Source organism: Clarias gariepinus, chromosome 19 (assembly GCF_024256425.1).
Source record: "Clarias gariepinus isolate MV-2021 ecotype Netherlands chromosome 19, CGAR_prim_01v2, whole genome shotgun sequence".
NCBI lineage: Eukaryota > Metazoa > Chordata > Actinopteri > Siluriformes > Clariidae > Clarias > Clarias gariepinus.
The window spans coordinates 1,606,856-1,672,544 of NC_071118.1; the positions used below are offsets into that span (position 1 = coordinate 1,606,856).

The following is a 65,689-nucleotide window of genomic DNA, read 5'->3' on the forward strand; positions in this document are numbered from 1 at the left end:
CATCGCACAACTCCACTTTCAACCAGACTTCTAATGTACCTTCAATTCATATCTATATTTGCATCTGCTTAGGACAGTATAACGTATTCATAACAGATTCATACTCGGTTACACCCCTAGCACACATAACGCACATCAGCATTAATAAAATGTCCCACACTCTGAAAAATGCTGCAGGGATTCATGATCATGTTTCCAGCGAGAAAAAGAAAAAAAAAAAGTAAGGACTGCAGTCGTTTTATGTTCATTCCCTCACGAAAATGAGCGAGGAGATCCGGGGAGAAGGTGGGGAGAACGCTAATCTTCTCCCAGAGCCGGTCTGATCCTCTTCCTCTCCATCTGTTCACAGAATGCTGTCACTTCACTGAATCGCAGGGGAATTTTTGAAGAAGGCTGAAGGGGGGAGAGCGCAGGAAAGGAAATGACTAAGCTTGCACTGACAACAAGAAGCAAGGGTCTAACTGCACAGGATACAGGATGTGAGACATAGCACCAACCAAGGGCACATTACCCTTCTGGAGGCCAGCAGCCTTGCACTCGGGAGGAATAATGGATATAAATGATGGTGTGAAAAGTGCTTGGTCGAAGTTTAGTCTTAATCAGGTAATGAGTGAAGAATAGAATTAAAAAAGAGACATGCTAAAGTCATGAACATCATTGCTTTAGGAGATGTGCGCTCACAGTCCTGCTAGCCCTAATAATGTTAAAGATCAGGATTTTGTATCTCAAATTTCTAAAAGAATGATGTGTGACGTTTTAATGTGTAGTTCTGGTCAAAGCTGAATAGGAAGCAAACGTAAGAGAACAAAAGGGAAAGAAGAATATGAAACAGGGAATGGAAAAGGACAATAAGGACGAAGAAAACAATTTCAACCAAAGAGGGGAAGGGGAGGAAAAGCGCAACGTGACTGTGCGAGGAATAATTTCACAAATTATATGGTGTATAATAATGGAGAGGGCGGTAAGTCCATTCTGGCAGTTTTGTGAAAAACAAATGTATCTCATTTTGCAGTCAAACTGTTTATATTATTATTATTATTATTACTATTATTATTATTATTATTTAACCAAGGGAATTTGTAGAAAGAGGAATTAGGTAGCAGCACGGTGGCGTAGTGGTGAGCACTGTGGACTCATACCCCCAGGGTCGAGGGTTCCAGTCAAGCCTTGAGGTCTGTCTGAGTGCAGTTTGCTTGTTCTCCCCGTACTTGGTGGGTTTCCTCTGGGTCCTTTTTTTTTTTCTCCAGCTCTACAAAGACATGCAGGCTAATTGTGTTTCTAAAATGAATAAGTGTATAAGTGCTTGTGCCCTGCAATGGACTTGTACTATGTACCCCTCGGATAGGCTCCAGGCCCCCCACGACCCTGTACAGAATAAACGCTACAGAGAATGAATGAGAGAGAGTCAGTGAGGAGTTAGTCAAAATACTAATATACTGAAATTAAAATATCCTTAAAATATTTATTATTAATATGCTAAAAGAATATTATATATTTATTAGTTCATATATTAATAAGTGTGAACAGACAGTTGTTTGTTGTTTTATTTGTGTTTGTCTGTTTTGTTTTGTTTTGTTTTGTTTTGTTTTATAGTTGGGCCAAGGTTTGACAAAGATTTAGGAGACATACAGTATATACACTTTTTGCAATAAAAAATTGAAGAAACTCGAAAACTATAAAACGCAATGCTGCATAAAGTCACACAAATTATATTTCAAAGTAAAACACACACAAGACTCATTGAGTTTTAGTTGCAATCATAAATACAAAGCACTGTAAGATTTAGGCTTATGGGTTTTAGGCATCATGTTCGGTTTCAGTGGATTTACAATAGAAAAAAAAGAAATACATTAATCAGATTACATTTAATTTTTAAGACAGTGATGGAGATAGGAAGCCGGCTGCAGAGAGCACGGCTCGTTACTTATCCCCCGGTGCTGATGAAATGGGAGCTTCAGCCAGTCAACTGACTGAGATAATGTTTTTCAAGTGTTCATAATGCCACCTTAAGAGCCTCTAGAGGAGTGTAGCGAATTAATAGTCTCCATAGTTTGATCTCAGGCAATTACATTATCCGATGATTTATGAAACAACAGACGCAAATGGCACTGTAACCTTGAATCTGTGAAATGCAAAGTGATTTTTTTTTTTTTTTTTTTTGGTTTAATTTCTACCAATGAAGGGAAAGGACATCTCAGAACAAGGGTTCAGCTGGGGAAAAAATGTCCTCTTGCCAAAAATTAAAACTGTTAATCCTGTCCTCTGACGATAGAAATTGCTGTGGAGTATAATCACCGATTATTAAAGTGATAGAACTTTGGGATGTGACTGTTTAATATTTTCCCCTCTTGCTGAATCATTGATCAAAATATGATGATTTTGGATATATTCTCAGACAGCACATTAGCAAAGAAGCAGCAGACAGGTTTATCTTAACATGCTTGTTTAATACGGTAATATTGTAGAGTTTAAAATTACTAACTTACTGAATAATTGATGAAGCACCTACGCTACATAGTTTTCTAATAAATTAATGAGACGCAGAATGTCCTGAATATAAGCAATATTTAACCATCCAGTTTATTTTAGCTACAGGAATCAGTGCCGGTCCATTCAGGCACTAGCAATAAAATAAAAAAAATTTAAAAACACACCTATTTGCTTAAATATCATCAGTTAACAATTAAACATTTGTGAAAATGACCTCAATCTGCTTTTAGGAGTCCATGCCCTCTTAAAGGTAAAAAAACAATGCCTGGTTTTACACACGAAGCCTGGGTTTGCTTCAACTGTACATCTTTAACCATGCAGAGTCACATGACCTATTATCATGTTTATGTGGCCGAGTACGTCTCCAGACCTGAACCCTTTTGAGCACCTGTAGGACGTCCTCAAGCAGGAGGTGGCGAAGCGCCGTTTTTCTAACATCCAGCAGCTCCGTGATATCATGTACAGTAGGTGGACAACCCGAATGCCTATTACCGTCGCGCTCTCCGCCGTGGGAAAACTGGGAAAATAAATCAGTTGCATTTTAAAGTCATTGGTGAAATGATAGCCAGGTGGCGCAAGGAGACATTTTTCACTCGCCGCAGTTTTAAATTCTGTAATTAAGTCATAAAAAAGTCTTAACAATATGTTGTATCGAAGAAATACTACAGTAATTGTAATTTCATTTTTAATAATAAGTCAAAAAAAAACAAACATTGGTTAAATGTTGTTTGGACAGACGATCAAGTTTACTGGCTGATCATTTTATTTGTACAAAAAATGAACTGTTATATAGTCTATCTCTGTTTGTATCTGTTTATTGTTATTTAAAAAAAATACATTCAAAAATACATTAAACTTTAAATATAGAAATAACTGGTAAAATAGACTTTCAGAATAAAATATTACAATAACTCAAAAAAGACGCACTTAAAATGCTGTGTTGTTTCTGTAAACACATTGTTGTGTTGCTCATGTTGGGTCAAATGGGATGTAGTGAGTCATTTACAAATGAACACCTGGTTGGGTTATTTTGACCCAACAACTGGTTTATTCGTTATTCTCTGGTCTCTTCAAACGGCAGCCTGCAAATATACAGTGGTGTGAAAAACTATTTGCCCCCTTCCTGATTTCTTATTCTTTTGCATGTTTGTCACACAAAATGTTTCTGATCATCAAACACATTTAACTATTAGTCAAAGATAACACAAGTAAACACAAAATGCAGTTTTTAAATGATGGTTTTTATTATTTAGGGAAAAAAAAAATCCAAACCTACATGGCCCTGTGTGAAAAAGTAATTGCCCCCTGAACCTAATAACTGGTTGGGCCACCCTTAGCAGCAATAACTGCAATCAAGCGTTTGCGATAACTTGCAACGAGTCTTTTACAGAGCTCTGGAGGAATTTTGGCCCACTCATCTTTGCAGAATTGTTGTAATTCAGCTTTATTTAAGGGGTTTTCTAGCATGAACCGCCTTTTTAAGGTCATGCCACAACATCTCAATAGGATTCAGGTCAGGACTTTGACTGGGCCACTCCAAAGTCTTCATTTTGTTTTTCTTCAGCCATTCAGAGGTGGATTTGCTGGTGTGTTTTGGGTCATTGTCCTGCTGCAGCACCCAAGATCGCTTCAGCTTGAGTTGACGAACAGATGGCCGGACATTCTCCTTCAGGATTTTTTGGTAGACAGTAGAATTCATGGTTCCATCTATCACAGCAAGCCTTCCAGGTCCTGAAGCAGCAAAACAACCCCAGACCATCACACTACCACCACCATATTTTACTGTTGGTATTATGTTCTTTTTCTGAAATGCTGTGTTACTTTTACGCCAGATGTAACGGGACACGCACCTTCCAAAAAGTTCAACTTTTGTCTTGTTGGTCCACAAGGTATTTTCCCAAAAGTCTTGGCAATCATTGGGATGTTTTTTAGCAAAATTGAGACGAGCCTTAATGTTCTTTTTGCTTAAAAGTGGTTTGCGCCTTTGAAACCTGCCATGCAGACCGTTTTTGCCCAGTCTCTTTCTTATGGTGGAGTCGTGAACACTGAACTTACTTGAGGCAAGTGAGGCCTGCAGTTCTTTAGATGTTGTCCTGGGGTCTTTTGTGGCCTCTCGGATGAGTTATCTCTGCACTCTTGGGGTAATTTTGTTCGGCCAGCCACTCCTGGGAAGGTTCACCACTGTTCCATGTTTTTGCCATTTGTGGATAATGGCTCTCACTGTGGTTCGCTGGAGTCCCAAGGCTTTGGAAATGGCTTTATAACCTTTACCAGCCTGATAGATCTCAATTACTTTTGTTCTCATTTGTTCCTGAATTTCTTTGGATCTTGGCATAATGTCTAGCTTTTGAGGTGCTTTTGGTCTACTTCTCTGTGTCAGGTAGCTCCTATTTAAGTGATTTCTTGATTGAAACAGGTGTGGCAGTAATCAGGCCTGGGGGTGACTACAGAAATTGAACTCAGGTGTGATAAACCACAGTTAAGTTATTTTTTAACAAGGGGGGCAATCACTTTTTCACACAGGGCCATGTAGATTTGGAGTTTTTTTTCTCCCTTAATAACATAATCTTCATTTAAAAACTGCATTTTGTGTTCAATTATGTTATCTTTGACTAATAGTTAACGGTTTATGATGAGCAGAAACATTTAAGTGTGACAAACATGGAAAAGAATAAGAAATCAGGAAGGGGGCAAATAGTTTTTCACACCACTGTATATATATATATATGGAGGAGTGGAGGAGGATCCCAGCAACAACATGTGCAGCTCAGGTGAAGTCCAGTCACACCGAATACTGACACTTTGGACACAGTTTTGACATGTTCATTTAGGGTGTACTCATTATCGTTGCCAATTATTTAAACAATAAAGTCTGTATGTTGAGTTATTGTTAGAGGACAGTAAATCTCTACTGATATACAAGCTTCACATTGACCACTCTGAAGTATATCCAAGTTTCATTTCTAAAGTATTGACCCTTGAGAACAAATAATACTGTGGTTGCTGAGATATGAGGGGTGCCCTTACTTTTGTGAGATACTGTAAGTGCATTTAAGTTGAATTTTTACATATCTGTACTTTTACTCCTATACATGTCCCCTAAGCATCCTCATTACTCAGTAGAATTACTGCAATGTTGAACTCTTTGAACTCGACGATGTGACGACGAATAATAACGTTACACTCCCGTGACCTGATTTGCAAGTAATGTTTTTCTGCGTTGGACTGAAAGATTCTTTCTACCGGATGAGGTTCCTCTCATGCCTCCCGAAAGTCACTGAAATATTAGCATTTGAAAATTCCCTGTCCAACCTGACAAAGCACATCAGGGTAATTTAATTTAATATTGATTTTGTGGATCCACAACGTCAATGTTATTTAATGTTAGTTAGTTATTATCATAAGCCTGTTCTGATATCCGGCTAATGTGATGGCCAGGCTAACCTGTGCCAGCCAACGTCACTGATTAGCCTTCAGGCAGATTCTGAACTACACACCACTGTTTTTTTTTTTTTTCCTGGAATGAATTCAAAATTTGATGTATAAGAAGGTGTGGGAACCTTGTTATATTATGAGTTACTATATGCAAAATTCTAACTGCTCACTTTTTACTTAAGCATGTTTAATATCAGGGAATTATTTTTAATGCTTAAATACTGTAAATACCAAATACTTAAAAAAAAATTTACTGGATATTCTAAAAGCCGACGTTAACTCGTACCAGAGACATTTTCTGGTAAGATCCTTGTCCTTTTACTCAAGTATCATTTTCAAGTACTTTATACAAGACAGAAGATCAGAGCAGAATCTTAATGAAAACCCATTTGGTTGATGTATATATAAGATTCAATTTCAATAATGCTTAAGTTATATAGAAATATAGTGAGATAATACATAAAGTATAATATGGAAGTGCAGTTCTTCGTTCATGTTCCACCCTGACACTGGATCTTTACACCTTTGATCAGTTGCATACTTTAAAAAATGAATCAGTGATCTCACAGTTCAGTTCGGCTGTAATTTCCTCGCCAGCAGAACTTATGCAGAACTTTTGCACACATGGCCTCTATTCTGCAACATTTCGGTCTGTATTTATGTAGTCTTTCATCCATTGACTAAAGCCCCCTGGCAGAACCGCGAAGCCACTTTCATTGTCAATATTTAATCGACTGTGACTGGCCGCAATCGGACGGCTGCCCTTATATTGCTCAGGAGATGCGAGAGGAACAACAAATGCATTTGATGGACATTTTGGATGATTGCTTTCTCTGTAGCTAGAAGTCGCCACGAGCTGGTGAGACCCCAAAGCAGATTAAAGCTCGAGCCAGCCTTTTTTACAGCTTAAATAGCTTGTGACAGCTTCTTGTCTCACAGCAGAGACTCGCACTGTACTCGAGCTTTTCTAGAGTTCTGAGGCCAGGACTTGTGGCCTCTCTTACCTTTAGCTGATCTTTTTTCTGACCACAGTCAGGAGATCAAAGGAATCAAAGGAACTTTTTTTTTCCCAAAGGATGCGGGGCCAGGGCTAACCACTACAGGGTTTAGCATTGAAAGCGAGAGTTTTAACATACAATACTAAAAACTTTTCTTATAGCTCATATTTTAAAGGGATATATGGTTGAGTCGTATAAAAGTATATGGTGGAATAGGATAAGACATTTAGAAGGCATGACACACATACAGTAGTATCAAATCCAGAATAAAAATAACAGTATTATTAATATTATTAGTATTAGTAATATTACATAGTATTAAAATTATATGTGAAAATCTATTCAATATTTTATCTAGCCTTATTAGCATTAAAAGATAGATGATATAAATATTTACAACTACTGCACTTTATACGATACTATAAATATTTACTAATACTAAACTGTATAATATAGTATAAAATATTTACAACCAATGAACTTTACAACATAATATAAATATTTACTACGACTACTAAATTTTACAAAATGCTATTAATATTTAGTCCTACTAAACTTTAAAAGATACAATAAATATTTGCAACTACTAAACTTTATAAAATAGTACAAATATTGAAATCTACTAAACTTTACAAAATACTATAAATATTTACAACTACCACCATTTATAACGTAATGCTAAACTGTATAGCTTTATGACATACTACTAATAATTGCACAAAGCATTAAGTACAGAGAATTTTATCTTTACAACATAAAATACATTGACAAGTTATAAAAATACCAATGAAACTTAAAAAAAAGAAAATACTGCAAACCTGTACCATCCCGAAACAGTTGCTAGAGGACTTTAGGAGGATAATATAAACCTGTAAATCTACTACTACACTTTTTTTTTATTATTATTATTATTCTTTAATAAATGAATATTTTAATGTTTTTTACTGCTGTTTAATTATTTTAGAATCGAATGAGCAATTACCGTACAATCCTACTGCTGAACTCAACAACATACTACAAAATTTTACAAAATACTGCAAAACTTCAGTAATTCAGTAAATCATATTTACTTTGGTATCGACTAGTTAATAACTTGCACCACAAACAATGACTATGCCTCATTAGCATAACGGCGGCATCATCATTATGATATTTTATCCTATGAATGGATTCATAGTTCCACATTTTTTCCATAAATAAGCACATTTCTGATTGTCGGACTGGTGTGTAAGGCTTATTGAATATTTTCCATGCATAGCGGACATCATTTTCAGTATAATTAATAATAACGTACAGTATACATTAATAATTAATTTCGTATTTAGTCTTTATTCTTAACTTTATTTAAACGGCTAAACAACAACAACACAACAAAAATAAGCACGGAAAAAAAGACGTATGTCCGTCACTCCTACTCAGTGATGATTGGCATCTGTGAGTGAAATTTTTTCCACCCAAAATGTATTGATATTAAAATTCAAATTTCAAATTACATTTTAATTACGAAGAAAGAAAAGTTTTTACAGGTAGTGCATTTATAGTGAATGCAAACGAGAGACTGGAAAATAAGTGATGAACAGCATATGTAAATACTGCTGTAAGTGTTTAAGTGTTGTCTTTAAAGTAAGTAACCCACCTGGATGAACAGACTGCACTGCGATGCTTTATGCTCTGCAAGCTGCCTCCGGGATTTTATTATAAAAGGACATTTGGTTTCCAAGGTACACACTATTTTTCCATGACAAACAAGATATAATGGGTCACATAATCGGGGTGGACGTTTCACTAGACCAGGCACCTTGGACGAGCAGGTTTTGGTAATCAGCATTTTATTCATAGCTGCTGAAGGACATCAGGTTCATAAGGTCTGACAAGCATAAAAAAGTATCTTTCACATAATAAAAATGGTCATTTTACTTGATATGCCTTATGATGGTGTGACACTTCTACACTGTAACTACTGTATAGCGCAAGGTACTGTTTCTGGGTCGCACCACCTGCTGCACTACACACATCTGAACAGTGGTGAGCTGACAGGAAAGCTAAAGTACCTCAAATAACCACTCTGTACAACCACGGTGAGCAGAAAAGCATCTCAACACATGAAACCTAAGCTAGAATAGCAGATGATTTCACTTAAATCAGGCAAGAACATGAATCTTATCATTATAACTGTACATTACAATAATTCATAACATTATCCAGCAATACATGTGACTGCGCAGCACACTGGAGAGCTCATTTGGTAACTAATACATTTATGATTCGTCCAGCCCTGCCATACGCCTACATTTTGCTAACGAAGATAAGAGAAGTTCATCTGTCTAAATATTACATCACAAGAGCAATAGCGAGAATACGCCATGAAAACAAGTCAGGAGGATATTTTCTAACGTTGCGAGTCAATGTGGACGTTCCTCGATTCCAGGCGTCTGGCTTTCGAGCACATTGCGCGCTCGTGTCTGGTTAACGAATTCTGAAGAGACTGCATCTGCTGCATTTTCATTCTGAAAGGTAACGAGGAGAGGATTGAGGTGAGAGTCCTCATCTGTGCGCAGTAATTCCCAGAAGCTGAGTGCACCGCGCTGCATTAGAGAGTTCGCAGAGTGCCGTGACTCGCTGCTTGTCTACCGCAACCTTGTGCTGAAGGTCTGGTGAGAAAGAGCATGGAAGAAAACTGCAGGCAGTCATCAGGAGGGCCACGCACAGCCGGAATATTAACCACCCAGGCTCTGCTTTCAACTACTTAAAGAAAATGAATTAACCACTCCTGGAACTGGTGCAACTATTAGCCAGTGACTCCGGTAATAAGACTGGCAAAATGGCACCCGGCAGTGGAGAAAATTAACACAGGATCGATACGGTGAAGCTGAAATTTGTACGAGTGACAGATTAATTAATATGACGTCTGCGGGCGAAAAAACGTTATTTGTTATTTGCTATGTGCATATTGCTGTTGCGCCGAATTCTTAAGTTCTCACGTGTTATACAGTACGAGCTGCATATGTGTAACTAAGCAGATAAATTGCCTGAGATGCCTCAAGGCAAAATCGGAGGAGCACACACACACACACACACACACATGAATCGGCTGCTCTAATTAAAAATAATGCCAATTTTTGCTCTGAGTGTATGTCTGATCCGGCTGTGCAAGCATTCTTTCCTTGACAGGTTATAAAATAACAAAATGCTAGGGAAAAAACCCTGCCTTGACTTTATGTAATCTGAATTTCGCATGCCTGCTGAATCAGGCAGGACTTGTAAGGTTTTTACTTCTTCTCCCTTCTCACCTGAGACTGCATTTGGATGAGAAACTAAGAGTAACACAACGTCAAATCAAAATACAACCCAAGGACAGACCGGACGAATCAGCGTTTCTGCATGGATGTGGTTGTATTGTTGTAGGGTCGTTAGGGTTTTTTAATCCTTTAGTACACAATCAGCACCTGAGTGTGAACTCGGCAATTATGAGCATAATGCGTTCGGGGTTGAGTTCGAAATTAACCTTCCACTTTGGCCAAGCTATTCTGAGAACAAAGCTGACTCAGGAAATGATGTCTAAGAACCGTTTGCAGGCGAAAACGGAACAAAGCTATAAGTGCACATCCTGTCTTCTACTCACGCTCACAAAAAGCGATTAATTTCTCCGAATGTCCAGTGACAGAGGGCAAAGACACTTGACAAATGTTTCTACTCTCCTATCCCTGGGCCCTTTAGCATATGTACACGAGCAACCCGCTCACCTTCCCAGAGTGCGAGCTGACAAGCTGGGCGGGGCATGACAAATGACCATTAACACATGCAGGCGGGGTCAAGTATGGGAGGTCGCTGATAAATTATTACAGACACGAGATGCGGGATCTCTGGACGGGGGTGTAATGATTAAGAGGCCTAAGGTGATATCTCACTGATCCACTGCGAGCCTGATTCTCAATCAGTGTGTGTCCAAAGCCTGGAGTTTGACTCCCATTAATCTGCTTTGGATTTCGGCTACCTCTGGAATGTTTTTTTAGACAGAACATGTGGAGGAGTTACGTCCAATAAATATTCAGCAAGTCAGCGATTTCTGAGCTTTTAAATTAGCTTTAGGGGACGATGAAAGCAGCGATGGTCGCTCATCCTACATCGATATATTAACTGTTACAGGGACCATATGGAGCCATTCGGGAAAATTGACCAGAATGACGATCTGTCTGGAGAATTGCATCCCATTACTTCACGCCTCCTGGGAAAAGTTTCACAAAAACAGTTCAAGGATGAAACTTACATAAAAACATCCTGGCGAAATTGTTACTCGAAAGTTAGAAGTGGAACTATGAATCCAAAAACTAGTCATAAAAAACAGTAATATATTTAAACTAACGTATATATTTTTGCTTTTTGGTTTTTGGAAGTAAAAAGCTGATCATCAGTTCATTACACCTGATTCTGTATAGCTAGCTATAGACTAGCAACTGTTTGCTAAGTGATCAGTGATTTAAAAAAAAGTTGAAAATTCAGACAAAGCTAGAATTTGGTTTTCTGGTTGGGTAAAGTTTAATCATCCAGTTGAAAACAGATGCTACGGTACTTGAGTATCACAACTGGCCAATGCAGATACGTTATTTAGCTAGCTAAGAAAACATGTTAAATTACAAAGCTAGCTAATTTGTCGAACTTCATGTTCATGCAAATCCATGCAAAATATTTTTTATCTAAAATGTGATGCTGAATTTTTTTAAGAAGACATTTCATCTCATGTCAATCATGGCGGAGTGATAAAGTGCTCGCCCTATCATCCGGAGATCGCTGGTTCGATTCCCGGGTGATGCTGTTACCTCTCACAGCCGGAGGCCTAGAGAGCGCTGATTGGCTGATTGGCCGAGATCTCTCAGAGGGGAGGGATGAGAGGTACTTAGTGCTTCCACATTAATCACGGCTCTTCAGCCAATCTGGGGCGTCTGTGAGCTCGTGCACGCGGAAGGAGCGGATAGCGATGTCCTCCGAGTGTGTTACTTCGCCATAAACGGTGCGTGAGCGAGCAGTTCGAAAAGATGCGGTCGGCTGGCGTCACGTGGTTCGGAGCAAACACGTGATAGTCTAGAGCACTCCCGACTGAGTGGTAGTAGCAGCCATAATGTGGGAGCCCCCTAGTGATGGGGAGGAATTGGACACAACTAAATTAGGGAGAAAAACTAATGCCGTGTGAGTACTTGTCAAAATCTAGCGAGGAAAGAGTACGTTTTTAATCTTGGAAATGTACAGTACTTGAGTAATGGGGCTGTGGTTGTTTAATTGATTATGCAGTTCAATCAGTCTTATGTTTGGAAGTAAATTGAATAATTCACACTTTTTTATTTGTTTAGATAAACTTACTCTAAATCATCTAAAATTAATAAATTGCTTTAAATATATCACAGAATAAGCTACAATAAATAAGTTTACATTTACATTTAGGCATTTGGCAGACGCTCTTATCCAGAGCGACTTACAAAAAGTGCTTTTGTTCATAAGTTTAACAAGAATAGGAATCGCTTACATATTCTGCAAATACTCGCATTTCACCAGAGTATTGATTTTTTATCTTTGGGGTTTATGGGAGCTTGGAGCAAAACCACCACGCACTGGTCTGGAGAAGATCGGCAGGAAAAAACTTTTTGTTCGAGACATGACATTTAAACGATCAACAACACAAGGTACCGTACACTGCTATAATGAAAACTAATAATAAAGTATTAGACATTCCTGGCTTGTAATTTAACATTTAAATAAACGAACACAATTAAAATTTTAATCAGATCTTAATTGTGTTCTTTTATTTAAATGGTAAATCACAAGCAGGGAAAAATGTATACAGTGGTGTGAAAAACTATTTGCCCCCTTCCTGATTTCTTATTCTTTTGCATGTTTGTCACACTTAAATGTTTCTGATCATCAAACACATTTAACTATTAGTCAAAGATAACACAAGTAAACACAAAATGCAGTTTTTAAATGATGGTTTTTATTATTTAGGGAGAAAAAAAATCCAAACTTACATGGCCCTGTGTGAAAAAGTAATTGCCCCCTGAACCTAATAACTGATTGGTCCAACCTTAGCAGCAATAACTGCAATCAAGTGTTTGCGATAACTTGCAACGAGTCTTTTACAGCGCTCTGAAGGAATTTTGGCCCACTCATCTTTGCAGAATTGTTGTAATTCAGCTTTATTTGAGAGTTTTCTAGCATGAACCGCCTTTTTAAGGTCATGCCACAACATCTCAATAGGATTCAGGTCAGGACTTTGACTAGGCCACTCCAAAGTCTTCATTTTGTTTTTCTTCAGCCATTCAGAGGTGGATTTGCTGGTGTGTTTTGGGTCATTGTCCTGCTGCAGCACCCAAGATCGCTTCAGCTTAAGTTGACGAACAGATGGCCGGACATTCTCCTTCAGGATTTTTTGGTAGACAGTAGAATTCATGGTTCCATCTATCACAGCAAGCCATCCAGGTCCTGAAGCAGCAAAACAACCCCAGACCATCACACTACCACCCCCATATTTTACTGTTGGTATGGTGTTCTTTTTCTGAAATGCTGTGTTACTTTTACGCCAGATGTAACGGGACACGCACCTTCCAAAAAGTTAAACTTTTGTCTCGTCGGTCCACAAGGTATTTTCCCAAAAGTCTTGGCAATCATTGAGATGTTTTTTAGCAAAATTGAGACGAGCCTTGATGTTCTTTTTGCTTAAGTGGTTTGCGCCTTGGAAATCTGCCATGCAGGCCGTTTTTGCCCAGTCTCTTTCTTTTGGTGGAGTCGTGAACACTGACCTTAATTAAGGCAAGTGAGGCCTGCAGTTCTTTAGATGTTGTCCTGGGGTCTTTTGTGGCCTCTCGGATGAGTTGTCTCTGCGCTCTTGGGGTAATTTTGGTCGGCCGGCCACTCCTGGGAAGGTTCACCACTGTTCCATGTTTTTGCCATTTGTGGATAATGGCTCTCACTGTGGTTCGCTGGAGTCCCAAGGCTTTGGAAATGGCTTTATAACCTTTACCAGCCTGATAGATCTCAATTACTTTTGTTCTCATTTTTTTCTGAATTTCTTTGGATCTTGGCATAATGTCTAGCTTTTGAAGTGCTTTTGGTCTACTTCTCTGTGTCAGGTAGCTCCTATTTAAGTGATTTCTTGATTGAAACAGGTGTGGCAGTAATCAGGCCTGGGGGTGGCTACAGAAATTGAACTTTTAACTGTGATAAACCACAGTTAAGTTATTTTTTAACAAGGGGGGGCAATTACTTTTTCACACAGGGCCATGTAGATTTGGAGTTTTTTTTCTCACTTAATAACATAATCTTCATTTAAAAACTGCATTTTGTGTTCAATTATGTTATCTTTGACTAACAGTTAACGGTTTTTGATGAGCAGAAACATTTAAGTGTGACAAACATGCAAAAGAATAGGAAATCAGGAAGGGGGCAAATAGTTTTTCACACCACTGTATATATATATATATATATATATATATATATATATATATATATATCCAAGCCTAAGCCTATCCTGGGAAAACCAGGTATGAGGTGGGAGTTGAAAATGTACAGAAATTAGATTTAAATAGCTTCATAAGTACAGAAGAAATATTTGTAAATATGAGTAATATAATAAATGGTCCATTAAAGCACTTCCAGCAAAGCAAATTAAAAAAAAAAAGTACAAACTGGAAAATAATTCCCAGGTGAAGCCAAATCCACATGAATTCAAATTTAATTATAATTTTTAATACATAATCAAACCCCGCCTGAAAGACAAAATGAAAACAACTTTAATTATTAAATCTTTTAGCCAGAAATCATTTTATTTCCTTTAATGTCATACAGCTTACCAAAACATCACCTTATTTAAGAGACTTTCTTAGCCTAAATGCCACCCAATTATCTTCTCAAACTTGACTATCACATAAAGTGTCCGCACTCCCGCCTTTGTCCGAAGCAACATTTCAAAATCAATTAGGATTTTAATTAATGAATGCCAACACCTGTAGCATGGAGGGCCGATGAAAAATGTCAGCACGAAATTAATTACCTTAATAAATTACAGGGGGGGGGGATTCTCTGCAACCTATCGAGGAACAAACTCGATCATTTGGGAACAGAATCCTAAATATAAGAGAAAGCGAGAGGTGCTGAGTTTTATAAATCCAGCTGGACGTTAATGAACATTCGCAAAAAATTAATTCAACATTGAGGGTGTTGATTCAACACTGGGGATTTTGCCATTTGCGTCGTCCATATGGTGCAGTGGATAGCCTAATTAAAACAAAAGCATCCTTATGGCTCACAGTGGGCTCTCCATGCTGAGACGATATAGAGAAATGTTGCGAGCTAGAAAAAAAATTTAGGTAGAAAGCATATATAATATAGTGATGTGAAGAAAGAGGTGATCAAAAACTGAGATGGTTAGCAAAAAGGTTTCTTACATGATATCTAAAAAGTTATCTATTTATATTAAATAGTTAGTATATGCAATTGATGGTAAAGAGTTTGTAGAAATAGTTCAAAGGTTAAAGCTAATAATAATCTGTTGATCTTTAATGTAATCAGTAATATTATTATTATTATTATTATTATTATTATTATCTAGATGCCTAGATCACTCAGCCAGATAACCACATCTCTGTACCAGGTCCCGCAGTTTGGATGTTGAGCTGTGAAATGACGAGACCTTCACAAGTTTGGGATTTGTACATAATGATCATGAAAATGTGTTTAAAACTCAAGATAGCTCACAAATTGGGTCAGGAATGCTCATCTTCCTCCGGTGTCTCAGACCGTCTGTTGCTGCTAAACATTTAGTGCTTGAATTAGAGATGTCTAGTTGCCTAATTATTAATTAGAGAGCTTGATTGACAGCGTACAGTCTTCTAATGTGAAGAGCATCAATGCAAATTACACACACAAAAAAAACATATAAAGTAAAACCATATCCTCAAGTATTGTAATGAGATCATATTTTAAAAAGCAGTTATTTGTTCAAATGTATTATTCTGATACTTTTATTGCAAATTGATGTACAAAAGTAATAATGCAGAAATCACAAACACATTAAACCTTCCTGAAGCACTTCATGTCGGAAATATGAATATTTTATTTAGCTAGACTTATTTAGCTAGTTAATGGGAATGGTGGATATACAGTAAGAATGGCGTTCGCAGCACATAAAGCAGAAGTGGAGGCTTTACGAGCGTCCTGAATTATAAGCGGTGTTCACATTTGTAGGCACTGCACTGATTTAAAGACTAATGAAAATGCTCAGGCCTCTCTTATGAGCTGAACGCCTCTGCTCGGTGTACAAGAGAAATCAGAAAGCACTCAATGGACTTCTAAGGCACATATACAGATAAGATGTAAGGAATTGGTGCTTTAATGTTATTTCAGGCTGGGAATAACCCAGAGTCGCGTCAAGATTATAGATTTTGAAGTTAAAGTGTAAAACTAGCTGAGGATTGGTCTGCCAAGGCTGTAATCGCCACCCAATCCAGAATGCACCGGACATTTGGGCATTTGGCAGACATTTACATTTGGCAGACGCTCTTATCCAGAGCGACTTACATTTTTATTTCACCGGACCCTCACTACTCCCCTCTGCGGGTGGTGGGACCACAGGAAGATGGTCCCATGTAGCTCTTTCAAGCTGAGACTGGCCAGGACTAATCGGTCAGGACCGGATCATCAGGCACTCATCAACAAGCTTCTCCTCCCATGCCTGGCTCTAGGACGGGGCCCTGGTTCTGAGCAAATCCTATCCTTGATCTGTCTTTCATAAGGGTCAAGAGTAGCTCTTAGTCAGCGCCCTTACCTGAGGTAGTTCAGGCATCTGATAAGGATGCCTCCTGGATGCCCACCTTGGCAGGTGGCAGACCCAGGACTAGATGGAGAGATTGTATCTGGTCTGGCCTGAGAACCTCTGGGTTTGAGCTAGAGGGGATGGCTGGAGAGAGGCTAAGTCTGGCCATCTCTGCTCAGACTGCTGCCCCTGCAGCCTGGATCCGGATAAGCAATGGGTAGACGGATGGATGGATGGAAGTAAATGAAGTCAAGAAGCTGTCACGCTTGATTTATGCTCGAAGGTACTATCTAGTGAATTCTCAGATCAATACCCAGTTGAGAGTTGACAACACTCAGTCACCTAGCGGACAGCCTAGCAGCTTGTTTTGATCGGTTTTAGATGTTCCTTTGTCAATTTGGTTCCATAAAGGAAGTATGTCTATTGTCAACATTAATTGCCAGGTTTTCAAAATGAGAAAACACACACACACACACACACACTCACGCACGAAAGATCTCAGCTTTTACGTAAGAAACAAGGTCACCGTGATGCGCGCACATTTCTGATATATGAGCTATGAATTATCCATTACAAACTCCTGTTCACATAATGGTTATAAATGATGACAAAAAAATAGTTTACCTAAGTGGCGAATTTTGTCCTCTACGTTATTATGCTACATGGCGCTCCTGATTGTTGGGTGTAGAGAATAGTAATCAGGTAGGCATTTCAAACACCACTCGAAAGCTTGCATCAGACCCCTGTTCTGATGGACCGGATGAGATATGGCAAAGAGTTTAAAAAGTCATATAGTATTGGAACACTTATCGCCACGTGAAGGAAAAACTATTAGGAAATAAAACAAGGAATTCATGTAATATGAGTGAGGATTGTGTGACGTGTTACATCCAGATCTGCTGAATGACATGACCATGTTTCGAATAAGTGACCGATCTAGGACCAGGTACGAAGGTGAGATACTGTAGATCCGTTCACTAGATTGTGTTCAGTGTGTTCAGACAGAACTCAGATCTGTTATCATATTACAGTCAAAATTAGGATTTGAGACACTTCAGGCTGGTAATGCGAACATAACCTGCTTAAGTTCCTCCTATGATGGGGTCGCCACAGCGGACCGTCAGATCCATACATTTGATTCTTCACAGGTTTTCATGCTGGACGAGCCCTTCCTGGTGCAGCTCTCCCAATTTCTTTTAAGATGAGGGCTTGGGACTGGCACTAAGAATGCCCTGCAACCCCAATGACTGATTTCGGGGCGTTGACTGGCAATTGAACCCAACCGGAACCTGGGCACAGCAGACGAGCCTACTACTGTGCCACCAGTCCCCGTCTTATTGGAGAATGATATCACTCATTCGGTCACTCAATCATTGTCTATAACACTTTATCCTGTATACAGGGTTGCGGGGTGGGGTACACCTTGGATGGAGTGCCCATCCACTGCAGGGCCCACACACACATACACACACTCACATTCACTGAAGGAACCCGGAGTAGCTGGAGGAACCCACCAAGCACAGGGAGAACATGCTCGAAACACACAGACCCTGGGTGGAAATCAAACCCAGACCACTAAGCCACCATGTCTCGAAAACGGTACAGTTTTCTAAATTGTCAAAGTTTGTGATTGTGTAACTATTTATCCCCTTTACTGTAAATGAGCTATGTTAAAAAGGCCACATTGTTAAAGTGTCACTTGTGTTTTGATTTTGATCAATGTTTTGGTGTGCGAGTAACAGTTCTGGGTCACCGGATAAACATTTGATACCGACAGCCTGATTCTCATTATCGCCTCTACCGCTTAATCCTGTATTCAGGGTCGCAGAGGGCCAGGAGCCTATCTCAGGAGACTTACTGTAGGGCATAAGGCGTGGTACAGCCGGAACAGGGTGTTAATCCATTACAGTACAAAAACACATACACACGATACAGGCAATTTGTGAACGCGAAATTTGGACTTTGGGAAGAAACCCACCTAGTACATGGAGAACGTGCAAACTCCAAGGAAACAGAGGCGGGAATCGACCCTGGCCCCTGGAGGTGCAAGTACACTATTTTCCGATGCCTCCTTGGCGCAGTCTGTTTGCGGCCATGTTGATTTGATGTCACATGCCGAACTCAGGGGGTTGAGAAGATCTTCCTGAGATTCTGAGTAAGGATTTTGTATTGAAGTGCATTTTTGTTGTTTCCGCAGTCAATTGAGACAAAGCAGTTTGAGCAGGACAACGCTGGAAGATTAAAAAGAAGTCAAATAAGAAACAGGAGAGACTTAACTACAGGCACAAATCATCCCAAAGTCAGAAAGACCAATGCGTCCTAGCTCACATTTAACAAACTGTAAAACAGTCCTGCCTTCAAGCATCTCAAATGTGTGCCACAATAAATCAGGGTTTCTTCTCGCTCCATAATTCAGTCGGCCGGCTTTGCAAAACACCAACAGTGACACCTACGGGTATGAAACGAGCAGCGTGTCTGAAAACAAGCTGAATTTTACTGATTGTTGTAATGCCTTCTCCTGGTTTTTCCAACAAACAAAAAAAAAGGTTACCATGCTGCAATAAAGAAGAAATGAACGATTCTATGTACAAGGGGTGTTTAAGTCAAAGCAGGACTTTTGATTGTGCAGAATAACAACACAGCTCTCAAAGTAAAGACTCCCTTTATTTCTCTATATAATCCCCTCTACACTAATGCACTTATCCCAGTGTCTCACTAGTGCTTGGACACCATCAAGGTAGAAAGTTTTCTCAGTTTGTCACAGCTACGATTGAACTGTCCGTCTGATTCATGTCTAAACACTGGCCTCCCAGGAACTCCTTTAATGGGAATGTCTTAAAGCAAGATCAGGGCTGTACGGGGATGTGGAAATACCTCCCGTCAGAGTTTCTGTAATGTGCAAGTGGTGTTGATGAATGATTGTCTGTACAGTTTACACAGACAGAAGCGTCTCTTCCACAAGACAATGACAAATTATCCATCGATTTTCAATGATCGTACCACATCGGCCGGGATCGTCATTCATGTATGTATGGCCTTGTTTAAAACCTTTAGACCGTTTAATTCTATTGTGGCTAAGAGTCTCATCATCGTACTGTGCTTGAAGTCTTACAGCACATGTAAATTTCAACCTCCAGTTTCATCACAAGTCCCGGTTTGACTTGAACGCTCCTACATGAAAGCTATCCAATCTCATTTTGTTTTATATATTAATATAGGATTGCATTCGGCTCCAAACAGAACAGATCACGTTAATCTGTGATTTCTTAATACAAGATTATAATAAATAAAGCATAAGGTTATTAAGTCTCTGTATTTAGACGGATTGTGTTTATACAGTTATATTATTGTATTGTACTTTTGATTCTTTTAAGAAACAATTGTTTATTTTATCTGGCAATAGAACAAAAAAATAAATGCATAAAAATGAGTGTTTGACTAAACATTGGATTAGTCGTATGTTTGATAAACTCTATATATATTTGACTCTCATTTAAGATATTTGTCATTAATCGCAGTTAATTAACCGTCAATCAGTTAATTAACTAGTAACTTAACGAGCTAGGTCTAACTGAGACATATGTCCATGGGCGTCACTTCGTCAGCTGTATTTAAATGCAAACATATCAGGCCCGGATTGCACCCCTTCCTCCATATCATCCTTTCATTCCGTCAGATTTGAAAGGAAAGTGGAAACCCTGACAGTAATTGGATCACAAATTCGTTCTTCATGCACTTGCCTCTGGTCTTCCTTTGTCTGTCACTTCTCCTCAAATCAGTTTATTTGGAGGTGATGTGGAGAGGTTGGAATTATTTCTCCGAAGCATGGCCGAGTAAAAGTCGGCGATAAATAAAGAATGAAAGTGGCGTTTGTGTTTTGCTCTCAAGGGCAACCGGGCTTCTGATTCGGGCCCGGAGGAGTCTGGGCTGGATTTAGTCAGGGGTATGAATGTAATGTGTTATTATACCGCAGTCTGGATTTATCCTCAAACCAGAAGGTGTGGATTAGCTTTCTATAACATGCAAGTTTATATTAATGCGCTCGTTCTAATACTGTACGTCTCTATACTGTAGGAGCAGATGGTTCACGAGGACTTGTACCACTGATGCCGAACATAATCGAACCCCGACACTGTCGTAAACAGTACAGCGTGAAGTGCTTTTTCTGCTTCTACTACAGCCATGTTTCTGGAATTAAACTTCTTATTTGATTTATTATTTCCTTTCACAACATACGATCAAAAAACTAAAGTAGTTGATATGATGAAGCTTGAGATATGAAGGGGAAGATGCAGGGTCAAATTATTGCAAAGAAAACAACTTCAAGGAGGTTTGAAATGGCTGGACCTGGGTTAAGAACCAAGAACCATGCAACACATAATTGAAAAACCTGGATGGATAAAACCATGCTGATAACTTTGTGGAGGAAATGTGGTCGGGGGGAAAAAAAATCATTGAACGCTTGGTGAAGTTGCAACTGGGGTTGATCAGGTCTAGACTTAGTGACGTTATGGGGCAATGTTTTTCTTTACTATTCATTTTGGCATGTGATTTTGCTCCTGCTAGAAATTAATGCTTACAATGAGTGCAGGTGGTCTAAAAATAGGTTTATTAATCTTGTACAATTATATTAAGAACTTGGACATAAATTTGGCTCGAATCAAGATTTTTTTCATTTGCTAAAAGTCATTTTATTGCGGTGCATCACAGAGAGTCATAACAGAAACGTGTTTTGAAGAACATTCAACACCGTTAAATATAAGTGTTATGAAGGCATTAAAAGTGCAAAGTGTCACACATTTATAATTAAAATCATTCTTAGATTATTGAATGGTGGTATTCCGCACACAAACACACACTGAACGGAGATAAACACACACCAGTTTCTAGCTTGTATTTTAATTGACAGTTTCTTTAAATAACTAAAATACCTAAATATCCGTCGCTGTTCACGCTCAAACCTTTACCTTCACCTTCTTTGACCTTCAACTTGAAAGTGATGCAGGACAGCAACATAAAATGAGGAAATGAATGTTAGACAAACAGAGACGCAGCCTCAAGCATGAGTATAAGTATAAGTATACGGTTATAATTAAGAAATAATACACTCGAGGTCGTGCTGTTGTGATGAATATCGGCGCGGCTGTGATGCGGTCGTAGAAACGAGGACGCAGCCTGAGTACTGAAGATATCGCTGCCGTCTTGATAACAGCACGACCTCCAGATTTAGAAGCGATTACTATGTTGTTAACGTTATCAGATGTGTGTTCTTGCTGAAAGCGCTTCTGCGACTGGTTGTGAATGTGGGTATTGGCAAGCGGCTGCTCTCTCCTGTACAGACCTACTCTCACCCACGCTGCGACTCACAGTTAGTGCCATTAACCACTGTACAGTCATAAATAGAGTTAAACATCACAGTGCTGTTACTGTCTATTATCAGCACTGTTGTATAAAAGGCTTTGTAGCGAGAGCAGGGGACAGGTGAAGGAAAATCTAGAGAGATGGAGGTACGCTCTGGAAAAAAGCAGAGGAATGATGGTTGATGAGGATGGAATGAGAGGAACCCAAGAGGAACGGTGAGGCTACAGGATCAGACTCGTCTGTGTTCAATTATTTCGGTGTTTCTACAACACGCTGTATTTGTTATAGTGACTTTATTTCCTTTTTCCTCTTCATTTTAGCATACATTCTTACACGTAATATAAATGTACGGCTTTTAAAATGATATTTCATCGATATTTTAAATGACATTGAGGAAATGCATCGTGACGCTCCTGCAGCCGCTCGCGTCTAGTCGAGTCGAGTCAAGTGCGGTTCGACTGAGCCGAGTTTTGGAGTCGTACAGACAGAGTGAGAACAGTTACTCAGGTTGTCATATCTCATTCTTGCGATCCTCAGAAGCGCGGGGAGATCACAGGGCTCCGAGCTGAAATTGGGGGCACTCGTCTCTCTGAATTGGGGCCAGGAGACGGCATTTTATTAAAGAACACTACAGACGGCGAGATGAAGAGCCGCTCACCTCGGGAGACGGCTAGCGTTACGATACCAACGAGCGTGGAACTGTCAGGAAATTAGAAACTCTCCACGGTGTGAAGGCAGCCGCTCTTTTTCACACACTATCACTTTTACACTGTCTCATAAAACAGAGCCGAGTGGGATTTAATGTTTTTGGGCTTTTTTTTTTTAACCTGTATTTATGGTGAAGGAGGTGTGTGATGTGATCCTTGTTGTTGTTGTTTTTTTTGTGCCCAGGGATGTTTTTTTTTTCCACCTTTAAAACTTCCCTAACCACACAGTTTGTGGCTTTTCTACCTAATCTTTAAAGAATCAGATCCTCTCGTCATGCACGGTTAGACAAAGCAGGCCGGGTTTCACCGCCAGACTCATCCTAATTTAATGAGGGGAATAATGAAACTTTGTGAAGTGGCTCCGAGGGCTCGTTTAAGCCTGGCAGGATTCAGCGACGTGATTCGGTTCGCTGGAAACTGAAATCGACCCGATTGCAGGCTTTTATGGAGAAAACGTTTGGTTGGGGTGCGGTGGACTCGGTATTCTGGCCTAGCCATGAAAACTTCCATCAGCCGGCTAAACGACGAAAGATTCAGATCAGCGCGCAACAACCAAAAAACGTTTATTATTGGAAAAGAAGTTCATAATTGTGAAAACTGATGTGTAAATAATTTACAAGGCTGAAGCAGACCTTCTCTAGAGCATCATGGGTCATGAATTAATGATACAGTAGAACTAAACCGGATTATACATATTTAGGCACAAATTGATCGTAAAAGGAGATATGGTGGCCTTGCACCTCTATGGTCCGGGTTCGATTACCGCCTCGGGTCGGTGTGCATGGAGGTTGCATGTTCTCCCTGTGCTTGGTGGGTTTCCTTCAGGTTCTCTGGTTTCCTTCAACAGTCCAAAGACATGCAGAGTAAGCTAACTATCGTTCCCAAATTGCCCGTAGTGTGTGAGTGACTGTGTACCGCGCAAAGTTTCCTAGGATAGACTCCAGCATGTTCTCCTTGTGGCTTTGTGGGTTTCTTCCGGGTTCTCCGGTTTCCTCCCACAGTCTAAAGACATGCAAATTAGGTTAATTGTCTGTAGTGTGTGTGTTTATGTGTGTGTGCCCTGTGATGGATTGAGACCTCATGCAGAGTGTACCCCACCTCGTGCCTCAAGTCTCCTGGGATAGGCTCCAGGCCCCCCGCGACCCTGAATACAGTGATAAAGTGGAATAGACGATGAGTTAGTGAGAATTAACATCGCTGTCAAAATGCCTTTACGGCTTCTGTTATCTCATAAAATACTACGGTTATTACCCCAATTAGGTCAGCTTAATAAATATGCCCTTTGCTAAAAGGCAGCCTTGATGTGCTCCATCATCATCCTCATCATCATTATCGTCATCATGCATCAGATTTTTTTTTTTTTTTTTAATGGAAGGCACAACCGAGTTTGAGAAATCATCCGCTCTGCTCTGGTACACGTTCGAGAGTTGAACAAGTCTAGTCGGGTTCAAGCTAAAGGGCACATGGCAATAAAACGGGGGAAGAAGGTGCCATCAAATGGTTGAGGTAAAAGGCAGAGGCTGTTCTCATCATCCGGCTAATGAAGACTGTGATGGAGGAAAATGTCATGAGCGGAAAATGTCATGCAGAGCGGCGAGGAAAGTTCTATGGCATGTCTCTCTCTCTCTCCCTCACACACACACACGCACACACACACATCTGCACAAAATGTTCACTAAATTTCAGACATTTTTAATCATTTTATTCGGATACTATTTACACAAACAGACGAGTTCTTGCATGGATTCAGAGCGAGTGGATGATGGTGCGGTTCTTCAGCTCTTCCACGTACTCCTTGGCCTCGTCAAACGGCGTCCTCTGCTCCACCGCGGGAGGCGCGCCCTCCACCAGCTTCACAAAGTAATGGCAGTATACCTTGTCCATGATGCCGAACATGCCGCGGCCGTGGTAGCGGATGCGTTTCAGGTACTGGCCTTTACCCGAGAAAGACTCGGCTATGGAGAAGAAGAAGAAGAAGGAAGGATAACGAGCATTTTTCAGCACTTCAGGTGTCAACTTTATGATCAACATCAACTTAGCGTGAACATTTAAACTCAATTATTTATTTTTTTTAGGAAAAACTGATTCAAAAACTTTTTTTTTTGCTCCACACACTCATAACAGAAACTATATGCAGAGCTCTAACTGTCACACACACACACACACACACACACATACAGAAAGAGCTCATTGCATGCAATCAAAATGATCATCATTATCAAAACCCAAAATACTCAGTTTTTCATATTTATTTCCTATTAATAGTCTTTTATTTTAAAATCGCACACGTTAGAAGCGCCAAGTGCACTTGTGAGAAGATTGTAAGAGGTAAACCGTCGCTGTTTCTTTATAATCCTACAGGAGGCGCACTCTTTATACCACAATCTTAATTCTCATAGACCTAAAACACGAATCTGTGTCCTCCATTTGTGGTTGAAATCAAGATGATTCGTAACCTTATAAACACTCACCCACATACAAATTGGATTTATATTCAACGTTGTGGTTCTTCACTGCCATTTCCTGAGCTTCCAAAAGGACCTGCGGTTCAAAATCATATTTTAATCCCGGTCCAGATGTTCAAACAGGACATCCAGGTGTGAAGACACAGATTGTACAGTTACCTCTTTTATTATTTTGGCTCCTTTCTTGTCGTTAAACTCGAGCTGAGCCAGCGCCTGGTCGATGGTCATGCCTCTGATCTGTCACAGAGAAGCAAACTGTAAAGGTCTGCTGACGAGCAACAAAGTGAGGCGTGTCAATAACAGACAAATGAGACTTTTATTTTTTTTCTATTTTAACGATTACAATCTGCTCCCTTAACAACTGGGTGTACAAACCCCGTTCGACTCATCTATAAGTCTCTGGATAAAAGCACCCATTCATTCATTAACACACACACAGATGAACAGGTTCACACGAGATGTCCTGTCGTAGTTCATTGTTTCTTACCAACTTGGCCAGGTACCACATCTTATCCTTGCTGTACTTAATCTGACGTCTGCAATGAAAGACCTCCTAAACAAAAAAATACAAACAGTGTTAAGATATAATTCTAAAATATATAATCTCAACACTTCATCAGCTGGTACTGAAAGCGGGGTTACTGACGGCGAGTCTCCGCGGCTCATCCTTCTCCTGAGGTGGGTATAAGATGCGATTTTTCTTCTCCCAGTTCTTGTTGTTTAACGCTGTGCTGGTGTGAAGACACGATGTCTGAGAGAACGGTGCGAGAACCCTGCAGCACAAGAACAAACAATGCACTCATTATCACTGAAACAAAATATCATTCAGATTCAATACATTTATATGCACCATATTAGATAATAGCTGAAGTACCAGTCATTAATGTTAAAAGAGTTTGTAGAAAAAGTTAAAATGTTAAAGCTAATAATAATCTGCTGGCCTTTAATGTAATCAGTGATATTATTATTATTATTATTATGATCATTATTTGAGGTTGAAGCCCACGTACATGTCTGTGTGTCTCTCTGTACAGCAGAACTCTCTGTCTAACTTATTAATACAAAGAAATCCCATTCTGTAAGGTTGAGTATCTTACGCCTTGTTTACACTAAGTTGTCCTTCTTTGGTGCTCAGACAAATACACTCCCTGTTCGGTAATCGGAGAGTGAATCACAGATGAGAAATGGAAAAAGTAGATCAAAGGATAAAGATGAAGTTTTGTCTTAAAACCACTCCAGCGTGTTAAAATTCACTTATACCACTTCAGCGCTGTTATTTCAGCCAAAGTGAAAATATGAACTAATCCCAGTAAAAATATTCACTTTATCTTTTCTAATTAATATCTATTGGTGCAGGTGTTTGTTTACATTGAGACAGTAGCGCATTAGTAGATTATTTTAAAGTAGATTATTAAATCCACCTGTTCATAACATCGCTTTTACTCAATGTTTTGATTTGATTATGGTGCAGATTAAACTTCAGGCAAAGATCTAATGACTGCAGAAGTTTTCTGACAAATGTACAGACAATTCTTTTATTTGTATAGATTCTCCATTTTATAGCAATTCATATTATTATTAAATTGGAATGACAATCCATGAAAATGTATATTTTTTATTTCTTATGGCTTAACCTTTGATGTTATTTTTTAAAATCCTAATAAGTCTGTAATTAACTGTATAAATATACAATATATATTTTTGTATTGATGTCATTGTCCTTGGTGAACATCATCTCCAGCTCTCTCTATGTAAACTAACATTACACACCTTGCAGGAATTTGTCCAAACAAACGACTCAGTAGTGTAGCACCTGAGGAAAGAAAATAATCGTTAAGAAAAAAACAACAACATTACAGTCAGACATCAATGCAAACTTTGTTAGTATAAATATAAAGCGCGAGCTCGGTTGTACCACTCGGTGTCACCATGGAGGCCGCCATGTTGGAACGAAAATACAGTTTGTTTTCCGGCAGTGTCGTAAAAACGCCTGGGTTTCGTTATCTTCTTGTATGGAAGATATTTGTAAAAAAGAATGTTATATCATATTATAACACAACTATTGAGTGTGGATAAGTGGTTAACAATAATAAAGCATTAAGGGAAAAAGAGTAGATTTATTTTTGCGACACATTTTATCGACATACGACATCAAAAATGGAGGCAGCAAAAGCAGGATGTTTTGTTTCCAACCGCTTTGCGGTGCCGTATCCTGATTGGTCAGTGGAGATGCTTTCTCGCAATCTGATTGGACATTGTTCGCGGATAGGCTGTTTTAGCCAATCCGAGACGAAGAGGCGGGTTTTACAGAGCACGGGTGGGCAAACAAGGAAGCAGCATGGGTGAATGGAGGGTTTAGTCGCTGCCTGGTGTTGCACTTTGAGCTCGAACTCGGTTTGCTTCCAGAACATTCGCGATGCACGAGCGGCTCCTTCCCGCCTCGCCCAACTGGTACTGCTCGCGCTGCAGTGACGTGAGCCGCCGCGGTGTGCTGGGCTTCGGCGCGAAGAGCTCGGTGTTCCTGCTGGAAGTCAGCGCGTCCTCGGCAGCAGCGCTCGGTACCCAGAGTCCCAGAGTCCCGCCGCTTCATACCTGCTCGGGTGTAGCCCGGTTCTCGTGGTGATGATGATAATGATGATGTGGTTTGTTTGTTTGTTTGTTTGTGTGCAGGTGAGCTGAGGGGCCACACCGAGAGAGTGTCGGGCTTCTCCTTCTGCAGACACGATGGACAGGAAGACGTGTGCGCGAGCAGTTCAGATGACAAGACCATCAAGATCTGGGACTCTGAGCGGAGGGTGATGTTAGAGGAGCATCAGGTCCACCAGGTAGGAGGAGACCTGCATCATCATCATCATCATCTATCATCTATTATCTATTTAAATAAAGGAAAGTTTTCTGTCTGTATGAAACAGAACTTTCGTACTGGTCTGAAGTTAAACCTTAAGTGAGAGACACACCTCTTGACTAGAGGTGAAGTTGAAATAAGCGGCTATTTTGCCAGATTGCTGGTGCGTCTTGAATCGACCACTCGACCGAGATTAATAGAACCATTGCAGTACCGGTAGTCCCCGACTTACGAACATCCAAGTTACGCGGCTCTAATACCCCTATTTCACCTACGCGGTTTCGCACGGTACAATTCATCATTATTCACAGCGAGTTTTGGCGCTTTGAGTACGTTTCCATCTTTCCGCGCTAAAAATTAAACGCTTCATTTTTTTGACGGCCCTTGTGGAAGCTTGCGGACCTTGCAGAACTTGACAATCGCGGCAACTCACACTGCCTAACACTGCATCTCACCACGAGTCAAGCCGCATAGGTGAGATAGGGGTATAACAAATCGCAGAGGTAGCTCACATGTATTGTACGAGAAGTTCCATACTTAATACAGTTTATTTACACACAGTTCCCACTTTTATTTTTTTTTACATTCATACTTTTTTCTAAACTTGACATGAGATGAAATGAGTCGGCCTCATCGGTTTCGATGAATCAGTTCGGGAGCGCGATGATGCTGATGGAAATGTCTGTCCTGTAAAGCTGTCCTGTATGGAAGCGAAATAGTCTCATTAATAATTCACACGTGCGAATCCCAATTCACATGCGTGAAACCCAAAAAATATATATTCACCAAAAAACAACTTGCGTGCACAAAATTTTATATATTTTGACATGGGTCATTCGTACTCTTTAGCCAATCAGATGCGACCGCACCTTTCTACCAATCACAGCCCTCCAGGAGCCCAGCACTCAAGTAGCTCAGCTTGGAACACCTTTTACGCAATTGTTGGTAATTACAACAGAAGTGAAGTTTTACCTACTCAAACCAAGAACAGAATGCACGTCTAAGTTATTACTTTATTTCATAATGTTTCATTAGGTAGGTAAAACTTTGTATTTTATTTGTGCACGTGAGTTGTTTTTTTGTAAAAAAAAAATAATAATAATAATTTTGTGCACGTGAATTGGGATACACGTGTGCATTGTGTCTTTTGCGTGAATTATTAATAAGACTATTTTGCTTACATAGTCCTGATCCTAATTTCAGAAAAAAATTTCGTAGATGAGGTCAGGCTGTAAGACTCACTTTGTCTTAATTACGAATGTGCTCCCGGATTGGAACGTGTTTGTAAGTTGGGGACTTACAGTACTGCCTGAAGTTTAACCCGCACCATAAGTGAAATCTAAATGTTGAGTAAAAGTGATGTTATGAACAGTTATGTGCCGGATTTGATGATAATCTACTTTAAAATAATCTACTAATGCACTACTGTCTCAATGTAAACAAACACCTGCACCAATAGATATTAATTAGAAAAGATAAAGTGAATATTTTTACTGGGATTAGTTCATATTTTCACTTTGGCTGAAATAACAGCGCTGAAGTGGTATAAGTGAATTTTAACACGCTGGAGTGGTTTTAAGACAAAACTTCATCTTTATTGAATCTACTTTTTCCATTTCTCATCTGTGATTCACTCTCTGATTACCGAACAGGGAGTGTATTTGTCTATTAGTGTTGATTGAGATGGTGGAGTGTCTATTAGGTGTCTAATGGACTAGGAAATAAGTAAGGTGTCCTCTTAACTTATACACTGAGTAACTTCCTGTGTGTGTGTGTGTGTGTGTAGAATACTATCTCGGCCCTCCACTGGTCTCCGACGCAGAAAGCCTTACTGGTGTCCGGAGATGAGAAAGGGGTTGTGGTGTGCCACTGGTTTGGCCGAGGAGACACTCGCAGCTTCTTCCCCGAACCCAGGACCATCTTCTGCTTGTCCTGCTCTCCACACACTGAGAACCACGTCGCCATTGGGTAAGACCTCATCTACAAGTTTCCGCGGTGACGATCAGGGCGTTTCGTTGTCCTGCGAGATTCTGATGCTCATCTTTCTTCTCTCTAAGCTACAAGGACGGAATGATTGTCCTGATAGACATCAACAAGAAAGGAGAGGTGATCCATCGCCTGCGAGGTCACGAAGAGGAGATCCACGCTCTGGCCTGGTGTCCCGATCCCCACGAGGACACGCTGTACAGTCGGGCCGACGACAACGCCGGTAGGCGCGCCTTCGCTAAAGCTTTATAATAGAGAAGTTCGAATCTTCTTTTTGTCATTTCAGCCCTGTTTTTGTCTTCCTCTGCAGACGTGTCCAACGAGCTTGGAGAAGTCGAGCAGGGCGGTTACCTCGCTTCGGGTAGTCGGGATCAGACCATTCGGATCTGGAGCACGACAAGAGGCAAGGGTGAGTCCGCTTGGCTGTTTTCTACTACAGGTGTATTTATTTATAAGGGAGACTTGTGTATTTTTAAAATGAAAAGGTAAAACCTTAAAATTTTATTTTTCATGTGTAAATTATTAATAGTACAAGTGATGTGGAACATTTTGCAACAATTATTAAAATAAAAATTTGTCTTAGAAGTGAAATCACTCAAAGTGATGTCATTAGTGATCCTAATGCTAATTCTAGTGGCGATGAGGGAGGGGGCGGAGCTTTGTGTGCATGTGTACCAATAGGGGTGGGGTTTAAATCAATCATTCAAACCTTTTTCACTCACGAACCTCAAAACACAAGCATATCCCAATTCTTTAGACCAGCACGATTAATAAGTGTGTGCCGCAGTCCACTAGTGCGGGGACTTCATGTGGGCCCTTCAACGTCATTTACAACAAATAAATAAAAAGGTTTTAATTTTCTATTTTGTAATTGGATTTAAACTTTCCATAAAATATTTCTGATTACGTATTTACATTTAAAATAGAGATTTAAACAACATGATATTCATAATTAATCATTGACGCAGTTTGCTAATGAGTAATTTAGATTATTGTTTATTACCTAGCGATCACATGATCTTTTTTTAAATGCTACTTTTATATATAAAAAGAAAAAAATTGCATTATTTGTTTTTTACATAACATTTTATTAAATAATTATTGTTAATATGACATTTGTTGTTCATTAGCTTTTTATTAATAATAAACTAACAATATGGTAGGATTTGAGTTTATTATTAATTTACTATTCATCGTGTTTTTTTTTTTTTTTCAAATGTTTATATATTTTATATTTCTGTATAATTTATATTGTTTGTATTTTTCTGCTGGACATTTTAGAGCGAATCCTACATCCTTTAAATGACTTTTCTTCACGGCGCTAAAGCATCAAATCAAAGCTGCAGGTGTTTCAGGTTTCTTTCTTGTATCCGTACCTGTGTTGCAGGTGTTATGACCCTGAAGCTGCCGTTTTTGAAGAGGCGAGGTGTGGGCGTGGACCCTGGGGTGAAGGAGAGGCTCTGGCTCACAGTGCACTGGCCTAAAGGAAGACCTTCACAAGTCGTCTCCAGCTGCTTTGGGTCAGGACTTTTAATCGGCAGATTAAAAAAAGATGTATAAATAAATTTGTAAAAAATGGCTATTAATGTATTGGTCACTCAACCCAAAGTTAGGTTAATAACTTTAGGAAATCTAACATCATAGTAATAATTAATTAATAAATAATAATAATAATAATAATAATAATAATGGTAAAATATACAGTATAGTAGTGAATATACAGTGGTGTGAAAAACTATTTGCCCCCTTCCTGATTTCTTATTCTTTTGCATGTTTGTCACACTTAAATGTTTCTGCTCATCAAAAACCGTTAACTATTAGTCAAAGATAACATAATTGAACACAAAATGCAGTTTTTAAATGAAGATTATGTTATTAAGGGAGAAAAAAAACTCCAAATCTACATGGCCCTGTGTGAAAAAGTAATTGCCCCCCCTTGTTAAAAAATAACTTAACTGTGGTTTATCACAGTTAAAAGTTCAATTTCTGTAGTCACCCCCAGGCCTGATTACTGCCACACTTGTTTCAATCAAAAAATTACTTAAATAGGACCTACCTGACACAGAGAAGTAGACCAAAAGCACCTCAAAAGCTAGACATTATGCCAAGATCCAAAGAAATTCAGAAAAAAATGAGAACAAAAGTAATTGAGATCTATCAGGCTGGTAAAGGTTATAAAGCCATTTCTAAAGCTTTGGGACTCCAGCGAACCACAGTGAGAGCCATCATCCACAAATGGCAAAAACATGGAACAGTGGTGAACCTTCCCAGGAGTGGCCAGCCGACCAAAATTACCCCAAGAGCGCAGAGACAACTCATCCGAGAGGCCACAAAAGACCCCAGGACAACAACTAAAGAACTGCAGGCCTCACTTGCCTCAATTAAGGTCAGTGTTCACGACTCCACCAAAAGAAAGAGACTGGGCAAAAACGGCCTGCATGGCAGATTTCCAAGGCGCAAACCACTTAAGCAAAAAGAACATCAAGGCTCGTCTCAATTTTGCTAAAAAACATCTCAATGATTGCCAAGACTTTTGGGAAAATACCTTGTGGACCGACGAGACAAAAGTTTAACTTTTTGGAAGGTGCGTGTCCCGTTACATCTGGCGTAAAAGTAACACAGCATTTCAGAAAAAGAACATCATACCAACAGTAAAATATGGTGGTGGTAGTGTGATGGTCTGGGGTTGTTTTGCTGCTTCAGGACCTGGATGGCTTGCTGTGATAGATGGAACCATGAATTCTACTGTCTACCAAAAAATCCTGAAGGAGAATGTCCGGCCATCTGTTCGTCAACTCAAGCTGAAGCGATCTTGGGTGCTGCAGCAGGACAATGACCCAAAACACACCAGCAAATCCACCTCTGAATGGCTGAAGAAAAACAAAATGAATACTTTGGAGTGGCCCAGTCAAAGTCCTGACCTGAATCCTATTGAGATGTTGTGGCATGACCTTAAAAAGGCGGTTCATGCTAGAAAACTCTCAAATAAAGCTGAATTACAACAATTCTGCAAAGATGAGTGGGCCAAAATTCCTCCAGAGCGCTGTAAAAGACTCGTTGCAAGTTATCGCAAACACTTGATTGCAGTTATTGCTGCTAAGGGTGGCCCAATCAGTTATTAGGTTCAGGGGGCAATTACTTTTTCACACAGGGCCATGTAAGTTTGGATTTTTTTTCTCCCTAAATAATAAAAACCATCATTTAAAAACTGCATTTTGTGTTTACTTGTTATCTTTGACTAATAGTTAAATGTGTTTGATGATCAGAAACATTTAAGTGTGACAAACATGCAAAAGAATAAGAAATCAGGAAGGGGGCAAATAGTTTTTCACACCACTGTATACTGTACATACAGTATATATATATATATATATATATATATATATATATATATATATATATATTTTTTTTTTTTTTTTATGCAACCAACCAAAAAAAAAATAATTTAACCATGTAATCTAATGTTCTAAGTATACATTTGTCTTGCAATTTAAAGACACAAGTAAGAGTGAGCGACAGAGGGAGGAGAGAGAGAGACACAGAGTTCCGGTCAGAGAAGGAAAGAGAGAGTGAGACATGGACAGCTGTCTTTTTTTTTTATTTTTATTTTTTTAATCGAGAAACTGCATACGTACAATAACACTAAAGTGTGCTGAAGTCATAACATTAGTGGACTAAAATACGATGTTTATTCTGATCGCCACTATTTTTCACATTTCATTTACTCGTGTGTGTGTGTGTGTGTGTGTGTGTGTAGAGGAGAGATGGTGGTCTGGGACCTCACAAGATCAGGCAAGCAGAAGTGGACTCTGCTGGGCAGCTCGTCAGACGGTCAGAACCACAGCCGCATCGTCTTCAACATGAGTTCAGTGTGTGTGGACGGCCGAGAGCTTCTCGTCAGCACATCCATGGACAGAGACGTGAGAATCACTTTTTAGTATCTGTGACGTCGTTGTCCGTTATCTCGAGAAGTCTCTGGGGTAGAGTGTGAACGGGTTTATAATGTGTTTTAATGGAACACTTCAGTGTAAACACTTGTTTAAAAAAAAAAAAAAAAACTCACATAAAATGTTCTGTTCCAAAGCCTGTTTAGGCTCGGGTTCGAAATTAAAGATTTTATTGTTAAGATAGGAAAGTGGAATTTTATTACACTGGATAACGTAAACCTCGACTAAACTGATCGATTAGAAATGATACAAGATGCAGCGAGGTGATGCAATTAACCACTGCAGATTGGTTAGCGAGAGAGAGAGACACTCAGGAGGGGGAGAGACAAAGTGACACAGGGAAAGGGTGGAAAATGGGGACAAAGGAAAAGAGTAAGACATGGGGAGAGTGAGACAGGGAGGCACAGGGCAGAGGGAGGCACAGGGCAGAGGGAGGCACAGGGCAGAGGGAGGCACAGGGCAGAGGGAGACACAGGGCAGAGGGAGATACAAGGACTGGGAGGCAAGGGGAGAGTGAGGCACAAGGGGAGAGTGAGGCACAAGGGGAGAGTGAGGCACAAGGGGAGAGTGAGGCACAAGGGGAGAGTGAGGCACAAGGGGAGAGTGAGAGAGATGAGGAGAGGCACCCACAGAGTGGTAGAGAGAGACATACCTAGGAGGAGGAAGAGAGAGAAAAAGACGCGACCGTGACCTGGACTGTGTAAGACAGGCTGGTTTGAATCTTGTTGTAGAAAAGAATCTAGTTTGTGTATAAAAACCTCAGCACCAGGTTCGAGCCGATGAGACACCTGTGGTAGTGGGTAAAAAGCATCTCAACACTTTTCGGAGACGAAGCGCGCGTCATTTAGACATCATAACCGCTGTTCAAAATCACCGGCGCGACTAATCAGTGATTGAATGCGTTATGATGTCGGTTTCAGTCTCCACGTGTCTCTCTTTCTTCCTCGATGTCCAGGTTAAGTGTTGGGATCTGGAGACGCTGGAGTGCTGCTGGACTTTACCCACCATGGGCGGCTTCATTTACTCCATGAGCTTCTCTCCGGTGGCCACGGGCTGCCTGGCGCTTGGCGTCGGGGACAACATGATCCGCGTGTGGAACACGCTGTCCCTCCAGAACCCGTACGAAACCAGGACCTTCTGGCAGGGCATCAAGTCCAAAGTCACGGCTGTAAGTCACATCCTACTGAAAAGAGCGCGCTCGTGGTGACGGAGTTACTGAAGTGTGTTATTGTAAACGATTCATTCTGTTTTTAATAAAATTAATGAAATAAAGTGAAACAAAAAATATGTGTTTAATAACGACACCTTGTGTAGTCGGCTCTGAATATTTTAGATCCGAATATTTAATTGAATGCAGAATATTTCATTCCAATTTATATTACCAACAACTTAAGTGGAAAGAAACAGCTTTGAGTCTTGGGAAGATCTGAATTAAGCAGGGTGTTCAAGTCAAAGCGGGAATAACAGAACACAGCTCTGAGAGTAAAAATTCCCTTTATTTCTCCATATAATCTCCTGATACAATAATGCACTTATCCCAGCGTTTCACTACGCCAGTGCCATGATCGGACTGCCTGTCTGATTCACGTCTGAAACGCAGGCCTCCTTTTTTTTTTTTTTTTTTTTTTTAAAGGAACTTCTTACATGGAAATGTCTTGGAGCGAGGTTAGAAATGTACAGCTGTCCAGTTTACACAGAGTCTAATCATTGTACTGTGATTTAAGTCTTCTGTGAATATAGGTCACTTGTATGCCTTCATTCTCCAGAAATTTAATCACTTTAAGTCCCTGTTTGATTTGAACGCCCCTAATTCCTTTTTTTTTTTTTTTTAAGCTATTTTGCAAGACTTGACTTTACCCCGGGGAATCCAGGCTGCATCTCCCTCTGTGTCGCTTAAATGACACGTTAATTTTGGAGAATTGTCTTTGAAGTCCTTTTTTTTTTTTTTCCTTTATTTCTTCTTTACTTAATTCTTAAAAATACATAACCCCATATTTTATATATATATTTTTAAGATATATTATTTTAAGATGAAGTTTACAAGCAGGATGATCGGATCAAAACAAAAAAAAATTATTTTCAAATACACAAGAGACTATTTCCATCAGTGTGTAAGTGAATCTCAAGTGTTAATAAAATTGCTAATTGTTAAAAAATGAAATGACTAACTGTTTGGTGTTACAGTAAACTTTGGAAACTTTTTTAAACACTTTGAACACTTTTCTTTCTTTGGTCTCGGCTGTCGATCTGCTTGGCTTTTGAAAAAATGTATCACATTTTATTCGTCCCTGTTTTTTGACAGTTGGCCTGGCATCCGGTGAAGGAGGGATCTTTAGCGTTCGGTACAGACGATGGAAAAGTTGGGATCTATGAAGTTTATTCCAACAAGTAAGATTGCGCACACACACACACACACACAAAAGTCTTTAACAATGTTTTGTAAAAACACTTTGTAGAAATCTTTACTATTTTGTGTGTGTGTGTGTGTGTGTGTGTGTAGGCCCCCACAGATCTCCAGCACATACCACCGTAGAACGGTCTACTCTCTGGACTGGGGTCCTCCCGTCCCCCCTCTATCATTCGGTGAGTCTATTTATAGCACTTGAACGAGTTCATCCTTTACACTTTTCCCAGGCTGGCAAATATTGAAACAGCGGCGGCGCCAGGAATCATCAGTCACCCGTCGCCTGGAGCGCCGTTCGCGCGCGCCGTAATTGAGAGAGATTATGTACAACCCGATTCCCTTACGGCCGTTTCGCTGGCAAATCAAGGAGCAGAAGCTTCATTTGCAGCGCGGCTGCGGCTGCGTTACCGCTTATCGCTTTATCTATCATTGGGCTGGAGGACGGGGGGAATAATTGCTTTTGTTTAGAGAGATAAAGAGAGAGAGAGACGGCGATGCAGTGGAAAAAGCGATGATGGGTTTTATGTGTTTGCTAATTTGTTTATGCTGGGCATTAATGCCTCGGATTCTTCAGCCCCTGCAGCTCCACTCACACACACACACATTAGGGTTCCTCACAGGACTGTCGATACAGTCAGAGATTTGTGTGTGTGTTTGGATACAGAAGATACATTAGTACTGGATGAACATCACCAGATATCCACAAACACCCTCACTGCGCCGTTGTCTATTCAAGAAAATCCTTTTGTTATATTTTTATATTTGATGGTGATTCATTTGAAATTACCTTGAAAATAAACGTCTCGACTCGACGCACCTGATTTCACACTGATCATTTCTAGAGGTGTGTAAAGAATCATCTGTTATAGCGCCAACATCGACTATCCTTCAGATTTTAAATACGACTAAAAACACTTTGGCGTCGAGTTTCTGTGTGAAAATAATCCCTCGTGCTCCCAGAACTCCTCTTTCAACATCTAAAAACAGATTCTGTTTCTGTTATGACTCACTGTTATGAACCGTAATAAAAACAAAAACTTTTAGCAAATGAAAAAAAAAAATTCAAGCCCAATTTATGTCCTATTTCTAGACCACGTGTACTAATTTTCTGCCTTTAATTTCTAGCAGGAGTAACAGGATAAAAGTGAATCATAAGTGAATAGTACCATTTACTCCCTAGCTACCCTCATTTAGCTTTGATTACAACACACACACACTGTGCTGTCCAAGTCATGTGTCAAAATTATTCCTCACGCTTCCAGAATCACTGTTACACAATCTGAATAAAGTCCTGGAACATGTCGCGTGCCGTCAGGGAGGAAGGAGGAAAACCTCTATAAATAATAGTGATCCTCTGGTGATTCAGTACATTCAGGTGGTCAGCTGACTTCATTTTATTGCCCCATAACGTTACTGAGTCTAGACCTGAGTAACTGATCAACCCCAGATCATAACACTGTCTCCAGAGGCTTGTACAGTGGACACTATGCATGATGGGAGCATCGCTTCATGTCCTTCCCTTCTCACCCTGACACGCCCATCACTCTCTCACTTTCACTATTAAATGTTGTGGTCACTTTAATAACTTTTTAAAGTTATTTGATGAAGGTGAGTAATTTAACCCTTCTAAAAACATCACTTTTTTTCCCCAGATGAATATACTCACCTCGTTTGTGTGTTCTCAGGTACGGGAGATAAACCTGACTACACGCTGTACAGCTGTGCCGGAGAAGGCGTCATCTTTCAGCATGACCCATGGAAGCTGTCTGACGAGGCCAGCAACATCGATAAACTCATCCGAGACTCGAACAACATTAAAGTAAGCTGTTCAGACGGACTGCACAAATCTCATGAGGTTTATTAATTCTATAATTAATTAGGAGTGTAGCTACTGTACGATGTCGCACTTAATCCAAAAACGAGCTAAAAACACTCCTAATTAATTGAATGGGATACGTTTAGATGTTTTGACATGTGCGTGTGTGTGTATGTTTATAGTCCTGACGGTGTATTAAATGTTCTGTTGTCTGCAGCACAAGCTCTCTCCTCACACAGACCTGAGCTGGAAGCCCGATAGGAAGGTCCTGGCTATTGGAAATGAAGACGGGTAAGTGGTTTACACTGAATTTAGGGGGGTGAGGAGTTTTAATTACCCACCATGCACCTGAAACACGCCTTTCTGTGCTTCCTAGAAAGCCTTTTAACATAGTGGAGACTGAAAAAAAAAAAAAAGGGGTTTTAATGCAACCTGGTTAGAAAGTTTATTTTTTTCTCATGGTGAATAAGTTTCATTCCACCTGTGAACTTTATCTTGCTAAAATATTTAAATACTCTAATTCACTATTTAAGCTATGGATGTAGTGGATCTTGTTTGGTTAGCTCTGCCCACATTTACATTTTTTAATGCTCAGGTTGTTATTTTTACCTTTTAAGAAGAAATTGAAATAAACAGGTTGAAGATGGGATTTAATGTCAGTGATTTAAGTGAAATTGCAATTCACTGAACAGACAGCAGGGGGCAGACAGCAGTGTTGAACATCCTGTTAGTGTCACGTTATATAGCATTATTTTTTTTTTATAATTAATGTTAGATAAAGCTAACTGTTTATGAAAGTAGCCTTTGTTTACTTTATGCGTAAGCTGGAGCTACAGTTTGATGCATTTACGTTCTACAAACCCCTCATGGTTCAACTGGAGAAAAAAGTCACCCTTTTTTTTTTTTTTTTTTAATTATTTATTTAATCCACACAAACAGACACAGTTTTTGTCTCCAGCTCTATAGAAGTGTACCAGGCCCCGAGTCTGAAGCTCCTGTGCACGGTGCAGCAGCACCATAAAATCATCAACGCACTGCGCTGGCACCATCAGCACTCCGGCCAACCCGAGCTACACTGCCTGCTCGCCTCCGGCTCCAGCAACGCCCTCGTCTACATCCACGACCTGCGCAGCGCTATCGGTGAGAGTCACATGACCACGTCTGCTATTGTACAGTTGTGAAATTTTATAAACTTGACCTTTGACCTAATGGATGAGTGCATATTTGCTAATTGACAAAATAGCAATCTATGAATCGGTGGCTTTTAAAAACTTCTTTAAATGTCTTCTCTAAAATTAAGAAAAGAAGGATCATCAGACTTTCAGCAAGCTTATGTTTTTCCGGCAGTCTTATCCATGATTTAGTTATCACAGGGTCATGAATATTTCTCCATATATTAATCTCAGCAGCAGATCGAAACACTTGTATATTATAACTTAAATAACCTAAGAATTAAAATTTTGCAAAAGAAAAATAATTCTAAAAAAGTAGCTGGTGCCTAGAGGAATTATAAATCAAGGTTAATTGAGGTTTAATATCTATTTATTTCATATATTACTTCATTTACTTACTGTATCATTTCTTAGAATATTATGATACTTTAATTCAATACTTGGAGTACTTAGTTAGCTCCGCCCACATCTAGATATTAGAATTAGACAAAATATTAACGAGGGGTAAAAAAAATGTAAAAAAGAATTTACTTCAACGCATCAGGTTGAAACTGGAATTTAACAGGCGAGTTACGTAAAATAGCAATTCATTGAACAGACAGCAGAGGGCGGTGTTTAATGTCCTGTCAGTGTCACATTATAGCGTTAGCTATTTGTAAATTTAAATTATACCAATTTATTTGTATACCACAGAAAACAGAGACATGTCAGTATTTTAAGCTGTTGTACTTAAGGTCTGAATGTTTTTTTTTTTTTTTTCTGTTGGTTTGTTTTGTGGTGAACACGCTTATTCATTAATTCAGTTCTTACTGTAAGATGTTTATGTATTTATATGTGTATTTTTGGTTCTTTAATAAAGAGAACCCGCCTGAGAGTCCGGTCCTGGTGACTGAAGCGTTCCGCACTTTATCCGGTCACACCAACAAGATCACGGGTTTGGCGTGGAGTCCTCACCACGACGCTCACCTGGTCACCGTCTGCTACGACGGTACGGCTCAGGTCAGTCGGCATGTAGTGTTAATAGATTATTATTATTATTATTGTTGTTCACGTAATATTTATTAATTACACGTTTTGTACTGGATCTGGTGAGGAGTCGAACAGAGTTCTGCAGTAAATCTCATACATATACACACACACACACACACATTTATTTTAACTTTCTTACACACTTTGTCACACATGCGCGCACACACACTTCTTGCACTCTTTCTCTTACAATTTGTTTCATATTCACACACACACACACACACACACACGCAGTCACTTAGTACAACTTCCTCACACTCTGCATCTTACTCTTTACCTCATACATGCTCCTCCTCTCTCTCTCTTCTCCTTCTCTCTCTTCTCCTTCTCACACACAGAGACACACACACACCAACTTTGAGACCCTTCCTGTTACTCAATCTACACACTTCTTAAAAAAAGCGTATATACACACATCTATATTATAATGATGATAATAATAATAGTAATCTCTCTCTCTATCTTTCGGTTTTAAGATTAAAGATTCAAATATGTTTTATTGCTGTGACAAATATTTACATTTGTGTTTTTAAAGCTCGGAAATAAGTCACAAGGAAATAAGAGGAGTAGAGAGTGTAAAAAAAAAAAAGAAAGTAGAATAGTATAGAAAGAGTAATGATAAATAAATGTATATAAAATAAAAAAATTACAGACATTTTGTAAAAGTCAAAGTGACTCTTGTTAACATTATTAAAAAAAGAAAGAGAAAGCATATATACATATATGTACATTATAGTGATGATGATGATATTATTAAATTCTTCTTATTATTATTCTTTCTCTCTCTTAGCAAAAAGAGATGAGGAACGGCTGATTAGGGTCATGATAAACTCTCTTAAATGCTAAATTGCCTGTGACTCTGATTACTAATTCAGTCTCCTCTTTCCTGCCGTGTGTTTGTACGTTTGTGTCCTGATGTGCTGCAGGTGTGGGACGTGCTGAAGCAGGAGCCAGTGTGTAACTACCGAGGTCACACCGGGCGCGTGCTGTGCGTCCAGTGGTCGCCCGTTAACCCTGACCTGATCTGGACCGGCGCCGACGACTTCACGGTGCAGGAGTGGGCGGCGTCCAAACAGGAGCACGTCAGACCCCCGAAGAGTGAGTACAACGCTCCGTGACGTTCGGTCGGTGTGGTCTCTGTGCTACATGTAGTGTGACTGATCGCTTCTTCACGCAGGTAGGAGACGTGCGGAGATGGAGAAAAAGAAAGCACCGACCAAGAAAGCCAAGAAGAAGAGGAAAGTAGCAGAAAAGCGTGCGGTGAAGACGGACGAGAGCGACTCGCTGATGGGAGAGGAGGCCGCGGGAGGAACCGGAAGCGGAGGGGAGGAGGGGCAGACGGAGGACGAAGCAGAAGATGAAGAGAGAGAGCATGGTGTCTCCACGGTCACGGGTAACGTTGCAGCCGTCTCTTCATTATCTCACTCTGTGTGTGTGTGTGTGTGTGTGTGTGTGTGTGTGTGTGTGTGTGTGTGTGTTTATCTAAAGGTGTTTGTATTTTACGTGCAGGTGTGTCTCAGGAGACCAGTTCAGTCTGGGAGAAAGCGCACGTGAATGGAGAGAGATCTTTTCCAACTGTGAGGAAAGAAGAGAAGGAGGAGAAGAAGAAGGACAGATTAGGTCTGGGTTTTTTATTTGTTTTTGTTTTTGTTTTTTTGTTTTTTTTGGCTAAAGGGACAAAACTCAACAACATTATTTTTAGGAAGCAAATAATTCAAATCATTACATGTGACAAAAGATTGAATCTTAATTATTGTAAACCAAATCAATGGATGTAAAACGATGTGAATGTGTCTGACGTGATATCCCGATGAGAGTGGAAGTTATCGTCTGGTTCTCCGCACTTTTGCCGATTCTGACGCTAAACGAGTGATGAGAGGAGATTGTGGGCGTTTTTAGTGACATCAAAGACCTCAGCCGCTGTCCCCGCCTCCAAACTGTCACAGCTCAACGCGAAGGCGATCAAAAGTTTCAGATGTTCTCTGTTCAGCTTTCTCCCCCCCCGTCTCATTTTTTTAGACACACACACTTGCACTAACAGTTTTAAGACAATTGCAAGTGTGTATAGCAAATTTCACACATTAATTGAAACCAAAGTTTAAATTTTAATTTAACAATGAATTCATTATTAATTAATCATTAGTTAGTAATAAGACACTTTTATTTAATAAATAATAATAATAAGTTTATTTTATATAGCGCCTTTCTAGAAACTTGAGGTCTCTTTACAATAACAAAAATATTTCTACGTGGCAAGTGACAACTGAAAACAAAATCTTTTCTTTAAATTAATCTCAGCAAACTAGTTATTTCGAGACGAATTAACGATTTCAAATTACTTGAATTACAATTAAAGGTGTGTACAGATCTCTTCACATGTAGATTAATTAAGACTGAACAGGAACATTTTCTGATCACTGAGCTGGGGTGTAAAAAAAAAAAAAGGCATGTGTAATGAGCTTAATCAAGGTACGAGAAAGAGACAGACACGACGTCCTGGTACTCAGGTGAAGGAATTAACTTCATCTGTCTTTGTATAAAGATTAAAGACTTACCTGTTGAGTTGTTATAAAGTTTGTAAGGGTGTGATAAGTCTTAATAACTCCTCTGTAACAGGGTTTTAGCTTGATGGTACCTTTACACCCCCAGAAAGACTTCTAAGTAAGTGAATTGAGATTTAAAACCCTAATTATAAGCGATTCTTCTTCTTTATCCAGATCTGTGCATGAAGAAGAGGAAGCCGCGCTCCATCCTTCCTCTGAGCACCTCCATGGACCACCGAGCCAAAGAGGAGCTTCAGCAGGACTGCCTTACGCTGGCCGCCGTCAAACACGCGCAAGGTCAGGAAGGGCGTCGGGGTGGGTGGTCATGTGACCTAAATACGGTGTCGGGCTCGGCTCATAAGATGTCAGGATGTACACGTGATCTCTTTTGATATCACGTCTCTCAGCTCGTCAGTCTTGCTGCGAAAATAAATACAAGTAAAAGTTCGATGAAGCCTTTAGCTTTCATAAAAAGGAAAACTCATGCTCTTATTCTCTGATATTTTTGTTACCTCACCCCGGATCCTTTTCCAGGTCAGACGGAGAACTGTGTCCCGGGAACCGGTGACCACATCCAGCTCGGGTTGTTCACAGACAGACAAGCTCTCTACAGGATGTTCCAGGAGGAGGGTACGAAATTTAACCAGTTCCTATCGTTCACATCAGAGCAATGTGGCGTTCAGGACGGTTTTATCGGTGTGTCATAGTGAGCAAAGTTCTGGAGAGAGCACGAGGAGGAAACAAAAATCCTGCAAAAAAAAAAAAAAACGTTTGGACAAATCAGTAAAAACTATAAGATGATTATTTTTCAGTAACAGCACACCATGAAGTGTTTTATTCGTCTTTACACCAATGTAACTTGCTCACTTTACAACTTCCAACTAAATGATGCCAAAAAAAATTATCCATCTATACTATAATTACATTAAATTTTTTATCACGATACCTAGTGTATTGTGTGGGTATTACAATTCAATTTTTTTTTTTTTTTGTAAATAATTTACCCACCAATGACTGAATAACAAACTACTGTATGTGGAAAAATCCTGATGTTGGAACAAAACATACTGTACATTATCTTAAACATCTTATCTACTTTTAATATCAAATAATAAGAACTCTGTAGTTCAGTGTGTTAGTAGTGAACAGAGCACCACCTGTAGGCTCATAGAGGAACTGCAACATTTTAACAACTTCAAATGCGAACCTGTATGAATTTAAAATCTAAGGAGGGTCAAAAAGTCATCAGACATCAACTTAGGAGTCAGTGTGGCCATACGTGCATTGCTGCAAAAATGTATCGGAATACATCAATGAATCGATTTATTCCCCTCCATCATCAACTGATTAATATTAATAACAAATAAATTTATATATTATTAGGGTTTGGGATGGAATCAGAGGTCACATCTGTAAGATTCTGGTCTGGAATCGGTCTTTGTGTGTGTTTGTGCAGAGGACAGTCACGTGGAAGCAGGACATTACGAGTCGATGATGTATCTGAGGTTGTGGAAAGGAGATCTGCCTGGAGCTCTACAGCTCGCCACGGAGAAAGGACAGCTGAATGACCACTTAGTGAGCTTAGCACCTATGGGTCAGTGTTCATTCTCACACTCACACACACACAGACCGTATCCCGTAGACTCCTTATGCATTATACTTTCGTTATTCATCGTACAGACTTTGTCTTGTCCTGCCGGCGTGTCCCGTGTCTCAGACTGGAATTCTTTCTTCCCTCTAGCTGGTTTTCAGGTGTGGGTCAGGACAGTCGAGGCTTACGTGAAGCAGCTGTGTATGCAGGAGCAGTTCCTCAAAGCCGCCTCGCACCTCGTGTCCATTAACAAACTCTACGAAGCCATCGGCCTTCTCAAATCTCACCAGTTTTACAGGTAAAGCTTTCGAGAAATCTATAAACCTGCGATTTACGGTGGTTTAAAGGACGTGAAAGGGTAACGATTGCGGTTAACCCACAGGGAAGCCATCGCTCTGGCCAAAGCCAGGCTGCAGCCTGAGGACCCCGTGCTGAAGGACCTCTATACGAGCTGGAGCGCCATGCTGGAGAGGGACGGACATTACACCACCGCGGCTAAATGGTGAGCAGAACAAAGCTAACTGCTGTGCTTGTTCACGGCTGTAATTACATCATCATGATTTGGAGGTGTATGCATGAACACACCAATGAGCTGGGTCACGGCATCACTTGTTATTTCACAGACAATGAAATGGAGACACTGGTTTATTTGCCACGTCTAATCACAGTTAGTATAAGAGACTAAAGAGGTAAATTTTCTGAAGATAATATAATGGCAGTCTATGGGATCAGTCGCTAAGGTGCTCTGAAGTGGTTGCTTGGGCGTGGCTTGACAGGCTTCACAATGATCCTGAGAGACTGATTGGTTTCCTGAGTAAAGGAAAAAACAATAGTAATTGTGTTAAACCTTTTTTTGTTTGTTTGTTTTTTTTTTTACTTGTCAAGTATTAGGACATGTAATGTATCTAAGCATGACCGAGATGAACACGTGTAAGACGTGTCCTTATTTTAACCATACTGGAATTCAGACAAACTAAACATTGCCTGCAGTTACATATGTTCACCCCTAGGGGGTACACTTGCTGTCACACTCAAGAACAGCTTGTTAAATCACATTGCAAGAACTGATTCTTTATATATTAGAAAAACAGAAATTGTTAAACTAAGTTTTTTTCCTTCGTACAGTTATCTCGCTATGGGCTCCGGTTTCGACGCAGCCAAGGTCATCGCTAAGAAAGGGGACGTAATGTCACTAAAGGCGGCCGCCAGCCTGGCGAAGCTGACCGGCGAGCGGGATCTGTGCCACTCGCTCGCTCTGAGATGTGCCAAAGACCTCGTGCAGGCGCAGGACTGGCTGGCGGCGCAGGAGATCCTCAGCACGCAGGCCTCCTTACTGGTCGGTTTTTAAATCCGACGACTTTGTGGTGAAGAAATGTACAGCGACGTAAACGTCAGGTGATACAAACACTTATGGTTTGTGATCTTCTTCTCCGTTTAGGGTCACAGGCTTGTGTTCTGCGTGTGTGAGCTCCTCGCTCAGAGACTCTCGCACACCGGCTCGGTGACGTGGACCCCGCTGTCCTCTCACGCCTGGTCTAAACCCGGAGACGAGCACTTCCTCGCCGCTGTACAGAGCGTGTGGAGGAGCGCGTTGGCGCTCGACGCTACAGATCCGACCCACCTCGGAGCGCTCCGGCAGCAGCTGAGAGCCGTAGAAAACCCGCCCACGACAGCCGGAACACCTGTCAAACAGGTAACTTGGAGTGCAGAAGTTTGCGCACCCTCTGGACGCATAACATGATGATAACTGATCATTTATCTTAAATCGCATAGTTATTAACTGACTAATGAATTTCCAAACTGGTGGAAAAAACAATAGACAACTGATTCTGGCAAAGCACTGACACTGGAGACTCCTTCCATAAATATCTTTATAAATAAAAGAAAGTTTGTACGTTGGTTAAAACTCACTCTTTTAGTTATATCCTTCTTACAGAATGGGATTTCTTTGTATTTAAAAGTTAGACAGAGAGTTCTGCTGTACAGAAAGACACAGAGACATGTACGTGGGCTTCAACCTCAAATAATAATTATATCACTGATTACATTAAAGATCAGCAGATTAGTTTTAGCTTTAACCTTTTAACTGTTTCTACAAACTCTTTATCCATCTACGATCTCAGCGAGTAAACCTTAACATGTGATGTGTTTCCACTGTGCAGTTGTTACCTCACATGGCCTTGGACGTGGCCCTTTGTGCTCTCAGTGAGCTCCTGGCTGACTGCGACTCGCTGCTTCAGGAGCTTCTGAGAGCTTTGACGCGAGTCTTCAAGGCGAATCATTTTCCTCTCATGGATGAAATGTGCCAGCTTTTGCTCCCTGGAGGTAAGAGACGTCAGCTTGATTTGAGTACAATGGTGTGTTGTTTGTTTGTTTGTTTTTAACCTGTTTCTGCTGCAGGTATGGATTCCTTAGCGGTCTATAAACAAAGGGTGCAGACCGACGGAGAATGTTTAGGTTCCTCTCAAAGTCTGGAAGCTCTGGTCTGTTACCAGCTCATGTACAAAAACTGGTGGAGATGTTGTAACCCCGAACACGTCACTGTCCACCAGGCGGCAGTAGAGAACGGAGAAAACGGAGACGCCGCTCAGCAGAGTGAACCCAGAGACGCTGAAGCTTTTGGTCTGAGCTCTGAAGGGTCAGTCAGGGAGGACTTCTGGAACGTTCTTCTCTCTGAGCCCCACGCTGCTCTCCAGTCCACACAGAGAGCTTTAGAAGGCATCCAGAGCAGAGTGGCCGCGCTGGTCCAACAACACAGCCACGTGCAGGGGGAGTCCGAGGAGCCCATGGAGGAACAACACACCTCTGATCCGGAGAGCAGGTAACCAGCAGGGGTTTGTCTGTTTGATCTGATTTCTTGACTGTTGAGTTCGGTTCGGAAAAGATGAGGGGGCGAGGGGGCGGGACTTGGGGTTGACTTTTAAGCTTTTAATCTTAACAATCTGTCAGTTTCTGTAAAGCTGCCTTGCGACAATGTTCATTGAATAGATTTTTTTTTTTAAGCGTTTGATTTGTGATTAGGATGAAGCTTGTTCTACATCTGTAAGAATAAGATTTGTTGGTATTAGTTAGTGCCTTTAAAAGTGACTTCTTATACAAAAGTATAAGAAGTCTATTTTTGTTTATATAGTCACATGGTCTCCAGTGTGTGTGTGTACTCCAAAAAAACTTTTTTTGTATTAGCTCAATTTGAATTTTTCCCCTAATGTGACCTCGTATAAGGAGAGTCCCTCACCCAACAAGGGTGAGGGACCCTTAATTACCCTTAATTACCCTAATTCGGCAAATAAATCTGAGGTATTTCAGCTGTAGCATTAACACACACACACACACACACACACACACACACACACACACACACACACACACTGGACACACTGGACACACTGGACACAGACACACTGGACACATCTGAGACCTGCCTTAAGGAAATGATAATATACGAGATTTTTAAGTTGTTCATAATCAATTTCATCATTTTTGGACACCCTGGCCACTTCACACTAACGCTCACACACACGTTGTTCTCCTCAGTCTGATTCGGATTCTGATTTAATCTGATTTGTCTGATCCCTTCTTCACGTCCTCATTGCCGCTCGATGTTCCGCTACGGCACACACTGACATCTTTTCATTTCTGTTTCTCTCAGATCTTCTGCAGAAGTCGAGTCTTTCCCTGTCCTGGTCGCTCGGGTCGCTGAGCTTCAGAAAACCCTCGCTGCTGTTCCTGACCGTGTGAAGGTAAAGTCGCTCAGCAAGTGTCACGTGTTCTCATCCATCAGTACACCTGGAACACAACACACACAGCTCCTGATGACATTTAAAAATAACATTCTGTCATGCTGCTATGCTATGCTATCTATATATATTCAGATCAATCGTCAGCGAGAGCTACTTTTACGGGATTCACAGCAGCACTTCACCGGATGCTGCGATGGTGATGCTCCGTTTAAATTCAGACACCACAGAGGCTATAACATTTAACGTGCCCTTTTCTTATGGCGCCCTGGTGCTCTTTTTTTTTTTTTTTTTTACTGTCACCAAACTTATCAAAATATTTTCAGATATCAAGTAAATTCATCAATTACTAAGTTGCCCCAGTGCCCCGTGTACAACTTAAAAAAAAAAACTTTAGTGCCCCTTCTATGTGTAGATCGGTAAAGAACGTTCCTGCGGAGTCCCATTGGACATGAGGTTCATACCCTGCTGTCCCATACACACCTCCTAAACCAATCAGATTGGAGAATTCAGCCATGCTGTAGTACTGTAGCTACAACATGATGCCAAGCTCAGTTCTGTTCAGACCTCGAAAATAATACAGGCATTGTTACCATGGTAACATGATTATCCGCTACTTGACACAGGACAGTTCAGTAGATTTTCAGGTTCTCAACACAAGTAACTGATTAAACTTTACATCATTTACATAATTTTTTATGTAAAAAAATGTTTTTTTTCTTTTCATAATGGAGAATTTCTTTCTTTTTCTGTTGCAGAACTACGCCTTCCCCGACGTGCTTGAATGTTGTCTCGTGCTCTTGTACACGGATAAGCACTTGGGCGGGGTTTCGCCTCGTCTCCGTGAGAGGGCTTCGACGTTGCTCCTCGCCTACGCGTCTCCGGGGTCACTCTACAGCACGCGGGAAAGATTCAGTTTATAAATCAACAATAGCACTTAGTTATTTTCTCTTTTTGGATTTTGGTTTAATGTTTACACGCATAAACAGCGATATTATTTTGTCTGAACCTTAATAAATGTTTACTTTTTCCCCACAAATGGAGCTGATTTGGTTTGTTTAGTAATATTTTATTGAACTGACTTGAACGCCCCTCCTGTATGTGTGTATTCATGGATAGATCGATATTTATATAGACGTGTAATTAATAGTCACTTTATCAAAACGACTTTACTTCCATCCACCGATTGACTTTCTTAAAGAAATTTTTTCGTTTATATGTTTAATGAATACTGTTACATTTACATTTAGGCATTTGGCAGACGCTCTTATCCAGAGCGACTTACAAAAAGTGCTTTAATGTTTACATAATTGGATACATACTTACACTGGGTTAACTAGGTTAATAACTAAGTGCCATTAGTCCAACACAACTAAGAAGAGTTTTTTTTTTTTTTTTTGGGGGGGGGGGGGAGGTTAGTCCAAGTACTGGAGAAACAGATGAGTCTTGAGTCGTCGTTTAAAGATAGTCTTCGACTTACATTCGACTTGAAACTGTGACAGACCTGAGCTTAAAACAAACAACAGGACCGAGTAAAATGATTGTACGTCTTCTCAGGAGAAAATAATTATCACTAAATACCTGATCAGGAAAAGATAGAGTATGCAAAGACAAAATCCGTAAGACTGTAAACATCGACCAGCCCGTTGGAAATTGCAGTTCGGTACGGAGGACGAGGAATTTGCTGGAGCTTAAATGGAAGTTTTGAAAGTAAAGATTTTACTGTACTGCTGCTGTTTAAAGGTGTTGAGCTGAAGATCTTACCAGTCAAAATGAAAAAATAAATAAAATAACGCAAAATACCCTTCAGCCCCCACAGACCTTTAATCACAGCTCTGATCAACAGACAAGCCTAAGATCACCCACTTATTATCCATATCGTTTTATCCTATATACAGGGGCCTGGAGGGGACCTGGAGCCCATCCCAGGAGACTTACAGTAGGGTACACCATTGCAGGACACACACACACACACACACTTGTGCTCATTCACACACACACTACAGGAACACCAGTTAGCCTAATCTGCATGTCTTTGGACTGTGGGAGAAAACCAGAATACCCAGGGACATGCAAACTCCATGCACACAGAGGTGGACTTGAGATAAAAGAAAAATATCAAGTTGTTTGAATTCCACGGCTTTGTTTTATTAAGTTCTGGTTACATTTTAAATGTAAATACTTTACCAGAAATATTTGATGGGAATTTTAAACCTTCTATTACCGTTATTTCTATTTTTATTGCCACTTTGTCATTTTTAATGCTGTGAAGCAATTTGATTCAACTTAGGTTGCTGTAAAGTGCTATATAAATAGATTTAAAGTAATGACTGTGGTGAAGTCTTAAGAGTTTTCAGCCAACCTTCGCTTAGCAATATCAGATTTTAAAGATGGATGGATAAATTGATAGATAGACAGACTGATTATTAATCCCAAAGGAAATTCCAGAATGGAACGGACGGACAGATGCGCCTATTTGCGACTTTTTGGGCAGCAGCGAAAACCAGAGAACTTAAATGCAGCTCTAGCAGCTCCTGGGCTTGTTGTACTGCCATCTAGTGAACAACTAGATTGTAACATCGCAAGCCAAAATATTTCGTATGTGTTTTTCTTTCTTCATATATTATATAAGAAGTCAAATGTAAAGTTTGTAAAAAAGTGCAAAAAAAATAATTCCTGAATCTTGGTTCATGACATCACTACCGGATCTAACTGCAGTAAGAGCTGAGATCAGTCCAGCTGTAGATTCCTGCTCGTACAGAGAGAGTTCTAGAATTTTCCAAAAAAAACTGCAGGATCTACTCTCTCTCTCTCTCTAATGTATTCATGTTTTTACACTAACCAGCCTGTTGTCATTGCTTGACCTTTGACCTCCGTTAATGTTGAGCTGAACATCTCCTAACTTCACCACTGAAACCGTTACATGCATTTACATTGCCTGTGAACGAGCCGCACACATCTGCCCCACAAATACTCTCCACTGGTGTCCCACAAGGCTCAGTATTTGGTCCTATCCTGTTCTCTCTTTATTCGCAGTCTCTTGGTGAGGTCTCATCCTCGCACAGCTTTTCATACCATTTTTATGCAGACAACACCCAACTCATTCTCTTCTTTCCTCGTTTCGTGGACAACAATCAGATCACTTCTTCAGCCACTGCCTGCAATTTTTGGTTATCTCTGGACAAACATTTTCCTCACACGTTGCTAAAGTTACTCGCACTTGTCGTTTTCTTCTCGTAGCTGCCTGCATTAAATTCGGCCCAGCACCCACTTTCCCCTTTCCTGGCACCTGGGTGGTGGAATGAACTTCCTCTAGACGTCTGTACAGCAAAGTCTTAAATATCTTTAAACAACAACAAAAAACCTGTTTCTTCAATATTTGGGTTAATCACAACAGTGTTTTATTGTAATTAATAACCTAGCAACCCAGTGTAAGGATCCATCCAATGACCAAAACTTCCAAGCACTTTTGTAAATCTCTCTGGACTCTAAGAGCGTCTGCCAAATATTTAAATGTAAACGTAATTATTTAGTTTAGATTCCATTTTAGGTTTGTTTGCGAATTGTTTATCTTTAAAAACTTATTTTCAAAAAAAGAATTAAAGTCGAACCTTAAAAATGGCACAAAAGTAAAAATAAAAACTTTACTTTAATCTCTTTTTTTTTCAATTTTGGTTTGTAGATTTGAGTTTTATATTTCCCTTTTTGTAGTTATATTTTAAAATGTTTTATATAATTTATTTTTGCTGCTTTTTAAAACTTAGTTTAGATTCCACCCTTTTTTTTTTAAATGTGATTCTTATCACATTTAGCCAAATTCAAAAAACTTAAGTTTTTAAGACTTTTACTTATAAGAATTAAAATTGTATTAAAATTATTTTTAATTTACTTCTTATTTATTTGATAAGTATTTAGTATCTAAATGCTAACCGGTTTCAGAAATTTAGATTTGCAAAGATTTTAATATTAAAAGGTTTTGTTTTTATAAATAAACATTGACCGAAATTAGTAGAAGAAATGTGAAACGTCATTGTTTTAACTTGCATTAAAAAAAAAAAAAAAAAAAAAGGTAACAGTCGATAGAAAACATTTTTAATATACAAGAATTTCAAACATCGGATGGAATTAAAAACAAAAACGTACCACAAACAACGTGTTTCATGGTTTCATGGACAAATTAAAAGACGTTCTGCACAGAACCAGTGTATCCCTGCACCTGACTCCATATCAAAGATATCCAGATTTAAAACTTTTTTTTCGTAGGAAAAATGCTAAAAGATTGGCTCCTTTGAAAGGTTTACATTTTAATACACAACACTTCGCAGCATAATTTAAAACTTGACAACACTGAACAGATGTTTCCTGCGTTACCTGTACGACTCTCTCCTCAAAACCTGTTTTTTGTTCTGTTTTGTTTTTATAGAAAAGCAACCCTTAACGAGATTGTGCCAAACTGCTGGTGGAGCATATTAAAAACGCTGTGAATCTTATTCGCTGTGAGATACAAGGTGCCAGTCCAGTCCTGTGCTTAAAAAATATTCTTTTTCAGTTAGTTAATGCTGTAAAACAAACAAATAAAATGTCCAGGAGGAATGATGATGCGCTTGGAGAAATCGCCAAGACGCAGGATGTTTGTTGTGTTTTGGTTTGGTTTGGTCTGAAGGGACTGTGTGTAACAGCAGAACTGGTTTAGAGCGGATCGGGTCTTGTTCAGTCCGACATGGATGCAGTTGAGGGATGAAGGGGAACGGGAACAAAACGAAAAGATTCCCAGTAACTGCTCTGAGCGATTAAAAACAAGTGCGTGGTGGCGCCGGAGGTCAGTGCTTGTTGTTGGTTTCTTCTTGCGACGAGTTGGAGATGCCGTTCTGCGTCTGTGAGGAACCCGAGCCCAGGCCGTAGAGGCGGCCGCAGTACTTGGCGTCATCAATGTTGTCTTCGAAGAATAACTACGGAAACAAAGCAGAGCACAAATAAACAAAATGCAACTTCCTGTCTCATTTCCTTTTTTTTATTATTTACAAATTAAAAGAATAAAAATTTATAAAAATAAAATGTAAAAAAAATAATAATAATAATAATTCAGCATAAAAATATACAATGAAACCTCGGATAGCGAGTAACGTGGTTTGCGAGTGTTCCGTAAGACGAGCAAAGATTTTATACGTTTTTATTTGGAAAACTAACAAGACTTAGTTTCTGAACTATTTAAACGATCTCCGTCTTAATGTCTGAGATCAGATATTTTTTCTGAAATGAACGCAGCGCTCTCGATTACATAATCTACACTGCGGCCACATAATTACGCGATTTTATCAAGTGTACGTGAATTTTAACTGGCCAATACATCATATAAAAGTGCTCATTTAAATAACTGTATGCTTAAAAAAATTAATAAAAAAAGATTTGCCAAGATCCAGATGCAAGTGGTTTGGCGATCGGACTTGCTCCAGCGGTTCCCAAACTATGGAATTAGTTTTTAGCTTTAAGTTTATAGTAGTTAGATGATGTTCATTTTTTTTTTCTTTTTTCTATTTTACCAGTTTTTACCAGTGTTTTTTTATCTTATTGTTTATTTTCTTTATTTGTTTTGTAAAGCATTTTGGTCAACTTGAGGTTGTTTAATAAGTGCTAAATAAATAAATAATTGATTTATTAATAGCATGAGTGAGGACATTTTTCACCCAAGCGTCACCTCTTTCATCCTGAAGAAGGCCATCCCGGTCAGCAGCGAGTCCGAGCCGGCCTGATGCTGTCTGCCGATCCTTTTCAGCTCCAGCTGGTCTGCAACTTCCTGAAGTCCACCCTAAACACACACATACCATAATGATAAAGACTCAATTAACCAACAAAAGTCCTGATCACTTTTAATTAGACCAGACCAGACTAGGGATGCTCATATTGACCGTTTCACAGTTAACCGATTATTGAATGAATTTCGACCAATTATTACTATCAGTAAAACAGTTTAAAATATTATATATATATATATATAGTATATATAGTATAAAGTTTTGCGGCATAGATGCTACACATACACTATTTGTTAACTCTAATTTGCAAAATATGCTATGCGGTATTAAAATACACCAGTAGAACAAGTACTATGCAATATCACTTGCGAAGCAAACACCCACAAGCATTGTGCAATGAAGGACAACAAACATTGCCCTCAATGTTATGAGGGAGAAGATGTAGAATTGAAGCCTGTTTTGAGGAGAGTAAAAAAAAAAAAAAAAAAAAAAAAAAAAAAATCGCTTAAAACACAACTCAGCAACAAAGTTTGACCCTCATGACTGACTGCTGGACGGCACTTACAACGGAAAGCTATACAACAATAACTTGCCAATACATAGATGAGAACTGGCAAGTGAATTCAGCTGTCCTACTAACACAGTATGACAAGCAGACACAGCTGAGAACCTCGCTACTACACTAGCTGATGCGGTGGAGACCTGGGATCTAATTGGGAAAGTGTCTGCATGTGTTCATGACAGCTCGCTATAAATGATGGATTTAATGTGTTTGTGCATCGTGTTATTTTTGCAGCTGGGCGGCTTGTCAGCCACTTCAACCACAGCACACCTGCGTGCAAGGCACTGGAAGCTAAACAAGAACAAATGAAGCTTCTGAAACACCAGCTCGTTCAACCGTGTAAAACACGATGGAACTCTGTGTGTGATATGTTCGGGAGACTTCTTGAACAAAGATGGGCTGTTACAGCTGTTATGTCTGACAGACCATAACAAAGCTGCAAGATGCCAGACGAATACTGGCAGATAATGGCTGAGATTGCGCCAGAGCTGGAAACTTTAAAATGTGCAACAACCGTAATGTCAACAGAAAAGAACCTGTCAATTTCCAACATTTAACCCCATCACATTTAGCCTCCTGAAGACACACCCAGCACAGGACAGGAGATGTAGGGAGATGACTACACCACTCCTCAACAAGCCACTGATTATGGAGCAGAGGGGGACACTTATATGAGAGACAATCCGCCCTCTTTGGATATTAATCCTCTAGACTGGTGGAAAGCAAATAAACAGCGCTTCCCAAGACTGGCCATCCTAGCGCGGCGTTATCTCTGCATTCCTGGGACATCTGTGCCATCTGAGAGGGTGTTTTCTGCCGCGGGATTAACTGTCAATAGGTTGCGCTCCAGACCATCCCCACAGCACGTTGACGTGTTTACAGTTTGTGGTTTGAGGCAGGCCTGCTGTTTTTTTAACCCGAAAAAAACTTAGTAGCCAATGTCTGAAAAAAATTTGCCTATGCCTGATCGTCAAAGCTTCAAAGGTATTTTAGCGTGTTTTCATTTTTTTTTATATCTTAATTTGTTATTTAAGTAAAAAATATTTAGTGCAGGCCTATTTATTATTATTATTATTTTTTTTATTCTTATTACTTTGTTTTTCTCTGTTGTCGGAAACACTGCAGGTGCGTGAAAATTTGACAATGTGTGAATCCAGATTCTGTTCTTAATATGTTCTGTGTGCTGTTGTTCGCACATGTTAAAATAAAAACAAAAAAAAAAGTTTGCACATTTAATCAGACACTTCTTAGTTCTATTTTCATTCAATTCTAATTTAATATTATAATCTAATTAGTTAACGAATAATGCTCGGATAACGAACGGCGGTTGTCGGTTGGGAAAATTAATCGAAATGAGCATCCCTAGACCAAACCCATCTTGCTCTTTTTGTCCTTATAATAGTATTTTAATACGGTCTTTACCTTCAGGTTTTTGCAGCTCTTCATGAGATATTTCACATCGTAGATGGCAGGAAAGAAGAGGTTCAGGATCTGAAAGAATTCGTGCTCCTCTTCCGGTAGCCGAGCGTCTGTAAGGAGCTTCACCAGGTAGCCGAAGTCATATCCACTGCAAGGAACAGGTCAAAATTAATCAGGGGGCCGTTCTCCAACACGAGATACATCATGATGCAGGTAAAAAAGGGGTGGAGTCAGACCTGATCCAGCTACTCCTACCTGAGCGGAGCGAAAAGTCTATAAGTTGTGGGTTTGAGTTAGGCTTGTACGAGATGTCTGATCAGATCCGGCTCCACCCCTTGGACCTTGATGTCTCGAGGCTGGTTTGATTTTTTTTATTTTTTTTTTTTATCATTACCTGTGAAAGGAGAGCCATCGCACGTTTTCACACAGCACTAAACCCGAGGTCATGAGGAGCTCTGCGAAGTACAGCGTATCGATTCCTTCCTCCTCGTGCTTCTTAAACTGAAGGCCTGAGTTTTGCAGAAGGTCTATGGAGTCCTGTGAGTACATGTCCTCTCTGTGTATTGAAAAACATTAAAACATTGTAAATGGCTTGTCTGTAGACTTGTTAGATTCTTGTGGCTTAAATTCATCAAGAAGAACTGGGTACGATAAACAACAGCATGGTATATAGAAGCGGTTCCTGAAATGTGGGCCCTGCTGTAAAGGTACTGCTTCTAAGCCTGGCCAAATCATTTACAATAAATAAAATTTATTTCATTTTCAAGGTTATATATTTTTTTTTATTTCCCATAAAATATCTATTATTAAGTACTCTCATAAAAAAAAATACTAATCAGACTTAAAGGTTAATTAAAGGTCGTGTAGGCCAGAGACGATTGCGAGTCTTTGATGTTTGTGCTCAACCCAATTAACAATCGATATTATAAAGGAAGAGAGCCAAATTAGTAAAAAGTCGCAGAAATAATCAGCGATGGTTAATTCTCCTCGCTGTGCGTCACCCGATCGTGACGTAGAGAACCTACGTTAAATTGAATTTAAAGTTGAACTGCCAGGTGGTGGTCCCAGGTGGATAGTCGCCGTCTTCGTTCATGAAGGTCAGGCCGAGTTGAATGATTTTCAGCAGATCCACGTTGCAGCGCAGGAGCTGATACTGATAGTCGACAGTGCTGCGGAATTCTCCGATGGGTCGAACCACCACGCCGGGGAACTCTGTGTCCTGACAAGGGAAAAATTTGTTCTTTTTTTAAAAAAATTTACAAAATGTTAGATAAGAAGTGCAACATGCAAACACGAGACAAGCTCAAACTGTATAAGAATACTCAAGTGAGTGCGACCCGAGTGCGAGATCAGTTTCGTCAAGCCTACTTATCTGATTGGTCGAACCACGGCTACAGTAAACATATTATTTTATCTTTATTCGTAGCCAATTCCTAAATGTCATTAGGACACTTCCACAACAAGGCTACAAGTACCAATCAAGGGAGGGTCGAAGACTCTGACATGTTTTCTCCGAACCGCGTGACGACAACCGATCTCATCTTTTTGAACTGCTCTCTCACGCACAGTTGTGAGCGGCGTAACACACTCGGAGGACAGCGCTATCCCGTGACACCCGTGATAGGCTTAGAAATTAGAATGGAAACTCTTAATTTAAACTTGTGATGTCTGAATGATGGGGCAAGCTTGTTACCGCTTTGCCATTTGGGGCGCAACAGTGGACTTGTATGTTAACTTTTGGCTTTAAATATAAAATTTGGAGGGAAAAAAAAAAATGGGGCACTTTTAAACATTTTTTTTAAATAAATTCTGTGGTACCTTGGCATACCCAGACCCTGCTTTAAGAACTGAAGTTTTGCGAGAAGCATTTTCGGTATACTCGGTACAATGATCAAACCAAACATCATCTAAGTTGCACGTACATTGGGGGGTCTGTTGGAAGCCAAGAGAAGCAAGTTTTTTTGTGTATTTTTTTGCATTTTGTGCAAGATTTAGTGAAGACATGGCGCCATGGGTCCCAAGAATGTTAGCCAGGACGGTAGCAAGAAAAAAAGCGCTTTCAGTTTAGTTTTTAAAGCATCCGGTGCCAGGAGGAATCATAAATTAAGCTTAAGTAAGGTTTAATGTCGATTGATTACATATTTTATTTCATGTCTTTCCTAAACGTTTGATTGCTTCACACGCAAAAATATGATTATAGTTTCCGATGGGAAACTGCATTTCACAATATAAAATTTCGCCTTTGACTCTGGAACGAATTAAATTTGTATGCCGAGGTACCGTCCTAGTGTATTCGCTTGGCAAGTTCTGCTGTCAAACATCAGAGCACACGCCATTCCATACGCAGATGTGTTAAATCGTGATGTATCGTATCGGTCGATACGATACAACACTCCGCATCACATGACATTAGAAGATACCATGGCGATGTAGTTGTAATTCTGAACGATCTGGCGTATTTTCCTCATCTCCTCGTCCACGTTGCTGGCCCAGACCTCACAGATGATCTGACTGGTATCTGCAAGTGCAGCTGGCATCTCGAGTCAGGATGAAGACCAAAGCACAGGAGCTTCACTCTGGAGGTTACAAGCAAGCAGCAAGCAGCAGGGAACAAGAGGAACTCTGCAATCAAGAGCACTGGAATTAGACAAGATAATCAACCAGAGACAAACAATAAGACAAAACATTAATTTAAAACAACAAAAACATCTAAAAGTCCAGGAGAAGCAGCAGCAGTGTGATTGAGACCAAACAAGCTCCTGAGGGTTTCTGACCCCAAAACAAATCCAGACAGTTTAAATTAACCACCAGTTAGACATCTTTACTTTACATACATCGAATAAACCACATTCGGGGTGGCAAATTTAGAGAGTTTTAATCAGAAAACTAATAAAATAAACACCTTTAATGTGATAATAGCTAGCTAGCTCGCTCGGCCTGCTCTCAGCGCCCTGGGCCGGTCCCGAATACACTCCACAGAGTGCACTACATAGCCCGCGCGTGCCTTTCCACCAATTCACAACCGACCTAGTGCACTTGAAGAGAAACCAGGAAGGGATTTAGGACTCCACACAATTCACGCGCAGCTAAGCTACGCTAACGCTAACCAGCCCGTCGCATAAGGCTAAAACGAACAGCTAGCTAGTTAGCCAAACATATCCAGAGACGTACACAAACACTGAATTAACATAAAATTGTGAAATTTACCACGTTAATGAATAATTCCCGGTGCTTTATTAATTACCTGGCAGGAGTCCTGCTTTAGTGATGCTTAATTAATAAAAGCTCAGCAGCGTCTGCTTCAATAAAAGCTCAAGCGCGCACTTCCGGAAATGGTGCATTGTGGGAAAAAAAATACAGCCCTGCTAATGCTAATGGATAAAAAAAAAAAAAACAGGGCTTATCTTTAACAGGAGCTAATAAACCTAAAAGGATTAATCTTATTTATTTATTATCCAAGACTATGATTTTAATACGATTATAATAATTATTAAATAATTATTATTATTATGATATTGTAAGATAAGATTATTTTAACAAATTGACAAAAGTTAATACACTCATGAAACATAAAACCAGTCAATAATCTCATATTTACCTCATATTTATTTTTTATATTCAATCTGATCATTTTGATTTATACATATTTTCTCACACATTTCCCTAATTATCTTTTAATGCTGTAAAGCTGCTTTTTGACAAGGACCACTGTTAAAAAGTGTTCAGTAAATAAAATCGAAAGTTGAATTGAATATTTAAACAGGCCAAACATATTCTGAAATGTTATATACAATATGTGTGAAATATATTAATAAAAAATATGTCATTAATGTAGCATATCTTGCATATCATTCTCTAGAAGAGGCGAGATAAAGAATAGTCCTTTATTTATTTATTTATTTATTTATTTAAATTTCAATGGCACATTGTCATTAGCACTCAAAGAAAAAGTAAAAAAAAACAACAACCCCGTAAACCATTAAAGTTTTTACAGATCTCGTTAAAATTTGAGATAATTTGAGCAAGAATTGACTATGTTGTTAGACTATAAAATGATGTAAAATTTTCTGAGACACCCTGTTCAATGCTTGAATTATTCTACATCATACTGTATATTTACTTTTTATCCATATAAGGACGTTTCATACTTTGGCAGGAACATCTGCACACTTGTACAGAGACATGCTGTTATACACAGGCCTCGAGCTTTCAGATCAGACATGAAAATGAGGAAGAGGTGTAATCTCGGTGACTTTTCCCATGGCAGAGATGTTGGTACCAGACTAGACAGTACCAGTCGCAGGCACCACTAGAGGCTCTTTTTCTTCTTCTTTTACATCTTTGTTGTTTAACAGCGTTTATTTGGAATCCAGTAGGTCACATTACCGCCAACTGGAAATCTCATTCTCTCTTATCTTTCCAGCCTCTTAAAGCCGATTTTTCAGCTCATCCTTCCTGATCTTGTTTTGACTTGTTCTTTGTCCAGAACTTAGTCTGCCTTATCCAGCACTTTTACACTATTCTCAACACGTTCCCCTTTCAGTAGTTGGAGTTCTGTAGGGTACATCACCGCGACCTAAAGAGTTCAGTCTCCTTAGTTTCCCTGTCCTTTAAAGCCTCCTTCTCAGTCCAGTCATTCTCAAAAACAACTAAGTGTATCCTTCCCTGATTGGCGACCCTTAACATTGCTTTCTACTCTTCCTCTCCTGGAGCTGTGACACCATATCTAGCCTCTCATGCATATATTTTCTTTCTTCTTCTGTATTGTTTAACGGTGGTTGGAATCCAGTAGGTTGGTTGCATTACCACCAACTGTAGGTTTCATTCTCCCTCATCTTCCTGAGCACTAAAAGCCAATCTTTCAGACCAGCCTTTCTTAAAAACATCTAATGCATCCTTCCCCGATCTTGTCTCGAACCTTTTCCACTACTATAGCCCTTTAAAGGGCCTGCCTATCACTCTGGGACCCCTGGAATCGTCCTTACTTATGATTTACTCTACAATAGTTTTTTTGCACTATTTTACATCAATTTAACCGTTTCTGAAATGCTCAAGAACCCAAAATTACATCACGGTTAAAGTAACAGATATCACTTCTTTTTACCATTCTGATGTTTGGTGTAAACATTAACGTTAATAATGTGTGACTGCCAAATGCTTAGTGAATTAGATAACAGCACCTAATAAAGTGGATACTAAGACGTGTATATTGTTATTGAGTGAGATGAATTGTCTCTATGGTGTTATATTTATGTCTAAAACGAGCTACGAAGCTTACCAGCTTCTAACGCACGGGTAAATCCCAAATCTCTCTCTAACCCCTGATCAAGGGCACTACTAGGTGTGTACAGTAGAACTAGGGATTTTACACCCGACATAGTGCACTCCCTTTACATTTAATGCTGTATAACCAAACCCTTGAAACTGGGAGTTAAGAGAGCTGATATTCTAAAGTGGAACAAGTGGAATTATAAAGTAAATCTCATAAATTTTTCAAGACTGTCCACCACTTCAGCATGTCCACCATTTTCATCTCTATTAATACATTAATTACACTAAATGTCATTTGCCAGCTCCGCCAGTCATGGCTATTTAATTCCTCCAGGCGTGGAAGAATATGTGTGGGCTGAGCAAAATGACCGGTTAAATAAAGAAGCAAATTATAATCTGTTGATAATAAATGGTGTTTGTGGAACTGTTGTATTAAAGCAATATCACACTCAAGGTCTTGCTGTGGTACTGAATAGCAGCACGTACCCTCTTGTCTATGACTGCATCACAGCCATGCCGATATTCATCACAACAGCACTACCTCTGCTTAAATGAACCACATATACAGTATACTGAACAATCCAAACAATAAAGAAAGATATCTCTGAGACGTAGGGAAAAGAACATTTTTTATATTTGTTGTGAAACTACAAAACATGTTCTTGTGCTGGTGACATATTTACAATTTCTTTTCTTTGACAGTACAGTGTCGATGGGAAAAAATTCACAGCTTTTATAAGTCTCACAAGGAAAAAACAAAACAAAAAACAAAAACAAACAAACAAAACAAACTTAAAAAAAAAAATAAAACAGCACACCCAAATCACAAAAGTGCAATAAATACATGCTGCGTTTTTCCAAACCGCATCGCCTTTAATGGAAAGACCTGGGTTTTTAAATTTCTTTTTTTTACATCAATCGCTGAATTTAAAAACAAAACCAAAAGACAAAAATCCTAGCATGTGTCTAGACTGATAAATCATTCAAGACTACCAGCATTAGTGCCTGATTTAGTTTTTTTTCTCCCTTACAAAAAAAAAAGCAACTTCTACATGTTTTTTTCGAACTGATTTCAACAATGTCAACAATCAGAGCATTAGCAAAGTGTGTAGTGTTGTGTCACGTCAGAGCCTCGGAGTCGAATGGTAAAAGAGCACCGAGGTAAATCACAACTATGTGTCTCGATTACATCCCGCGCTGCGTAGCGTAGCGCTCCTTCAAATCGGCACTTCTACAAAAGAAGACTTCCAGTTTAATGAAAAAATTGTAATAAAAATAAGAGGACATACAGATAATTGTAGTGTTTCTATGTAACAATTCACATTCAGCTCCACAGTGCACGCTGTTTAAAAGAAAACGTTTGCTTTTCAGACGTTCAGATTCCAGTCTTCAAAGTAAAACATACTGTTTTATTAAAAAATATATATAATTATCCAGTTTTATCATTTTTGTTTTGCAAGTTTTTTCTTCGCCACAGCACAAATTTCAGTGCACAAGAACTCGGTCTAATTGTGAAGAAATAGAAAATAGAAATGGAACAGAGTGCAGAGAGTGGAACGTCACGGATTAACTGAGTATTCAGAGAGTCGAGTCATGTGATAAAATGCGAAACAGAGTGAAGAAAAAAAAGTGATGCAACTATGAGATATTTGGTTATAAGGTAAAGCTTTTACGTAATCAGTCTGCTGTCGGGGACTTCGTGCGAGACGTGCGGAATGTGCAGCAGTCGCTGTTGGAATAGAAAGGTGCTGGCGAAATAATCGTTGCTGGTTTTGTTGTTCATTTCAAGGTGCAAAGCGATGGGAGGACGAAGGGGGCAAAGGATTATGTAAAGTTAATAAATGTGTTGGGAGCAAAGGCACGTTGTTCAGAGCTAAATCTGAACCGTCCAGTTCACAGCGAAGGCCAGGCGGAGCAAGCAAATCATCACCATCATCTTGTCTTGCTGGATTTAAAAAAAATAATAGTAAAATTATAAATTCTTCAGAGCAGCTTATTCATGACTGGTCCTGTCCAAGGCGTATCAGACACAAGCATGCAGAAATCTACATCTACGTATTGCGTGGCTGAGACGTTTTAGTGGTTTTACATGCTGTGTTTGAATACAATTTATAACTCTAACAAAAAAGGCCAAAGTAAGCACACTCTCTCGAATCTTGAAATTCCCACCTGAGCTCAGCAAATGACAACGATCCAAGTTTAAAATTTCTGTTTTGTAAGTCGTACGTTGAAAATGACATGATTCCTATTCTCCTGTGTTTCGTATTCACCCACTTTTAAGGAAAATCAAATGGGTGTCATAGAACTGTTCTGATGTTCTCCAAAAACACAGCAAAGTGCAACGGAGTTTGGAATTCGGCGCCAGGAGCTTGTTGTCTATCTCGGACGTAAGCACAGCTGACATCATGACAGATGGGCCGCAGGTTTAGACTTAATTATGCAGAAATTGTTCAGACCGATCTTATTACCTTATTTTTCAAACTCACAATGTATCGTAGCAAAGTACTTAAAATATGCTCAGTTAAAGCAGAGAAGTGCTCTAAACAAGCATTTAAGCGCCGGACTAAACATTTATAATCTACGAATATTGAAATACATTAATATGCAAGAATATAAGGATCTAAAAAAATTATAATAATAATAATCATCTCGCCAAATGAAAATATCTTCAACAGTTGACTGTATCTAGCATTTTCTTTTTGAAAAGAACAAATCTACATATATTTGATTAAATAAATCAAATACATGATATTTAAATCTATTTCTAGACATTTAACCTAAAATTCAACCTTTCTTAACAGATGGCAAAAACATTTATTTCTAAAAAGGAACCCCAACAGAAATAAAACTTGAAGCCTGAAATGTGTGGAAACAGGTTGAATAATCTTATTATTCATGATTTATAAGAGGAAATATTGGTTAAAGGATATTTTATAGCGTGTACAGGCTTCTGTATGCTGAGATTAATGGTAAAGTTGCTGAGTGCTGACGATTCATCATGCCACTCTGCATGGCCAAAAAAATCAAAATAAAATTTTTTTTAAAAAAGTTACTGTTTCATAAGGGTTAAATTTTTGGCCAGCATCAAGCAAAGAAAATATTAACATGACTGGAATTGGATTAATAATTGTCTAACCCATGATTAAAACTTGAAAGATTAGTGCTGAACCATGTACTTCACAAAAGAAATGTGGTCAGGGACAAAAAAAAAAATCATAAATGGAGATAATGTTTGATAATGGAATTAAAAGCATTTTCATACACACACACACACACACACACACACACACATACACACACACACACAATGTGAAGCAAACTCACAGGATTGGGACTCAACAGCTGTTTGTCCACTTTTTAGTGAGACTCGTTAGAAAAAAGAAAGGCTTCGGTTTGTTAGGAAGCATAAATATCGGACTTTGGAACAATGGAAAAAGGTTATGTGGTCTGATGAAGATGTGAAGTGTTAGTGTCTACTGTACAAGCCTCTGGAGACAGTGTTATGATCTGGGGTTGCTTCAGTTGCCCAGGTCGAGACTCAGCGACGTTATGTGGCAATAAAATGAAGTCATCTGATGACCTAAATGTACTGAATCACCAGGTTATCACTTTTTTTTTCTTCTCTGATGGCACTAGCCGTATTCCAGGATGTTAGATGGTGAAAGAGTGGAAGAACATGAGGAAGCAATTTTACACATGAACTGGTGGTCAAACAGAGTATCAGTGAGCCCGCTGGTGTTTATAAACATGATTTAGTCCCAAAGCTTTAGAGCAAGAGAAGCTGAACAGTAAGTAGATGAGTGTTTCAGAAACAATCTGGCCTTTATTATAAAAAAAAATCACTGATAATAATAATAATAATAATAATCAATAATTAATCTGAACGACTTTCCTTTTCTTGTGCCTGATAGCCATGACGTGTCGCAATTGCTTTCCTAACTCTCTGATCACTAGCTACTATTAAAGTGCATGAACTAGCCAAATTCTACCTGAGAGGCTGTTGGATGACTAAGTGCAGTTTCAGTATCATTGTTGGAATTATGGACGCTGCATTGTGTGCTGTTCCTTGTGTGGGGGAGAAAACAAACAAACAAAAAGAAAAAACAAACAAACAAACCAAAAAACGCGTTTTAAACGTTAAAAAAAAACACAAAAAAACATGCACATTCAGAACCGGAACGTAGTGACGCTGAATCATGAATTATAGCTAGCGATCACTAACCAAACTAAACGTTAAAAAACTATTTTTTGGCTACAGTTAGTGTGTACTTTAGCTATTTCTTTTTTATGTAAATAGTGTTAAATGTTTTTTTTGTTTTAAAAAAGAAAGCGCACGTCCCTGCTCGTAGCGAGACGTCA

The 65,689-nt window shown here is 39.5% G+C and overlaps 3 protein-coding genes across 5 annotated transcripts; 1 reads left to right on the forward strand and 2 right to left on the reverse strand.

Annotated features, from left to right (window-relative positions):
- Positions 1-24,461: 24,461 nt before the first annotated feature.
- On the reverse strand, positions 24,462-27,278 carry mrpl22 (mitochondrial ribosomal protein L22). Its single transcript, XM_053478683.1, has 7 exons — positions 27,171-27,278; positions 27,026-27,068; positions 25,902-26,028; positions 25,743-25,808; positions 25,415-25,492; positions 25,262-25,331; positions 24,462-24,745 (listed from the first exon to the last, which is right to left on the reverse strand). Exons 1-7 carry the CDS (start codon positions 27,196-27,198, stop codon positions 24,537-24,539), a joined length of 621 nt encoding a protein of 206 aa, XP_053334658.1. The 5' UTR covers positions 27,199-27,278; the 3' UTR covers positions 24,462-24,536.
- Positions 27,279-27,357: 79 nt separating this feature from the next.
- gemin5 (gem (nuclear organelle) associated protein 5) lies at positions 27,358-49,358 on the forward strand. Its single transcript, XM_053478682.1, has 28 exons — positions 27,358-27,813; positions 27,926-28,080; positions 29,887-30,068; positions 30,158-30,309; positions 30,397-30,495; positions 31,474-31,606; positions 33,844-34,006; positions 34,989-35,201; positions 36,336-36,421; positions 36,534-36,616; positions 38,123-38,256; positions 38,471-38,544; positions 39,212-39,393; positions 40,285-40,424; positions 41,381-41,552; positions 41,632-41,847; positions 41,964-42,074; positions 43,172-43,294; positions 43,532-43,627; positions 44,454-44,591; positions 44,739-44,886; positions 44,971-45,090; positions 45,714-45,924; positions 46,027-46,281; positions 46,751-46,913; positions 46,989-47,409; positions 48,238-48,328; positions 49,084-49,358. The coding sequence occupies exons 1-28, from the start codon at positions 27,672-27,674 to the stop codon at positions 49,246-49,248; spliced, it is 4,368 nt and encodes a 1,455-aa protein (XP_053334657.1). The 5' UTR covers positions 27,358-27,671; the 3' UTR covers positions 49,249-49,358.
- A 3,037-nt stretch (positions 49,359-52,395) lies between these two features.
- Positions 52,396-59,398, reverse strand: cnot8 (CCR4-NOT transcription complex, subunit 8). 3 transcript variants are annotated; one of them, XM_053477762.1, is made up of 7 exons: positions 59,304-59,398; positions 58,480-58,681; positions 57,085-57,278; positions 56,454-56,615; positions 56,063-56,207; positions 54,021-54,131; positions 52,396-53,274 (listed from the first exon to the last, which is right to left on the reverse strand). In XM_053477762.1, exons 2-7 carry the CDS (start codon positions 58,594-58,596, stop codon positions 53,146-53,148), a joined length of 858 nt encoding a protein of 285 aa, XP_053333737.1. In that variant the 5' UTR covers positions 58,597-58,681; positions 59,304-59,398; the 3' UTR covers positions 52,396-53,145. The 3 variants fall into 3 exon arrangements, with proteins under 3 accessions (XP_053333737.1, XP_053333738.1, XP_053333736.1); XM_053477763.1 differs by having other exon boundaries at positions 59,267-59,389; XM_053477761.1 differs by lacking the exon at positions 59,304-59,398 and adding an exon at positions 58,962-59,088.
- Positions 59,399-65,689: the final 6,291 nt, after the last annotated feature.

What these genes read in the sequence shown, in the direction of transcription:
- gemin5 (XM_053478682.1), top strand. Translation starts at nt 27,672, where the DNA reads ATGCACGAGCGGCTCCTTCCCGCCTCGCCCAACTGGTACTGCTCGCGC. An exon ending in TCGGGCCGACGACAACGCCG is followed by an intron (nt 30,310 to 30,396) that starts GTAGGCGCGCCT and finishes CTTCCTCTGCAG; the next exon opens with ACGTGTCCAACGAGCTTGGA. An exon ending in GCACGTCAGACCCCCGAAGA is followed by an intron (nt 41,553 to 41,631) that starts GTGAGTACAACG and finishes TTCTTCACGCAG; the next exon opens with GTAGGAGACGTGCGGAGATG.
- cnot8 (XM_053477762.1), bottom strand. Translation starts at nt 58,596, where the DNA reads ATGCCAGCTGCACTTGCAGATACCAGTCAGATCATCTGTGAGGTCTGG. An exon ending in ATTACAACTACATCGCCATG is followed by an intron (nt 57,279 to 58,479) that starts GTATCTTCTAAT and finishes TTCCCTTGTCAG; the next exon opens with GACACAGAGTTCCCCGGCGT. An exon ending in AACTTTAAATTCAATTTAAC is followed by an intron (nt 56,616 to 57,084) that starts GTAGGTTCTCTA and finishes TTCAATACACAG; the next exon opens with AGAGGACATGTACTCACAGG.
- mrpl22 (XM_053478683.1), bottom strand. Translation starts at nt 27,198, where the DNA reads ATGGCGGCCTCCATGGTGACACCGAGTG. An exon ending in ATGAGCCGCGGAGACTCGCC is followed by an intron (nt 25,809 to 25,901) that starts GTCAGTAACCCC and finishes TTTTTTGTTTAG; the next exon opens with GAGGTCTTTCATTGCAGACG. An exon ending in TAAATCCAATTTGTATGTGG is followed by an intron (nt 24,746 to 25,261) that starts GTGAGTGTTTAT and finishes TCTTCTCCATAG; the next exon opens with CCGAGTCTTTCTCGGGTAAA.